The 69,028-nt window shown below is 55.3% G+C and overlaps 3 protein-coding genes and 1 long non-coding RNA gene across 9 annotated transcripts; 1 reads left to right on the top strand and 3 right to left on the bottom strand.

Moving 5' to 3' along the window:
- Positions 1-8,511: 8,511 nt before the first annotated feature.
- Positions 8,512-18,788, bottom strand: PLPP2 (phospholipid phosphatase 2). 3 transcript variants are annotated; one of them, XM_010966599.3, is made up of 6 exons: positions 18,616-18,786; positions 14,855-15,006; positions 14,378-14,652; positions 9,641-9,698; positions 9,236-9,412; positions 8,512-8,995 (listed from the first exon to the last, which is right to left on the bottom strand). In XM_010966599.3, exons 1-6 carry the CDS (start codon positions 18,665-18,667, stop codon positions 8,846-8,848), a joined length of 864 nt encoding a protein of 287 aa, XP_010964901.2. In that variant the 5' UTR covers positions 18,668-18,786; the 3' UTR covers positions 8,512-8,845. The 3 variants fall into 3 exon arrangements, with proteins under 3 accessions (XP_010964901.2, XP_074207520.1, XP_045360181.2); XM_074351419.1 differs by having other exon boundaries at positions 18,657-18,786; XM_045504225.2 differs by lacking the exon at positions 9,641-9,698 and having other exon boundaries at positions 18,616-18,788.
- Positions 18,789-25,501: 6,713 nt separating this feature from the next.
- MIER2 (MIER family member 2) lies at positions 25,502-47,181 on the bottom strand. 4 transcript variants are annotated; one of them, XM_074351417.1, is made up of 15 exons: positions 47,117-47,180; positions 40,965-41,055; positions 40,359-40,501; positions 37,213-37,338; positions 36,599-36,722; positions 36,047-36,138; positions 35,744-35,813; positions 30,235-30,386; positions 29,895-29,976; positions 29,730-29,824; positions 28,218-28,342; positions 28,003-28,130; positions 26,866-27,286; positions 26,654-26,686; positions 25,502-26,434 (listed from the first exon to the last, which is right to left on the bottom strand). In XM_074351417.1, the coding sequence occupies exons 1-14, from the start codon at positions 47,123-47,125 to the stop codon at positions 26,683-26,685; spliced, it is 1,662 nt and encodes a 553-aa protein (XP_074207518.1). In that variant the 5' UTR covers positions 47,126-47,180; the 3' UTR covers positions 25,502-26,434; positions 26,654-26,682. The 4 variants fall into 4 exon arrangements, with proteins under 4 accessions (XP_074207518.1, XP_074207519.1, XP_074207517.1 ...); XM_074351418.1 differs by lacking the exon at positions 26,654-26,686 and having other exon boundaries at positions 26,866-27,115; positions 47,117-47,181; XM_074351416.1 differs by having other exon boundaries at positions 25,502-26,686.
- A 42-nt stretch (positions 47,182-47,223) lies between these two features.
- On the top strand, positions 47,224-47,693 carry LOC141574694 (uncharacterized). Its single transcript, XR_012501727.1, has 2 exons — positions 47,224-47,262; positions 47,391-47,693. It is a non-coding gene; the product is annotated as an uncharacterized LOC141574694 (long non-coding RNA).
- Positions 47,694-51,864: 4,171 nt separating this feature from the next.
- On the bottom strand, positions 51,865-67,899 carry SPMAP2 (sperm microtubule associated protein 2). The gene is made up of 10 exons (XM_074350017.1): positions 67,598-67,899; positions 62,961-63,103; positions 62,133-62,201; positions 60,119-60,281; positions 59,922-59,993; positions 59,416-59,477; positions 58,795-58,864; positions 57,697-57,814; positions 54,598-54,757; positions 51,865-53,330 (listed from the first exon to the last, which is right to left on the bottom strand). Exons 1-10 carry the CDS (start codon positions 67,897-67,899, stop codon positions 53,092-53,094), a joined length of 1,398 nt encoding a protein of 465 aa, XP_074206118.1. The 3' UTR covers positions 51,865-53,091.
- Between the last annotated feature and the right edge of the window lie 1,129 nt (positions 67,900-69,028).

Raw genomic sequence — 69,028 nt, 5'->3', positions numbered from 1 at the left:
TTTCCTTGTGCGGCAGTGACTGTCAGCTCCTCCTCCAGAGCCTCTGGCCTGTCCCCACAGTACCTCCCCTCTACAGCCCTGGCCCAAGCCCAGTCTTGTGCTGGTCTCCTCCATCAGGCCCTGACACAGTGGGCAGGCAAGGCGGAACCTCACACCCCCTGGTGGTGGCTGCAGGTGGTGCAGGGGCCCCAAGATCTCTGATGGGCGGTGAAGCTGTTCCTCCTGCCGCCACCCAGCTGAATGAGGGAAACAGATCGTGTAATGCCATGGATTGAGGAGTTTAACATGAAGCCATGTCATTTCCTAAAATACTGATGGACAGAGGGGATGGTATAGTACAAGGGTACAGTGCGTGCTTAGCATGCACGAGGTCCTGGGTTCAACCCCCAGCACCTCCACTAAACTACAGGATAAATAAATAAACCTAATCCCCGCCCCCCAATTTCTTAAGTAAATAAAGATCTGGACACCTCACCAAAGAAGACAAGAGGGCAAATAAGCACCAAAAAATGATGCTCAACATCCCATTTAACTAGGGAATTGCAAATTACAAGAACGAGATAGCACTGCACACCTATTAGAAATGCTAAACTCTTAAAAGACTAACAGAACCAGTTGGTGAAGGAGGAACCACAGGAACTCTCATTCACTGCTGGTGGAATGTAGACTAGTACAGACAACTTGGAAGGGTTTGGCAGTTTTTACAAATTAAGTTTGACCTTAAAATTTAACAATTGTATCCCTAGGTATTTAGACAGCTGCTTTGAAAATTTATGTCCAAACATAAACTATCATGAAATTAGATACAGCTGCTTTATTCATAATGGACAAAAACGTAAATGAATCTAGATGTCCTCCAAGAGATGAATGAATGTATAACCAAATTGGGGTACATCCATGCAGTGGAATACTACGCAGAAACAAAAACAAATGAAGCTTCATCCCATCCTGAGACATGGATGAATCTTACAAAAGTATTGCTAAGTGAAAGAAGCCAGTGTGGAGAGGCTACATACTATGTGGCCCCATTTATATGACATTCTGGAAAAGGCAAAACTAAGAGCTGGCAAACAGCTCAGTAGTTGCCAAGGGTTCATGTGCGAGAGGGTTTGAAGTACTCTGCGTGATAATGTAATGGTGGACATTTGCCACTGCATTTGTCCAAAACCATAGAGTTTTATAGCCCAAAGACTAAAGCATGATATGTGCAAATTCAAAGACATTACTTAAGATGGGAGAATATCCCTGGAAGGAATGCAGCATGTGACAAAGACTCTCACTGTATCACTGACGTATGAAGAAGTCACTGCGGGTACTGAGGCAAACGGTGTAGTAACCTTTAATTTAAAAAGAGTAGGTACGTATGTGTAACTGAATCAGTAGGCTGTGTACCAGAAAGTAACACACGATTGTAAATCAACCATACTTCAATTTTTTTTAATGGGGAAAAAATACACATGCACAAAAAAAGCTAACCCAAAAGGTCACGCTACAAATGAGTAGCGATTTGTAGATGAAAGGCAAAAGGACTACACGTAAACAGTAAGCACTATTTTTTTCAACTTTGGTAAGAACATGTAACATGAAGTCTACCCTCTTAACAGATTTTTTTAAGTGTAAAATCCAGGATTTTAAGGGTTCAAACAATCTAGTTATCTGTCAGCACAAAGTTGTACATCAGAGCTATTGGCCAATATGACTGTGTACATGCCAGTATCACACTGTTCTAATTATTGTAGGTTTGTAATACACTTGGAAACCAGGAGGCGTAATAACTCCAGCTTTGTTCTTCTTTTTCCACATTGGTTGGCAACTAGAGGTTTTCTGTGGTTCCACATGAATTCTAGAACTGTTATTTCTATTTCTGTAAGAAATACTATTGTGATTTTGGTAGGGATTGCACTAACCTGTAGCTCACTTTGGGTTGTACGTTTTTTGTTTTTGTTTTTGTTTTTTTTTTTTTTTGGTATGGACATCTTAACAGTAGAGTCTTCCAATTCATGAACAGGATGTTTTTCCACGTGCTTATGTCTTGCTTAATGTCTTTCATGTTTCAGAGTTTTCAATGTCCAAGACTTTCACTTCCTGAGTTAAGTTTATGCCTAAGTATCTGATCATGTTACCATATACTATAGAACAAACTACCTCTCTTCTGATTTCACTGATTTCTGTGTTGATTTTGTATCCTGCAACTGTACTGAACACGTTTATTAGGTCTAGATTTTTGTTTGGTTTTGGTCTTTAGGGTTTTCTATAGATAAGGTCATGTCAACTGCAAACAGGGACAGTTTTTATCCCTTTTATTTCTTTTTCTTGTATAATAACTCTGGTTAGAACTTACAGTACTATGTTGACTAGAAGTCGTGAGAGTGGGCACCCATGCCTTGTTCCTGATCTGAGTGGAAAAGCTTTCAGTTTTTCACCATTATGACGTTAGCTGTAGGCTTCTCACACGTGGCCTTTGTTATGTTGAGGTAATTTCCCTCTATTCCTATTTTGTTGAGTTTTTATCATGAAACGGTGTTGAATTTTGTCAAGTGGGTTTTTTTGCACCTGTTAAAATGATCATGTGATTTTTAGCCTTCATTCTGTTAATGCAGTAGATCACATTACTTGATTTTCATGTGTTGAACCATCCTTGCATTTGAGGGATAAATCCCACTTGATCATATTACCATTTTAACACACTGTTGAATTCAGCTTGCTGGTGTTCTGTTGAGGACTTTTGCATCTATGTTCATCTGGGATACTGACCTGTAGTTCCCTTTTCATGTGCTGTCTTTGTGGTATCGAAGAAATGCTTCCCTCATAAAGATGAGTTTAGACGTGTTCCTTCCTCTCTAACTTTTTTTGGAAGAATTTGAGGATTGGTATTACTTCTTTGAATGTGTGGTAGAATTTGCTAGTGAAAACATCTGGTCCAAGCTTTTCTTTATTGGGAGGTTTTTGATTACTGATTCAATCTCCTTATCAGTCATAGATCTGTTCAGACTTTCTATTTCTTCATGATTCAGTCTTGATAAGTTGCATGTTTCTAGAAATGTATCCATTTCTTCTAGATAATGCATTTTGTTGGCATATGTTTATAGCAATTTCTTTGGTCCTTTTCTATTTCTTTGGCATCAGTTGTACAGTCTCCTCTTTCATTTCTGATTTCTCTCCATTTCATTTCTGACTTTGAATTTTTTTTCCTTAACAATCTTTTATGATTTTTTAAAAAGATTTAATCCTTAAATATTTTTAAAATTCCTTTCCTGTTCTCTATTCCATGTATTTCTGTTCCAATCTTTATTTCATCCTTCTAATTTTAGTTCAGTTTGTTCTTTTTCTAGTTCCTTGAGATACGAGTTCATGGCCTTTATTAGAGACTTTTACTTTTTTAACGCAAGCGTTTGTCACCCTAACCTCCCCTCCTAATGCTGCTTTTGCTGCATCTCACAAGTTTCAGTGTCTTTATTATTTTTGTTTGCCTCAGACCGTTTTAAACTTCACTTTTCACGTCCTCTTTGACCCACTGGTTGCTCAAAAGTGAGCTTTGTAATTTCCCGTGTTGGCGAGTTTTCCGGCTTTCCTGCTGCTATTGACTCCTAGTTCCATCCCGTGTGGTCAGAAAAGCACTTGGTAAGTCAGTCTTCTCAGCGTTGTCAAGCGCTGTTTCGTGACCTAATGTGTGACCTACACCTGCGCTTGTGTCCTGTGCTTTAGAAGCAGGTCTATCCTGCTGCTTTGGGTTGGAAGTTCTGTGTACGTTTGCTAGGTCATTTTACCTAGTTCTCTGTTAGATTTACCCATTATTGAAAGTGGGTTCTGAAGTCTCCACTATAACGGTATGGCTATTTCTCCCTTCAGTTTAGTCTAGTTTATGCAGAATTCCAATTAACTGATGTAGAGGCTCAGCCATCAAGCATGTGGAGCTACCTTCCCACACCTTAATTATGACCTTGACCTTAACCCCACACTGACCCTAATCCTTAACCTAAACTTGAACTCCAAACTTTAACACTAACTGTATGTCCTTACTTCTAAGCCTCTAAACAGAAACATCTCAGTAGAATTCCTTCCCTCTGGCTACTGAGACTGATAACTGGATTTTTATTTTGCTAATTTAAGTTAATTTGAATTTTCAAAAGCCACATGTCATCAGTGGTGTCCGTATTTGGACAAAGCATACATAGTGCCCTGTGACTGGCCTAGGAGATAGTCACGTGTGTGGTTTGGATCCCTAATGCTCTTCCTTTAATGCAGGTGGATATTCAGAAACTATATTAATGTTCGGGTTTTGGGGTTTGCTGCTGAGATCAGCAGGAATACCAGCCTCCTGCCCAGCACATCAGTAGGAGATCATGTCTACATTTCCCACAACAGAGATCAAAGGCTGCTCTCCACGTGGCTATCAGGAGTGGGCCAGAACATCCCCAGTGTCAACAGTGAGAAAGCCACGGTTGTCAGTGCAGAAACCACGTCAGCTTTTTTATTTTTTATTTTTTGCCCAGGGGACACTGCCAGAACTCTACAAATCGGACGAGGTGAGGTGGAGCAGAGCTGAATATATTACGTCTTGTCCACAGACACAATATGTAGTTCTCCTACATCAAAGCGGAAAACCAGAAAGCAGAGAACGCTTGGAGTGGCGTGTTCTTTATTTGAGCTGGCACTGACAGGACAGAGGAGGAAGACTTTAAAGGCTGAAGCTGGTCCTAGAAATAGCTCCTGAGCAACTTTTCCAGGCAGCCCTTGCAGTGGTGCTCAAAACAATGTGGTGTGAAAAAGCCCTTGAGCGGCTCTTACTACTGGAAGTGAGTGAGGTTGTTTAATACCCAGAGCGCTTTCCACGGCAGGTCAAAGGAAGAGATATCATTCACAAATACCACAGAAGCACCTCTTGACTGCTTCCTTCAGGAAGACAGTGACCATGTTTTTCTCTTGCCACTTAGGTCACCCATGACCCCCTGCTGAGTGTCAAGGGTCGGTGTCCCTGTCTGAACCTGAGGGCTCCTCTGCCCACAGGTGTGGTGGTGTCACTGCTGCATCTTGGCTGGACCTGGGCAGGGCTGTCGGCCTCTGATGCTGTGAGAGGTGAGCGTTTTCTCTAGAGGCCAAGAAAAGACACGGGCGGGAGATTCGTGCATTCCTCGTGGTTCGAGCAGATGCTTATTGCCGAGCAATTCCAGCATTTTTTCAATTGGAAATTCTTACCCAGTGCCCCAGATTCACAAAACTGTGGCTACTAAATGTATAAACTGCGCTGCTCGGATTCCAAACTCACACTGATAAAAATGAGGCTAAGAGAAAAACTCTGGAGCATCTTTATGTCAGATACGGGACCTAGGAACTGTCCAGCTGCTGAAAATGCACTGAAAGAGGCTTAACAAAAATCACAGGTTTTTAAAACTGCAGTACAACTCTCCCCTCCTCAATAAGAAGGGCCAGACAAGCAGGCTTGAAGCTACTCAGCCTCCAGGGAGAATGACCAAACCACATGGCCCCGGGAGTGACCCTCCGAAAGAGCCCAGACACCACTGCGGCCGGGAATTGGTAAGCAGAGAGCACTACAGTAACCAGTTTTCCAGTCAGGGTTCCGTGTTGTTACAACTTAAATAGGGATTCATTTGGTGAATGATTAGTACATATTTTTCAACTTAGGAAGGTTTACTTAGGCAGAGCTTTCCAGTTTTCATTTCATATAAATGTTTCCAAAATACAGTAAAAAGAGTGTCATAATGGGTTCCTATTCACAAATATGCAGGCTTAACAATTACTACATCGTGCAACATTTGCTTCATATTTCTGTATTGTGAAATATTGTAGGTCATAGCTATTACAAAATTTTGCTCCGGTATACTTCAGTATGTACCTGTAAAAAAGCAAGCACGACTCCCTATAAAACCACAGCACATGCTGCACCTACAACCTCAACAGCAGAACTTCCTGCATACCGTTCAATGCTTAGTTAGAGATGCTTTCGAAGCCAGTTAACATGAGAAGGCGGGGACGTTGGGCATCAAGGGAATGTCATCGAGAAATGACATTTACATGGCTAAGAATCTAGGAGTTTCCCATGAGAATCAACTAAGTGCCTGCCATGTGTGAAGAGGAAAGGAGAAAACACACATTTTCCCTAGAACCATAGATTGTGCAAATCTGAGATTATGCATGAGAGCTTCCATGCAGCCTTGCTGGGGTGAACCAATATGTCCTAACCTTTCGACATGAACATGACCACACACTGACGCTCAGATCTGTAGGAATTACTGGATCTGAGACCTTGCATCCCTGCTTTTCCCATCACGGACCAGAGTGTCCAACACTCAAACAGTACCAGAGGACGCTGCCCCCAAAGGCTGTGAGCTTTCGGGCTTCTAGGGGCGGCTCCAGCCAGGTCTGCCCTCTCCTCCTCCGCCTTCACAGCTGTGCTTCTGTGAGTCTTTGTGCAGCACCGGCTCTCCCACGGTCAGCAGTGCCCGGGCTCTCAGTTGCATCCTCCTCTTTCCCCTCCTCCTGCACTTCTTCTGCTCTTGACTCCTCCCTGCCTGTCCCAGCGCAGCCACTGTGTCCCCCAGCAATCCACACTGGGAGTAGTGTTTACAGTGGCCTATTCCACATGTGGGCCAAAACCATCACTGTGGCCTTGGCTTTCAGGGTCACTGCTCCTGGGAGGAGGGTGAGGCACTGGTTGGTGTCAATCTCATCTGCTCCCTGACTCAGCTGACTCTCCGTGGAATCTGCCTGGGGACTCCTTCCCCTTAACTGACACAGCCACACTCCAAGCCTGGACGTGTCCTTCTCACATGCAATGAGGACTCATCACCATCTTCAGCTGTGTCCTGGGACACCGGGCTCTTTGGCTCCAGGGAGCTTCACAGTGGCTTTCCTGGCCAGGAATCTGCCTGATACTTTAAGGAAACCAAGTTCCTGACCTTCCGCGCTCTGCTGCTCTGCAGTGTCTGGGTCAACTGCCTCCCCATCTGCTGCGGCCCAGGGGATGTCACAGTGGCCACGGGGGTCTTCTCCATCTTGGCCTCCAGTGCAGGGCTGAGAGGCTGCTTCTTTGCCCCCAGGTGCTGCAGAAACCCACTAAGACCAGACAGGCACACCTGCAAGGGGTATGGAATAAGACAGGTTCTGGGTGCAAATAAAACAGAAACAGACATTAAAAAATAAGTAACCCATTTTGCACAGATACTTGGTGAAAAGTTAAACTTATCACTTAACTCTCTGAGAGAAAAGGTAAGCTCTGTATGTCCTGCAATGGCTTCAGGGACACCAGCCGTCCGCGATCAGCTTCAGAAGCTCCAATGTCACCTTAGACATTTCCGGGCACACAGTGTCTGTCCCACCTCCTGGCCCTCTGCTCTGGCCTGGGCCCCACTTCCCTCCTCTTCACTGTTTTCCCAGTTACAAAAGTCTTCCCCACATTGGGGTTTGAACACATTTTTCCTGTTTAGAAAATATTCCTAGAGGTTGGTGTGAGGCCTTATCTATGTTGCTTCCCTGACATTCACTTCTGTGAGTGGTGAGTGAGGAGTCCCCATTCCAGGCCAGAGGACAGTGGACCCATTTTTGAAGCTCCACCTGCACCAGGGTCCATGGAACCAGAGAAAAGGGGTCAGGATGGGGGAGTTTCAGCTGTGGTGAGTCCTCTGGGAACACAGGAAGTGGACAAACTGGGCACCCTGGAAATCCAGTGTGTGCAGGTGCTGGTGGGCCCTGCTGATACGGAATGATCCAAGGGCAGGGGTCCCGGTCACTTGAGGGGAGGCGATCTGAGGCTTCGGTGTGGGGAGGGGGTATATCCTGAGTAGAAAGGGGACAATGAGCCCGGTTCCAGGCTAAAACCCCATGCGTGATCTTTCCAACTGCAACCACGCAAAGGCTCCACCTGGCAAAGCCCCGGCGAGCTGCCGTCTCCCTGGACTCAGACACAGCCCTGCGTGCATCCTCTGGGGGCGCAGGTGAGGGCTCAGGCTCCTCTGGCCATACGCTTACCCAAATCTGAATTTCCACCCAAGTGCTCACATCCAGGGGCCTGGCGGGGAGGCAGGGGGAGCTACGGGTGGGCACAGGGCCTGTGTGGGTGGGGCCTTGGGGGCAGGTCCTGTAGGGGCCCTCGGGAGAGGGAAACTTCCTGGGAGGACAGAAGAGCTGTAAGACCTCTCCAACTTGGGTCTCAGGACTCTCCTACTCCTGGCCCTCCAGCATCCAAGCAACTGCAGGCATCTCCTGCTCAGGGCTCTCTCCGCAGTGTGACCGCCCCCCTTACCCCTGCTACTTGTGCAGGTCTGCCCGACCCCCAGCCGCAATGCTGGGCCTCCTGAGAGAGCGACGGGCAGTCGGTGCTTCTTTCCGCTGACCTCCTGCCAAATGTGCCCAGAGCAGCGACCACAGGCCTCGCTGACTGACCAGCTACTCCCACAACTGAGCTCAGCAGAGCCCCGACAAAAGAGGGTCCCCGCCTCTGCTGAAGGAAAGTGGTCCTCAGAACGGCCGTACAAAACAGAAGTGCTGATAACATTTGTCAACTGAACGCCCTACTTTACTAAAAATCCACATACATAATCCATTTTACAAAAACAGCACCCACGGGGACTTCTCAGTCCCTTCCCTAACCCCACAAACGAAGGGGGTCCTGAGAACAGGGTCTTCCTCCAAACTCTAGGGCTGCCCCAGGCACCCCAGGCCCCTGGTCCCATCTCAGGAGGTGGGGTTAGTGGAACCCGCCCCGGGGAGCCAGCCTGGGGCACCTGGAGCCTGCCAGAGCCCTCATCACCATCCCAGGTGAAGGGCCTGCCAGGACCACGGACATGCTGACCACAGCCTGAGCCCCAGCTGGGAACGGCTCCCGGCCTCAGGAGGAGGAGACCGGGTACCCATAGTGGTTGCGGTCAGCCTCGCCCAGAGTCAGTGTCAGCGAGAGGCTGGGCTTCCGCTCGATGTCCTCCTCCTCTGGGCAGTGCTGTGGGGGCCGGGCTTTGAAGAAGTCAGAGATGTATCGGACCTGGCAGAGGAGAGGAAGGTAAGAGTGGGCGGGGATGAGGGCAGAACCACACAGGGAGGGGCGGTGGGACCCAGGAGGGGAGGGGCACCGTGGGGCAGGGCAACGAGAAAGACAGAGATGGGTTCTTACAGGGAAGATGGGAAAGGGGAGGCCTGGGGTCCTGGGAAGAGAGAAAGAGGGCAAGGGGGTCCCAGAGTGTGGTCTCGGGTCAGGGCAGGGGGTCAGGACCCAGGAGCTCACAGTGAGGCCGGCCACCAGTGCCCCCTGCAGGAGGCCGACGAGAACATCGCTCCAGTGGTGCTTGTGGTCAGACACGCGGGTGTAGCCCACGTACAGGGCGAAGGCCACCAGGAAGAACTGCACGGTGGGCCGCAGCAGCCGCGCCCACTTCCAGCGGAGCCGAGCCTGCACATAGAGCTGGGGGCCGAGAGCCAAGAGCAGCCGTCAGCATGGGCCCCTGCCAGGCTCAGGTCCCACACAATGCACAGATGGAGCACTGGGGCCAGGAGTGAACCCACAGACCCAGGACCTCCCGTTTTTATGACCGAACCAGTTAGCCCACCCATCACCCCCTCACCCACCCATGGAAGGGGAGTGACTTGGCCACTGCCCCACAACAAGCAGGTCACAGAGACACAGACTCACCGCCAAGAACATCATGCAGTACATTCCGAAGGAGGAGTGCCCAGAGTAGAAAGATAATCTAAAAAGGGGGTGGGGGCCAGCAGGGTCAGGAGGCCGGGCAGAGGGCAGCCCCCAGGGCTCAGAGGCCAGGCAGCTCCCGCAGCATTGCTGCCTTCCAACACCGCCCCCCCCCCGCCCCGCCCCTCCTGCTGGTTTCCCTAAGCCCGGGACTCAGCACAAGGAAGGAGTTCATGTAGAAACACTGCTAGCGTTAGACACCATCAGTTCTTCCCTTTCCACTTTTCTGACGATGCAACAGAAAGTCCCAGTAGGGGTGCGTGGTCCTTAGGGCCTCACCATGAAGATGCTAAGGGCCCGGGACACAGACCCAGGGTAGTCAGCTGTGTCCAGCAAGCTGTTAAAACCACAGCTTCACATTCACTGTGTTTCTATTCAAGGTTATTTTCCATCTGCGGCCCCTGATGCAAGGTTCACATTTTCTTTTTATATAATTTCAAGTTTTAAAATGGCATATTAAGAAACTCCAGAGGTCCACTCCACCCCCCTGATAAAAGCAACAGAAAAACTGACAACAATGATGAGAATCAGATTGGGGGTGGCCATGTGCACCAGACGGAGCAGAACAGACCTCACTTACAAAGAACTGTGACTGTGTGGTCCCAGCTGGGGGCTCCCTGGAGCACTGGTCGGAAACATTCATAGGAAATGTAATCGTCACTGCTGCCTGGGGCAGTGGACAGCAGTGGAGGCAGACAGACTAACCAAAAAGCTTGGGAGGAAAGGCCAGGGAATCAGGTGCTCTGGAGAGTAAGGGTTGGAAGTCTAAAGGCCAGGGCTGCACCCATGCTCAGGAAAGAACTGAGAAGGCCCAAGACTCTCACCTCTGGCCGACCTTCAGGTGCTGCAAGCTAAGACAGAGTTGTCAGTGGACACGCCCCAACACTGCACAGAGCCCACCTGTAAACCGGGAGCTTTTCCCCCAGTTCCAGGTGTTCGCAGCTGACAGCAGAACTTTATGGCCACCCGTGACAAAGAACACAGACTTCACAAAATTAGTTCAGGAAAGTCACTAAGCAAACAACCAGCAACATCTACAACAAACAGCAACAGCAATCCTTGGGGAGAGTAGGATCTGATTTCCAGAGCTGCTACTTTATAATGTTACAGGTGCTCAGTTTTCATAGAAATAAAAGCAAAAATAAACAAGTGGGACCTAATTAAACATATAAGCTTTTGCACAGCAAAGGAACCCATAAAACAAACAAAACAACAACCTACAGAATGGGAGAAAATATTTGCAAAAGATGAGACTGACAAGGGCTTAATCTCCAGAATATGTAAACAGCTCATACAACTTAATAACAAAAAACCAAACAACCCAAACCGAATACGAGCAGAAGATGTAAATAAGCAATTCTCCGATGAAGACACACAAATGGCTAATGGGCACATGAAAACATGCTCAACATCCTAATTATCAGAGAAATGCAAATCAAAACTACAATGAGGTATTACCTCACACCAGTCAGAATGCCCATCATTCAAAAGTCCACAAGTGATAAATGCTGGAGAGGGTGTGGAGAAAAGGGAACCCTCCTACACTGCTGGTGAGAATGCAGTTTAGTGGAGCCATTATGGAAAACAGTATGGAGATTCCTCAAAAAACTAAAAATAGACTTACCATATGATCCAGCAATCCCACTCTTGGGTGTATATCCAGAGGAACTCTAAATTGAAAAGATACCATGCACCCCAGTGTTCACAGCAGCACTATATACAATAGCCAAGACATGGAATCAGCCAAAATGTCCATCGACAGATGACTGGATAAAGAAGCTGTGGTATATTTATGCAATGGAATACTACTCAGCCATAAAAAAGAATAAAATACTGCTATTTGCAGCAACACGGATGGACTCAGTCCATTACTTTAAGTGAAGTAAGCCAGAAAGAAAAAGAAAAATACCATATGGTATCACTGAGATGTGGAATCTAAAAGAAAAAAAAAAAAAAAGGACACCAATGAACTCATCTATAAAACAGAAACAGACTCACAGACATAGCAAACAATCTTATGGTTACCAGAGGAAAGCGAGTGGGAAGAGATAAATTTGGGAGTTTGAGATTTGTAAATGTTAACCACTACATATAAAAACAGATTAAAAAAACAAGTTTCTTCTGTACAGCAGAGGGAACTATATTCAATATCCTGTAATAACCTTCAATGGAAAAGAATATGGAAACGAATATATGTATGTATATGCATGACTGGGACAGTATGCTGTACACCAGTAATTGACACATTATAACTGACTATATACTTCAATTTTTAAAAGCCCACTTTTCAACAAAAAAAATTACAAGGCACACGGGGGGAAAAAAATGTGGGCAATACACAGGGGGGAAAAATCTACTAATAGAAGCTGTCCCTGAGGAACCCCAGACGTTAGACTTACTAGACAAAGACTTTTAACGTGTCATTTGTGTTCAGAGAGCTAAAGGTACTGTGAAAATGTCTCACCTAATATAGAACATCAAGAAGAAACAGACGTTATAAAAATGAACACAACAGAAATTCTGGAATTCAAAACTGTAGTATTTGAAATAAAATAATCACCAGAGGAGCTCAAAATCAGACCTGGGCAGGCAGAAGAGTCTGTGAACATGGAGCCAGGTCAGCTGAGAATTTTGGTCTGAGGCACCAAACATAAAAAGAATGAAGAAAATGAATGCGCCCCAGTCTTGTGGGACACCATCAAATCGTAGCAACATATACACAATAGGTACTCCAAAAGGAGGAGAGAGAAAAGGACAGAAAGAATATTTGAAGAGGTAATCACTGAAAACTTCCCAAATTTGATGAAAAACATTAATCTACACATCTAAAAAACTCACTGAACTCCTAATAGGATAAACTCAGAGACCCACAAAGAGACACATTCTAATCAAGCTACCAAGAGACAAAGTCAAGGAGAAAACATTGAAAGCAGCAAAAGAAGGGACTTATTATGTATGAGGAATCTTCAATAAGATTCGCAGCTAATTTCTTATCAGAAACCATGGGGGCCAGAAGGACGACATATTCAAATTACAGTAAGAGAAACAAAAAAACCTGTCAATCAAGAATTCTCTATCCGGCAAAATCATCCTTTAAAAATAAAGGAGAAATTTAGACATTCCCAGACAAGCAAAAACCGAGAGAATTCATAGCTCATACACCTGCTCCACAAGAAATGCAAAAGGGAGTCTTTCAAGGAGAAATGAAGGCTACTAGACAGTAACTCAAATCCACACAGAGACATAAAAGACAACAGTGAGAGTAACTACAAAATATGAACATCAGTAATAATGTGTTTTGGTTTACAGTTCCTATTTTTCCCTCCATGATTAAGTAAAAACATGCATACATCATGACATGTTGAACAGACTTACAGTGCTCATTCCACATGACATACAAGTATCAAATCATTGTGTTGTACACCTGAAACTAATAATGTCATATGACAACAATACCTCATTTTTTAAAAAAACTGCATAAAACAGTAATTATAAATCTATGTTGATGAGCACACAATGTATAAAGACATAATTTTTGACAATAACCTCGTAGAGGGTAGAGTCATATAGCTGCAAATTTTTTGCATAGTAAATACCTATGTAACAGAAAAGGCCTTGGTGGAGAAACTGAAAAACAAAAAAGATACAAAATATAGAAAACAAATGACAAAATATCGGTAATTACAATGAATGTATTAAACTCCCCGATTAAACGGCAGAGATTGGAGAAAAGATTGAAAAAACATCTGTGTACAAGATGCTGACTTTAGATTCAAAGACACAAATAGGCTGAAAGAACAAGAATGGAAGTAAACAGTAACTGAAAGACAGTGGGAGTGGCTACACTACTCTCAGACAAAATAGATATTAAGTCAAAAACTGCTGGGGGACAAAGGACATTATATAGTGATAAAAGGATCAATCCATCAAGAAGACATAACAATTGCAAAGATATACGCACCTAAAAACAGAGCCTCAAAGCACACAAAGCAAAAACTGACAGAAGTGAGAACATGGATGAACTCTGAAACATTGAAGCAGCCAGACACAAAGGCCACACAATGTGTGATTCCACTGATGTGAAACGTCCAGAACAGGCCAGTCCACAGACACAGAGAGTGGGGGACCTGGTTGCCAGGAGCTGGGGGAGGGGGGCTATAGAGAATGGACATGGAGTTTCTTTTTCCATGATGAAAATATTCTGGAATAACATTAGGAGGATGGATGCACAACATTGTGAATGTGCCAAAAATCAATGAATGGTACACATTAAGACGGTTAAGCTGGTGGATTTTACGCTATGCGAATTTCACTTAATTTTTAAAGAGGTAAAATAAGAACATCAATTAAATGAAAATTCTATCAGTAGAGATGGTGAGAGGACAGAGCAGAAGCATGAGAATGGGGCCTGAAATTTAGGAGGTGGAGCTTGTCTCCTGACACCTACTGTTTCGCTCCTGGGCCTGCCGGCATCCCTGGACCCTCACCTCCCGTCTGTGGGACGCAGGCCAACAAGCACCTCCAGGCCCTGCTCCCGCCTGTTCTCTGCCAATGTCTTGCCTCTTCACCTTCTCTGTCCAGCACCTCATCCCTCAATAACCAGCTCCTGAGGGCCCTTCTCTAGCACCCCTCTGCTCCTGGGGGTGTGTGTCTGTGCCCAGGCCCTCCAGCACTGCCCACCTGGACTCGGTGATGTTAGCAGGGCTTCCTCTGCACACCTCCGCCTGCACGTACACTGAGCAGTTGACACGGCTCCAGTCGGGGTCACACACTGCCAGAAAGTTGGGCCGCAGGCGGCCAGTCATGTATTTGGCCAGATCTGTCAGTGACTGGCTGACAGCAGCCCCGAATAGGAATGTCCCCAGCACCTTGTAGATGGCGGCCAGGTAGTTGTTGAAGTCGGAGCGGGAGTAGAGGCGGTCCGTGTACACCAGGTAGGCCTCCCCGGCTGACACCTGCAGGGGTAGCAGCCGTGGGGTCTCCACCAGGCAGGGGCACTGGGCCTCGCTAGGTCCCACCCACTGAAAGGGGTCAGGACTCCTGGCTGCCCTGACGTCACCGGGACCCAGGCACTCTGAAAGGGGCCCTCTTCCCCACAGACACCACCCTGGGCAGAACTAACACCCACCCGTTCCCTCGGAGGCTCTCTGCCCTTACAAGGATGGCGGTGGCTGAGATGATGACCCCGGCCATGAGCCCGTGGGTGATGGTGTCTGGACGGTAGGGGTACCGGATGGAGTCATCTCCACAGTAGAATCCACGCTTGTACGGGGCATTCACGAGCGTCAGGATGGCAAAGGGCAGGGCGGCTGGAGGGGGCAGGAAGAAAAGGCTGGTACCACGAGGCCCCTGCCCCCGGCTGCAGGCTCCCATGGCTGAGCTCCGGGGCCACATACACAAGCTGGGTTGTCCATCCTGGTTCCCTCACCTCCTGTCCACCCGATAGCTGGGAGGAGCTTTCCTTGAGTCAGATGGGAGGTTGCTGCCCCCATTAAAACCCCCTGTGGTTCCCTGTCATATCAGATAAATAGCACTTCCTCCCCAGGCCCACACTCCCCACCCCCATCTCTACCCTCTCCCCTTCCCCCTGCCCTCCGCACAAAGCTGGCACATGTCACATCATTCTCGCTGCCCAGAACATCTCTGACTGACCTCCACTCACCCTCCTGACTGCTTGCTCCTGGCCCCACTCTCACAGGAGGAAATTCCCATTCTTCATGTTTCTGGCCCCTGTGTGTAACTGTGCAATTGCCGTGTGATACTTGGACCACGGCCCTCAATACACACACCCATCTATGGGCACCTGAGGGGTGGGGAGGGGGGCCACCGTGTTCAAGGCTCAGTCCCCAGAGCTGCTCCAGGCCTGGCCAAGGCCAGTGTGTCACAGGCCTCCCTGCTCATCACTCTAGGGCCAGCCAGAGATCGGGGACACACTGCGGTAAGGGGGCACTGAGATGCCTGCACCCCTGGGCTGTCCCTGAGCCAGGCACACGGTGACTGGCAGACGCAGCCAGGCCCTAGGAGCTCCGTCCAAATGCACACTCAGGAGCCACAAGCCATGACCAGGCTCTGCAAGACAGCACCACAGCACCAGAGCCCTGGGCTCTCTGCTTCCGGGGTGGGTGAAAGGGACAAACCCAGGCAGTGTGCCCTTTGCCCTGGCAGGACAGATGACAGGTATAGAAAGGTGTGGCTTTTCTGGGGCCAGAATCCCAGAGCAGGGGAGGGTAGGGCCAACTCCTTCTTCCAAAGGCCAAATGCAAGGGCCTCCAGGGCCACTCCGTGCTGGGGCTGAGTCTGGGAAAAGACTCAGTGGAGAAAATACAGAGGTCTGCTTCTTGGAGCTTAGAGGGGCTAGGAATAAAAATCATAGGGGAAGCACAGGGAAATATATACAAGGTCTTGTGGTAGCTCACAGCGAAAAATATTTGACAATGAGTATGTGTATGTTCATGTATAACTGAAAGATAGTGCTCTACACTGGAATTTGACACAACATTGTAAAATGACTATAACTCAATAAGAAAATGCTTTAAAAAATTAAATTAAATTAAATTTAAAAAAAAACAAACATAGGGGAGGCGGCTGCTGCTTCAATAGGGTGTCGGGTAGGCACACAGAGAAGGTGGCGTAAAGGAGGAGGCCCAGAGGTGGGCCTGGGCCCCGCTGGGAAGGGCTGGGAGTGAGGTGGGAGGCTGGGTGGCAGGGAGCAGGGGGATGCCGGCACGAGATCTCTGCCTGCTGTGAGTGAGGGCAAGGGTGGAGGCAGACAGGCCTCTGAGAAGACTCCCAAAGTTGGGAGGAGGGGCAGGGGAAGGAGATCAAATCTCAGAAGACTGAGAAATCCAGTCAGGCCCTATCCCTGTGGCCTGAGCCGGGCAGGGGCCCACACGGCGTGCCCAGACCAGCGAGGTCAGCCTCCCAACCCTTCTCCCTCAGCCCCAGCCCTTTCCTCTGGAGAGTCAGCCACCCCCACCCACCCCACCCCCCAGCCCCCCACCATCCGACCTGGGATTCAGGAAGCAGAGCTCAGAGCACTGGAACTGGGGCCGCCCTCTGCCTGGTATGCTCTGGCTCAGATGTCTGTGTCACCCACCCCTTCCCTGCCCCCACCCTGGCAGACACCACCAGAGCTTCCCTGCCCTCCCACCCACCTCCAATGTCCTCAGGAGCCTGTCACCATCGAGAACTGAACTGTTCATGTATTGAAGCTTCCAGAATGGAAGCCAGGTCTGCCTGACCACCAGCACCTAGTACAGCGTCAGCACACCACCCAGTCTCAGCTCCACCTCCCCCGCCGTGTGACCTCCAGCAGGTGGATGAACATCTCTGGGGTGAAACGCAGGGAACTAGGGAACTGAAACTCGGTCTCATTGTCTAGAGAATCCTTTATAAGTTTAAATTTAACCTATGTCTGAGCAGATACTTTTGCTTGAGAAATGGAAAAAGTTATCCGAAGGGAAAAGAGAGCCCTGATAGATCTAATCTTGCCTGACCACACTGCTTGAGGGTCCCGACTGCTTAACCTTGTTTTTGCGAAGTACTCTGCTGCACAGAGCAGAAGGAGTCAGGGGAATGAGCGGAGAAGTGAGGGCGAAAAGGGCAGCCAACGAGAAGAAGCCACAAAGAGGAACAGATAAAAGGACCCAGCTGAGACCCCCAAGGGCGGCAGTTCCTGGTCAAGCCACCCGGGCTTACGGCTCCCCCGCTCCCCGCTCCAGCGCCTTTTCTTCTTCCCCTTAAGCAATAAAGCAGCTTTCACTCTGTCCCTCTGCCTGTGCTGCGAATCCTTTCCAGCCAGCGGGCAAGAACCCACCTTTCTGTGGGACCTCCATTCTAAGGGGGAGTCTCCCATCTGCTAACAACAAGCTCCTCCCTCACCAGCTATTTGGAGGAAAAGGTTTAATCATTTGCATGTTACCTAGTGCCTGGCATACAGTAAGTGCCACACATAAATGTTAAAATAAATAATAATTGCTCAGGAAGTGATGCCCAGTGTTGGCTGACGTCCCCTGGGGGCTTTGTGCTGCCACCTGGCCCACCCCAAAGGGGTCTCTTCCAGGACCTGGGAGTAGAGCCTGACATCTGCCATCGGTCAGAGCGGACCCGCGGGTCCCAACAGAGGAGCAGCACCAGCCAGGGGGTGGGGAGGGCAATTTAGGCTGGAGGGGCCCCTCCCGGTGCCGGGGTCATGGTCCGCACGGCCTGGGAGCAGACAAACACTCAGCCTTTGTTCCCTGGGGGAGGGGCGGGGAGGGGACCTCGGGCTGCCCCCTCCCCCGGCCTGGCCGCCAAACCCGCTGGACAGGTTTGGTCCGCGCCACCCCGAGTCCCCCAGTCCAACAACAGCCGGCGGCCCAGCCTTTCTTCTGCCTCTCCCAGGCCCGAGGGGAGAGGGCGGCTGGGAGCGGGTTCGAATCCCACTACCGGTGCGTCCTGGGCCAGGGCTCAGCCCTCCCTGACCCGACAGGGACTGCCGCCCGAGGGCCAGGGGTTGGAGGGCCTCCAGGCGACCCGCGGTCGCGCCACCCACCCGGCCCTCCCCAACCGGGCCACCGCCCGCGTGAATCACCGCCCTGGCCCGACCGGGCAGGGCGGGAGGGGGAGGCATACTTGGTCCCCCGAACCCCTTCCAGACGGCGACTTCCTGACACCGACCCCCTCCGGAACCTGGGACGCGTAGGGGAAACTGAGGCCCGGGAGGGCGCAGGCAGGCGCTAGGGCACTAGGGGCGGGGGGCGCAGAGGTCGTTTCGCGGCCTGAGTGTCCCCCCAAGTTCTCCCCACCTCCAGAGGGCCTCCGAAGGGTGGAGGCGCCGCGCACCCCACCACCTGTCCTACAAACCTTCGCAGGGAGCGGGGACAGGTACCGCCTGGGAAGGGGTCCCCCCTCAAACACCAGGTCCCAGCGGCTCTTACCGACCAGCACGCACAGCACGTCGAGAAGCACGAAGACCCACCTCCGCTCCATGCCGCCCCCGCCCCGGGCCGCGCCCGCGACCCCCGGTGCCCGTCCCAGCGCGTCCCGTCGCGTCCCGGCCGGGCCCCGGGGTCACATGGTCGCGGAGCCGGGCCCAGCCTGCAAGGGGAGGGCAGGACAGAGCAGGGGAGCGGCGTGCGGGGCGGAGCAGCCCGAGTGGAGGGGGCGGACTCTGCCCCCGCCCCGCCCGCGAGCTCAGGGCGGAGAGCGGGTGGAAAGTGCGCGCGGGGGCGGCCGGGGAACCCGGGTCGGTACCGAGGAGGGGTGGCGGGTCTCCGAGCTGGGAGGAATCGCCTGCGCCCGACAATCACCCCGCCCGCAGACCGGGAGGCTGAGGCTCAGGGACGGAGAGTCCGGGATCACCCCAGAGCGTCCGGGTCCGGGTCCGGCAGCACGCCCCCGTCACACACAGACTGGGCCGGCTGAGTCGGCGAATAAGGGGAGACGGAAGGAACAAAGGAACGGGTGAGTGAGGGGGTGAACGGACAGACCGGCAGAATCGGGGTGTGGAGGAGGATGGAGCACCGGCTCCCACAGACGCGTCCGCCCGGGGCCCTCTCTGAGCCTCGGTCTCCTCCTTGGAGAGTGGCACTAGTGCTGTGTGTGAGCTAGTACCTCGGAATCAGGAAATGCCTAAAAACTGACGGGGTGTCATGGCAAAACTGCGGAGGTTGGTTTTCTTTCCTCCTAAGGCTTAAATCCACTACCCTGGCACTTGAGAAGATCAGGTTCCTCAACACCCACCCTGTTTGTGCCAGGCCCTGTTCCTATGTCGCACACTTACTACCCCGAGAGCAAGCCCCGCCAGGAGGTAGGAACTTGCTCACCCTCTGGACAGGGTCAGCGTTGGGGCTGGTGCCCCACGTTCCCACCAGGTCCCAAGGCAGCTCTGAGTGGGAGGCTCCTGGGGGTCAGAAGCACGGAAGCTGGGGAACCTGAGGCCCCAGGGGCCCATCGCATTCACTCTCGGTGTCCACGCACTCCCACTGGGTCTTCTGGGCTGGAACCATCTGAAAGGGCTTGGTAGTGCCAGCACCTTCTCGAGACTCCCGCTTCGACCCCACAGGACACCAGAGGGGTTCTGTCACTCTCTCAAGGTCACACAGTGAGAAGATGGAACCCTAGCAGCCTGTCCCCAGCCTCACCGCCTCCAAAAATCTTAAAGCAGATGCTTCTCAGCTTCTTTCAGAGATGAAGGGAGTCAGGTCCACGGAGGAGCAGCCCCTGGCCAAGGTCAAGCATCTGGGACTTAGGAACTAAGAGCCCCTGTACCTGCTTCCTGGGAGGGCTAGCGGGAGTGGGGGTGGGGCGGGGGGGTCCAAGGAGAGAGCCAAGTCGTTGGAGTCAGGGACAGTGCACAGCTGATCTGCAGCTCCTCCACCACTGGGGTTGAGGGGCATTTCTCTGGGCCAAAGCCCCTGCACCCCAGAACAACTATCCTTAAGCAAGCCAGCAGGCACCCCCACACACACTCAAAATAACTCAGCCCACCCCCAGGACATGACAAGCTCCTGCATGGAAACTGCAGGACCTGGATTTTCCATCTGTGGTGTGGCAGAGACACGGCGTGGGAGACACGTCCCAGCAACTCCCCTTTTCCAACCACACACCCCAGGAGCTGGGAGGGCACATCCTGAAAATGCAGCTTCCTCCCCCAGACTTCCTACAAGGTGGCCAGAAGAATCAGGTTACTTGCCCAGAAGGTCGCCCCCGCCCCATCTGAGCAGGGGTGGAGCTGTCGCCAGGGGGCCAGTCTCAGACTGGGGAGGCGGGGCATCCAGCACTCCTCCCAGCGAGGCCCTGCCCCAGGCAGGCTCAGGCTCAGCCTACTGCCTTCCCCAGTGCACTCACGGGGAAGGGGCAGGCCCCAGGGAAAGGCAGTTCAGACATCCACTCAGTCCCTCATTCACTCATTCATACCTTGGAATCACCTGACAAAGTACGGGTGAAGGTGTGGGTGTTACATTCTTATTAGCCGGCACCGTTGCACTTTTGTTCACTTTAACAGTGGACTCAACTTTCAGTTAAGGTAGAGGTGTGACCTTATATTGGAGTCAACAAAACGCAGGTTCTTTATGGAGTACCTACTGTGTGCTGGCAGGGGGCGGTCACTGGGAGGGGCTGGCCCAGGTTGCACGGGCAGAGGCTGGGTGGGAAGGCACAGGGCCTGTCCTGATGAGCTCACCAGATGGCTGGAGGGAGGGTGGGCATGAGGCTGGAGCACCAAAGTGGCCATCCTCCCCTCCCTGCTGACCTCAGTCTCACTTGTCCTCAAAATACCTGGGCAGGGTCAGGATTAAAATGTAGTGAGGGCAGCAAGGATTAGGATCAGAGTTAGGATTAGGCCTGGCTCTCCTGCTGGAATCTGCTTAGGCCCCTCGCAGGAGAACCCAGGGCAATGAGGCCAGCCTTGGGGACAGAGTGGGGCTGGGAGCCCGGTGGCTTCTTCCTCACCTGCAAGCTGGAAGGTGCTGATGGTCACTAAGCCCCTAACTGGGTACAAGGCCTTGCCTGTGTCTCCTGGAGACTGGACCAACCCCCTGTGCCTGGTGGTCACTCCTAAGCACTGGCGCTCAGGGCTCAGAGGCTGTGGCTTCCTCTCGCCCGACTGTCTCAGCTCAGCCTGCGGGACTCTGGGCTCGTTCCCAAATGGACTGCTGTGACGATCAGAGAGGGGTGGCTGGGGGTGGGCAGAGAGGGGTCTGCATGCAGTAGAGCCGCCTGAGTGCAGCCTCTCGTCACCTCTCTCTGTACTTCTCCTGGGGCTCAGGCCACGTGGGAGTCGTCTCCCTGACAGAGGCTCCATTCCCTCTGAGGGTCCCAGGGTAGAGGCTGCCCCTCCACTATGCCTGTGATAGGCTGTGACACTTGGGCAGGACTGGCAGAGGGACGGGTGGCCTCAGTGTTTCCTTCTGCACCTGCACAACAAGCACAGGATGACACCCCCAGCAGCCCAGCTGACTGGGACGCACTCCTGCAGTGGTGAGCATAGGTGTCGGGGCCGGCTTCCTTCAGAACCGAGTATCCCTGCTAGCACTGCTCCTAGCACTTGGCGACCTTCGAGTCACAGGCAGAGTGACCCTCCTGGTTTCAGCACTGAGCCGCTGTCCTGTCCTGTCCCGGGAGCCCCCTGGGTCACCCTGACCCACAGTCCCCTCCCTGTCCCCACCCCCCGCCCCGGAGAGTGCTGGCACCACCATCTGTCTGCTCACTCCCAGCCCTGAGCTCCAGGCGCTCGCTCACTCAGTGCTTCTGACCGAAAGTGAACCAGTGAGACAAACTCAGTGCCCAGAGCCCAGGCCTTCGTGGGGTCCTGCCATGTAAGATGAGCCCGTGAGCCATCTTCATGGAGACTTGGTCTCCACCTGCTTCTCTGAAAACGTGAGAGAAAATGGGGGTCACCACACCACCCACTCAGTCAGGCTCCCATTCACACCCCTTCCGTCCCTGCCCCCAAAGCCAGGACGCTGGGCAAGGAGACTCACGCAGAGCTGCTGAGCACGGACCCAGGCCCTCTGGGGCCAGGGTATTATGACTGGTGAGGAAGGTGAGGGAAAGGGTCATGGGCACTACGGGAGGGCCCCTCCTCGCTGACTGGACAGCCCAGCACAGCAGGGGCTGAGTTCGCTTCCCAAGGGCTCCCGGGCGCCCCAATTCTGCGTCCTCCCTGGGCAAGAAGTGCTGGGGCTCAGACTCTGCAGGGGAGGCCTGGGGGCTCTCTGGGTCACTGGGGCACCTGACCCCACAGAAGCCTCCACACGCTGGGGAAGGGGGTTATTCCAGGGGGTGGGGCAGGAGCGGCCTTGGCTGGACCGTGAGGCTAAGCCACGGCTCAGCCTCGACATCTGGACACACACGGGGCACTAAGTGTGCCAGGCAGCACAGTCTCCATGTCCTACAGCCACCCAGAAAGAGGGTTGGCAGATTTAACAAAAACACACACAGGACTTGGTTAAATCTGACTCCTAGATGAGCAACAAACCATTCGATGTTAAGTACGTCCCAAATACCGTCTCGGATATACTTACTCTGAACACTTGTTCCTGTCATTGCAGTCTGTGTGTCCCCTCGTTCACCTGGCAGCCCCACCCACGAACCCGAAACTGGGAAAACAAGCAGGGACAGTGGGGTCCAGTCTGGGCAGGCCCAGGGTCCCCAACACAGCCTGGTTCAGGGAGGCTCATGGCAACCTCCCCCCCGCTTCCTGGCCCCACAGACACAGCCTGTGCGTCAGTCTCCAGGTGTGGCCCTGGCGGATGCCTGGCTCCTTCATCAAAGAGGGGCTGGAGCAGGTTCGCCTCCTGGCTTGGTACCTCCACATGGGGTCAGAATGTAGGAGCTCACAAAAGACCTCCTCTCCCCCTGTGAAGACACTGGATAAACTAAAGCAGGAAGACGACAGCAACACGTCTCCACAGAGGTGGAGGCCTGGGTGTGGTCCTGGTGGGGCTGGGATGGGAATCAGAGAAGCCCTGCAGCAGGAAGGGCCTGGTTCACCTCAAGACCCCTGGACCAGAGGTGAACTGAAACCACACAAGCAGAGACCTGGCAGCCCCGGGATGGACTCTGGAGACGTCACCTTGGCAGCCGAGAAGCCTTCCTGAGGCAAGTGGGACCCACATTCCTCGTCCTAGGCCCTGTTGTTCAATGCCCAGTGACAACTGACAGAACAGGAAGCTCCTGGTCAACAGCGATGCCCCCCAACTCCAGTCTCCCGAGAGCCCCCCTCACTGCGGCCCTGCTCCCTCCCGAGGAAACTGCCAGTACCCTGGCCCGGCACGCACTCTGGCCTCAGGGCTCGCTCCAACCCAGCTGCCACCATTCCTGCCCCCAGACTTGGCTCCTTCTCCCCAGAAGGCCAGCCCCTCTCCGGAATGCCTGTCTGACCCCATGAGGGGAGTGACCCCTCCTGCCCGGCGAGAGCTCCCGGTGCCCGGATGGGCGTCAGGCTCAAGGACAAATCTCACCCAAGGACTTTTCTTGGAGCTACTGGTGAAGAGGCTCTCTGCAGGGACCACAGATTTCAGGTCGCGTCCTGGGGCTTCTGGTGGCGCCTCAGGCACCATGCAGGGCCGAGCGCAAAGCAAGTGAGGAAGAGGGAGCAGAGCGCTGACGTCACGATGACACTGGCCCCGGAGTCTGCTCCTGCGCCCTGGACACTCCCCTGCCGGTGCAAGAGTGACCCCCACCCCAGCACGGCGCTGACCTGCCACCACCACAGGGGCACGACTGGGTCCCGGCTGGTGGGAGGAAGGCACGCAGGCATGGGGAGCTCAGCAGGGCGCTGGTGGGATCCGAGTCAACACGATGGAAGTAACACGTTTACAGACAACCACCAAAAAGGGGGAACTGTGGCCTGTAATTGTGGGGGGAAGAGTAGTAACAGAATCATCTCCAGAAGTGATCCGGATGCTAAAACAGCACACTTATACAGGAACTTTATAAAAAGGATAAAGAACACGCACACAGATGTAAATTGGAGCATTTCAGCAAATAAATGAAAAACCCAAGTGCAGATACTAGAATTAAAATACACAACAAAGGCGCTGACGATGCCGTGGGGCAGACCAAGTGAGACCCCAGAAGAGCAGAGGGCAGGTGGGAGAGAACAGAGGGACGCGTGGTCCGTGCACATCAGGGTTTCCCCGTGTACCTGGGACCAGGGGGACTGAGGGGCAGCAGACATTGGAACAGGTATTGGCCAGGACGGCCCCACGCTGATGGAAGGCATCCACTCTCAGGTTCATGGGGGAAGCTACACCAGGTGCGTCACCACCAAACAAAGAAAATCGGTCAGAAAACGCGTACGTGTATTTGGGAACACATGTAAGAGTGACCAGGTGTTTTTCAGAAACAAGAGAAGCCAGGAATATATGGAACATCTTCAAAATGCTGAAGGAAGTTTTAAAAAAAGTGCTTGAAAAACAAAGGCGTTAGGACTTTCCCACCAAGGAGGGCTCCAAGCATCACAGCCAACTCCCTTCACCGAGACCTCGGAACCCGGGACCCACAGGAAGGGTGAGCGCCCACCTCCGAGTGGCTGGGGAAAACACTGGGCAGAACAGCCAAACCCCAAACCCGAGGGGGTCAGGGAGCAACGGGCAGGAACACAAACGATGCAGCCGCTCCGGACGACAGGTAGGAGGGTCCTCACAAAACTTTACATCACCACCCAGCTCAGCTCCTTGGTCCTCACCCAACTGAGGTGAGACCCTGTATCCAAACAAAAACCCGCCCGCAGCGGCCCACAGGGAAACCACCGGGAGCCCATCAGCAGGTGCACAGGTAAGCACCCTGGTCCGTCCAGACGGGGATGTCGCTCTGCGTGAAGGAATCAGCTGGAAGCCATGAAAAGCCTGGAGGAAACTCAGACGCACATGACCAAGGGCAGGAGGCCAACCTGAAAAGGCCACACCCTGCTCACAGCGGGAGGCGTCACAAGAGAGCTATGGAGATGAGGATGAGGGCAGAGCTCCCCTGAGAGCAGGGGCCAGGACATGGGGCGCAGCTCCTCCAAAGCACCAAAGCAGAAGCTCCAACCGAAGTGAGTCCTTAGTCCCTCATCTGGATGCTGGCACAGCCAGCCCTGCAAGGACCGGCCCTGACGCCGGTTCCTGATCCGCCTTCCACCCGAGGCCTCCCTTCCCAGCTGGAGTGCAGTCACACGGTGGCTGTGAAGACTCCAGGGCCGCAGACTGGAAACAGAACCTGCCCCCACCGCTGCCCTCAGCCTCCCTGCTGGGACGTGGGCCCCTCCCAGCTCTGCCCCTGCTGTGGCCCCAGCAGCTCCCAAGCCCCAGCGGCCTGATGCACCACGCGCACCCACGGGCTTCAAATCAAGTTTAATAAATAAAACAGCACGGGGTCAAGGCAGTCGTCACTTCACAGTGTGGTCCTTGTGGGAGAGAGGTGTGGTTAAGTCCAGCCTGCAGACAGGCTCGAGCCACGTCCTCTTGTGGTGACACCAGGGCCTGGAGCACTGCCCTGCCCCCGGAGGACCCCACTCCAATTTGTAAACAGAAACATAAATAAAATGAGGGAGGAGGACCAGGACCCCAGACTGTCTCATGGGAGCCTCAACAGAAACAGGACCTGCGGGGTCAGGGGACCGGGCTGGAGCCGCCCCCTGGTGCTGCAGGCAACAGGGCCCTGGTTGCCAGGGGGTGTGAGTCCCGTCTCCTCAGACCCACGCCTGAGGCTGCCAGGGGCCCCAGGTGGAGAAAGGGAGGATGGGGCATAAAGTGCGGCGTTTCCTGAAGTGGAGAGAGCGGGCAGAGGTGGAGGGCGGGGCAGGCTGACGTCGAGGTATATGGCTCTGTGCCCCACGGGGTTTGGCACCGAGTAGCAGCTGCCCCTGACCCTGGGCTGGGGCATCCCGCAGTCCAGCCAGGTGCAGGGAGTCGGGTGAGCAGAGTGCAACGGGTGCCCCGGCGGAGGCTGCTGGTGGGGGCGGCGTCCTGCCCGCTCTCTGCATCTCCCTGGTGGGCGGGATGGGCAGCCCTCTGTGCCCAGCCATCCAATAGGTCCCTTGGTGGGCACAGCCACCTGGAGCTGAGCAGTGCCATGCGTGTGGGGAGGGAGGGGCCACCGCTCACCCCAGTCCTTGAAGTGTTCTGAGCAGAGGAGGCACTGCTCAAGGCCCACGAGGAGGGGAGGGTTGGGAAGACTGACGGAGGCAGGCCTTGTGGCAGCCCCAAGTCCAGTGTGGGCCACACACGCCCGCCTGTGGCCAGGGATCAACAGGTCATCACGTTACAGCTGCAGGGGGGAGACCGAGAGAGACAGGACAGGCTCAGTCCAGCCCCATGGACCACAGCTCAGGCGCCGGGGCTGGAACGTGGCCCCCGACCCTGCCTCCCCCAGCAGACGGTGCCTGCACGTGCTGACAGGCCTCCCAAGGCAGCACTGTCCTTGGCGCCCGGGGAGGGCTGGTGGCTGGGGTGGGGGTGGGGAGCCTGGCACTGGCCCCATTTGTACCTTTTTGGATTTTGAACCATATGAATGTATTACCTAGTCAAAAAAATAAATAAGCCAAATTAAAAGTAGAGAATAAAAGTAAAGAAACAAACAGCCTGTTCCACGTGGCCAGGCCACCCTGGGGCTCTGCGGGCAACGCCCCCCCCCTTCGGCTTGGCCTGTGGCTGGGGCTCGGCAGCCGGGGTGCGGGCAGGGGAAGGGGCCGCACTCACTGTGACAGGGGCTCCGAGTGCAGCCCAGGGGCCGGACATGCTGGGTGGGCAGCCAGGAAGGGATTCACGTCCCCGATGCCGATGAGTCCAAACTCAGTGACCGACAAGGCCACCTGTGCAGGGGCCACGGCCTCCTCGGGCTCTTCGTCCATGTCCACGTGGCTGGAGATGAGGGGCAGCTCCTCGGGGAGGGCCCCAGGCAGGGCCAAGTCCACAGCCAGTCTGGGGCTGGCACCAGGCTCCGGAGTGGCTGTGGCAGTAGGGTAGAAGGCTGGTTCAGCCAGGGCTGGGGGCCGCCGAGGCAAGGGCATAGGCGGGGGTGTATCCAGCTGCTGGATGGAGCAGGGCCCAGGCTCCAAGGACGGAAGGACCTCCCCAGGCTCGCCAGGACTGTCGGAAGTGCTGCCCACGCTCGGCGGCCCTGCAGGGAGAGCACGGCTACCGTCAGGCTCCGGCGGCACCCATGCCCAAGGCCTGCTCGCCTAGCGTCCCATGTTCACCGCAGGCTGCCACCCGCATGGGGCTCCAGCCTGTTAGGCCCAGCAATGCCCAGGACCCTTCCTCACAGGATGCTTTCACACGAATGTGTAAAATACACATGGACCCAACAGAAACCCATCAGCTGGAGGAGCACCTGGGCTGAGACAGAACAGAGTACGCAGGCTCAGCAGGGCGGGGGAGCAGGAGCTCTGGGCACACCAGGGAGCCAACCCAGCTCTGCAGCCAGGACGACAGAAACCCCATGTCCACGTCCAGCAGACCCAGAGAGCACAGGCCCCTGTCCCCTCTGTGGTCGCCTTCAGAAGCTGAAGTCGCCACCAGGCCTCGTCTTACTCCATTCCCCAGGACGCAGGAGCGGGCTCCCACCCACCAGGTCTCCCAGGTGAAGGTGGAGGCTCAGCTCCCAACCTGGGCCGAGCGGAGCCCACACTTTGGACCCCAGGCCACACATGGTTCCCTGACATGGAGAGCCAAGGAGCCCTGAGAACAGCTCGTGTGTGACCCCCCACGAGACACCCGTGAGACCGCGGTGGGGGCGCAGGGGCACGGGATCCCAGACGCCACTCTCCGGGGCCCAGCAGCCCCGGCTGGGGTGCCAGTGAGGCGGCGGCCCCAAGAACAGGGGTCCCCTCTCACCTGCGTGCATTCGGGCCAGCGGGTCCTGCTCGGGGCCCAGGCTGTCGGCAGCAGCGGGCAGGGGGGGCGAGGAGCGGGGGCGGCCAGGGCCATCGGGGTCAGCACCGTCCAGATCCTGGTCCACGTCCCTGCAGGGGAGGATGTGTGATGGGCTGCAGGGGGCTGTCTCGGGCAGGAAGTGCCTCCCCCTCCCCGTCCCGGGGCCTCACACGCACGTGGTTCCCGCAGGGCCGTACTTCCTCCGGCCCAGCCGCGTCTGCTGGGAGAAGTAGTCGTAGCGCTCTGACTTCTTCCACAGGTAGTAGTACTCCACACACTCGCCCACGGACCGCGTGCGCACCTGGGGGTGGCGCTGGGCTCAGCTCCCCGGCCCCCACCTGCCCAGGCCCTCCGCCACCCAGGACAGCAGGCGTGGGTGATGGCATCCTCTGCTCTGGGACAAGGCGAGACCCTGCCCCTGGCCTCCGGCCCCTCGGCCTCAGTACAACGTGCCCCCGGGGCCCCACCACTGCTCCTGCTCTTTGCTCCAGGTCCACACAGCCAGTGCTCAGCCCCTTCGCCCCAGACCTAGGGCCCCCAAGGGAGACTGTGTCCACTTGTGCCCGGCTCCTCACAGGCCCACTGGAGTGGGGACGGTGACCCTGTGCAGACCACAGGGACAGAGTCCTGGCCCGGAGAGCACAAGCATCACTGATACTCCAAGGGAGAGCCATCCGGGCGAGGGCACTCAGGGTCCATGAACCCAGGTTGAGGTCACGTACCACGTGGCATGAGAAAGCCAACACCTTGGGAAGACGAGGGTGACACCACCAGCCTGTGTCTGGCATGAGCCCGATGCCACCGCATATCTCCAGCGGCGACTGGGTGTCTCCCCACTCCAGAGGCTCAGCCACAGCACCCACAGTGGCAAATCCACCACAGACAGCAAGAACCCGCCACCTCCCAGGATGGGGGCCCGACACCTGTGCCAGGCACAGGGGCGTATGTAGGCTGTCCGGTCTCCCTGGGGAGACCCCGCATCCACTGATCCTCCTAGGAGGAGGGAGGAAGGCCAGTGCAGCCTCCCGGGGCCAGTTTCGAGGCAGACTAGAGACTTGCCAGGCATGGGAAGCCACCAGGCACTGGCAGGGCGGGAGGGTGTGTGGGATTCAGGGGGTCAAAGAAACAAAGACAGATGCCATGGGCTTCTGCACGGGAGCCACCTGCACCGCGGGGCAGGCGCAGGGGGGCTGCCGGGCACCAGTCTTACCAGAGGACTAAGTGCTGCCTGGACAGCACCAGGTCTGTTCGGGCGAGCTCCGTCCCTGTCCCCACACCAGCCCCAAGCGGCACCTCATCCTCTCCGACCCCCAGGAGGAGAGCTGAGGCTCCAGACAGGAGGCTGGGATTGGCCAGACCTCACTTCCCCACCGCTGTGTCCTGCGAAGAGTGGGAAGGGCCAGGGCTGCTGGGCCCAGAAGGGCAGGACAACAGACTGGGGCGAAGGGCAAGGAGGGACAGCTGCTGGGAGACAAGCCACGAGCAGAACCAGACAGACATCCAGGGCTACAGGCCAGAGAGCCAGAGCCCCACCAAGACGTCAACTTGGGCACTGTTACGCAGGAAACCACAGGCGTCACCGGGACGCAGGAGGTACGACCCTCTCCTGCAGTGGCGGGAAGCTGACAGTGCCATCCCCCAGGCCCCCCACCCGTGGAGCCCCAGCCCCGCCCCATCACGGGGCTCACCTTGTTGGCCTGGATCAGGTGGAAGTTCTTCCCATGCACGCGGAAGCCATGCTCAAAGTTGCGGCTCTCCTCCTCGCTCCAGGCACAGAGCCCGTCTGCAAGGAGGGGGCAGCGGGGTCAGCGGGGTCGGATGGGCAGCGGGGGCACCGGGGCTGCCACACTCACCTCGGGTCACCTTCACGTTGAACCGCAGGCGCCGCAAGGCCTCCTCTGCGTTGAAGTTGCACTTCACCAGCTCGTACAGCGCCTGGGGATGGGGGTCTCACTGACTCTCCCACCTGCTCACCCCGGAGTGACAGCAGGGGCGTCCGCACCCACCGTTTCCCCAGGACAAGTGGCTTTCACTTGAACTCATGACCACATTGGTCCATATTGGGTGGGAGTCTCATGGCAGGCCCCCCACCACTCCACACACTCCAGGCCCTCTGTGCCCGCCCTCCCCTCACCTCTGCCGCGGCCTGGCCCTGGAGGCCTGTGGCCCCTCTGCACGGCCAGGCAGCCCCACCTGCTCACTGTCCTTCACCGTCTCTCCCTCTGGGAGCTGAGACCCGGCAACCTCGTGCCACCGCCGCTTTACCGCCCGGTACAGGAACTCCTCCACCTCCCTCTCGGGAAGGACGTTGGGGTCCCAGAGCAGCTGGTCCTCGTTCTCATAGACTGCAGAAGGGGCCAAGGTCAGGCTACAGGCCCAGGTCTGCACCCGCATCTCAGCTACACACTCCCCTCTGAGGGCAGGTCAACTCAGCCCCTCCAGAGGACAAGTGTCCGCCTGGTAGCCTGGGCCCGCCACCACCCTGCCCTGCAAGGTAATGACAAACAGGAGGCCAGAGGAGTGCTGCGCAGCCAGGACCAGAGCCAACCTCCTGGAGGAGGCAGCCACAGCCTGAGCCGGGGGGGGGTGGGGGGTGGGGGGGGGGCTTCTGAGCATGGCCTGTGAGGAGGGGCTGGAGGTGACGAGTTCAGGGGAACAGCAAGAAGGTCCAGTCCTGACTGCGGCCCCAGTGACCTCGCTGGGACAAGAGCTCCTCCAGCTGCCATAGTCCCTCGAACCCAGCATCACACAAGCCAGGGAGGGGAGGCAAGGGGGTCCTGCCCTGGGGCAGCAATAGGGCAGGGGCACGAAAGAGGGACAAGAAGGGGCAGCGTCCAGCTGAGGGAAGGCCGAGGCGGGGAAGAGGCAGAAGGGCCAGGCCTGGATCAGCCCCAGTGCCAGCACCTCTCCATCATCCAGGGGAGGGTCACAGGGACCAAAGCTCCAAACAAAACACCCGGTGCAGGGGCCCAAAAGTGGAAAGCAGCCCCATGCCAGCCTCCCTCTCGCGGGGAGTGGACGAGGGACCAGTGGCCTCCCCTTTCTATCTCCCAAGTCCACACCGAGGCCCAGTCTGGACTGAGGGCTCAGACCCAGTCCCTCTGCAGGCCCCTCTGCAGAGAAAGTGTCGCCTTCCACTACAGCCGCATGGAGGGGAGAGGAAGATCATGTGACAACATGGAGCTCCACCGACAGCCAGTCCCAGAGTGAGCAGGCAGGACTCCGAGATAACTGTGACGAATGTGTTGAAACATGACAGGGCTAAGGGCAACGTGACTGGCAAGCTGGAGAACACCAGCAGAGAACTGAGACCCACTCCCACGGACACTCCAGGACTGGAGACTAGCGTGCGGACTCACGAACCCATGCTCACAGCAGCAGAGCACACGGTCAGTGAGAGCAGAAAGAACTTCATTTAAAAAATCAAACTGAAGCTTAAAGAGAACGCAGTCTGGGGCACGTGCAAGAGTCACAGAGCACGAGGACAAAGCGTGGGCCGCCACCAAACCCGAAGAGGTAAGGGCCAGGAGTTCTGCAGGGCTGATGGCACTGGCTCACAGAGCCCAGAGACAGGGTGAGCACACAGAAAACCACGTCGAGGCATGCCAGAGCCGAAATGCCAGAAACAGGAGGAAAAGCACGTGCGGAAAAATTGACCACGATTTCAGAGGAAAGAGGACAGACGGCTGATTTTAACAGAAACAACAGACAGCAAAAGACAACAAAATTATGTAGTTAAGTGTTGAAAGAATAAAGCTTGCAAACCTAGAAATCTACGCCCATGAAAATAGCCTTCAAAACTGAAGCAAAGTTGATACTTTTAGGGCAGACAAAAGCTGGAAGCACTCATCGCCCTGAGCATGGACGGGACACACTGATGAGGCCACCCTGGGCGGTTGGAGCTGTGGCAGAGGACGGCCAGTGCCGGGACCCCGGGACAAGTGCAGGCAGCACCCAGGGCAGGAGAGCTGGGGCCAGGCTGCATCTGCCCGCGAAACCAGGGCAACTGCTGAAACAGTCACACAGAAATGAAAGCTGAAGAGCTCCAAGAGGAGGAGTAACAGTAACACTACCTGATGAACCAAAAAGAAGCCAAGACAACACAAAGGAAGGGAGAACAGGCAGACAAGTCGCAAACACTGAGAGGCCGGCAGACGCCAGCCCTCTGCTCCACGACACGGGACGTGAGCACTGGACCAAAGGTCACACACAGACAACACGTCAGACCCAAGCACACGCTATTCACAAAACCACACTTCAAATCTCACAACACAGAGAGGCAGAGACACTAGACAGACAGACAGCACGGGGCGCGTCCACCACAGCTGACTCCAGAGGCCGAGTCACAGCACGGCCTCTGACCACAGTGGCGTCCAACTAGACCTCGGTAGCAGAAGGGTAAAAAGCAAACCCTAAACGTCCGAGAGTTAGCGGAACACTTCTAAATAACCACGGGGCAGAGGAGGCGTCGCAACAGAAACCAGAGGGGACAAAATGAAATTGAAGAGACAGAAAGAAGTAAGATGAAAGCAAAAATCAGTCAAGTGGAAATCAGACAACAGAGAAATCGACAAGCCAGAGTCAGCTCCTCCTGAAGAGTAGCAGCGCGAACAAACCACTAACGAGACTCATCAAGAGGGAATTAAAAAGCAAAAAACACAAATTGCCAGTATCAGGACTCAAAAAAGGGACAGCACTATAGGTCCCACACACACCAAGAAATAAGAGGGTGTTATCAACTTTCTGCCAATAAAGCCAACAATTTAGGTGAGTGAGATAAACTTCTCAGAAATACAACTCATCACAGCAGGGAGAGAAACTCTAAACGCTGATATTAAATAAACTGAATTCATAATTAAAGCCTTACACAAAAATAAAATAAAACTAAACTAAACGCCAGGCACCTAAAGAAGAGATAGTAACAACCTTACAGGAAGGAACTCTTCCAGATGCCAGAACAAGGCTCTTCCAAACACACGTCATGTGGACCCAGAACCCTGAAACTAAAGCCTAACAAGGACAAAAAAGAAGGAAGACAGGCCAAGGTCGCCATGGATGTACTCGCAAAAACCCTAAAGTCCGCAGATCGAAGAACGGATGCAGGGGTGAACAGCACACCTCATCTCCTGTCAGAAAGGCAAGGTGCGCTGCCCTGGGGGGCGGGGGGAGGGGGTGCAGAGCTGGGGCCTGAGAGCCTCTAGGCAGAGCAGTCCCTTGTTTAAGGCGGGTCTGTTTACAGATGCCCTATTTAGCACAGCAGCCCTGAGCTCACAGCCAACAGCCCAGTAACTCTCTTGTGGACAAAGGCCACAGCCTCCTTGAGCTCAGGACACCAGGCCTCAGCCCCACGCTGGGGGCCTTTTCAAACAGCAAATCACAACAAACAGCAAAATGTGAAAGCACAGTGTCAAATACCAGTGGGTGAGCCACGCTGGCAGCTGAGAACTGGAAAGAGCAGGGAGGCATCTCCTGGCTTGACCCTGGCCAGGCACACGTCGCACCCACACCGCAAGCTTTCCACCTTATGCACACGTGTGTTTCCACAATGGACCATGAAAGCACTGCCAGTGCTAACTTTGGCCTTACACATGTTTTAGCCATGCGCAGAGGTGCAAGTACAGAACTGACTATACACACACGCCATAAATGATGCTCCTTCGTGACCTGGCAGCGCTGACTCCAGAATGCACAGTTGGCCTGAATATCAGGATTCTACGTTAACAGAGCAAGAGACAGAAAGGACCATCTCAGGAAACGCAGAAAAATAACCTGACAAAATTCATGGCAAAAATGGGTCGGCTACAAAGAACAGCGAGGAACTCCCTCACCTGATAAACGGTATCTACAAAAATCCTCAGCCAACATCGCACTTAATGGGGACAGACTGAACACGTCCCCCCAGGTCTGGGAAGATGACAAAGGAGCCCCCATCACCACTTCTCACTTCTGTACTGGAGGGAAAATCAGTGCAATAAGGCAAGAAAAAGAAACACCACCTACAGAGGTCACAGAGAAAGAAGTTACAGTATCACAAATGATGCAATGTGTGCATTGAGACGTGCACAAGCATCCACAAAGTACAAAAATTGGTAAGTGAATTTAGCCAAATCACTGTGTCCAAGATCAATTAAAATAATAAAATGCAGTTCTGCCAGCAAGGGTCACAGGACTGTCACACTGAAAACCCTAAAACACTGTCGTAACTGAAGAAGACCCAAACATATTCATGGACTGGAAGGGTCAACACTGTTAATATATCAGTTCTCCCCAAGTTATTCTAAAGATCCAGTGCAACTCTGATCAAAATCCTAGCAGGCATTTTTGAGGCAAACGACAGCTTATTTGAAAGCTTTTGTGCACAATGAAAGTTACAAAGGTCTCAGACTTACTTCAAAGCTGCAACAATTCAGGCAGAGTGGCAGGGACCCAGGGTTAGACACAAAGAGAACAATGCAAGAGAAGCATGAAAAAGCAGACGTGTGCCCAGACACCCCATAAAGGCACCACTCCAGCTCAGAGAGGGGGAGGAGGGACTTCTCCATGTGCAGCGCGTGGAGCGGGGACCAACCCTCACCCACACCTCCAACCACCCGTTAGAAGAAATCAGGCTAGACCACAGACTTCAGCGTAAGGGGGAAGTAAAGCAGCATATCTTCAAACACGCAGACGCCTAGGCAGCAAGCAGACACGTCACGGGTGAAAGAGATCAGCTGGGCTTCACTGAAAGCAAAGCTGCCGCCAGTGGGCAGAAAAGCGCTCGCAGCGCACACAGCCAACAAGGCACTGACACGTGGGGCACAGAAAGGACCCCTGCTCCAGGGGAAGGGTGGCCCAGCTTAAAGGGGGAAGGCCTGAGCAGGCCCTGCGTGTGAACGAACGCAAGTTAAAGCACAGCGGGCACCACTCCACACCCACCAGAAGGGCTGAAACCCACCAGACACACACCACCAAGGGCAGGTGAGGGTGCGGAGCAATGGGAATCCCCACGCTGCTGGCGGAGCCGGGGGCAGCGCCCACCGATGACTCACAGTCAGCTCCCCAGGAGGGAGAGCGTGTCCAGCAAAGACACACAGAGACACTCGCAGCCACAACCGCACACCACTGTTAACGCCCAGCAGCCACAGGATGAACCCGCACCCCAGCGCACAAGGTGCACGCTCCGCACGGGTGGTCCGGTCTCATGCCACATGGAGGGAGAGGCCCGCTCCTATCCTCACGGCACAAGGGCGGGCGTGCGGGAGAGGCAAGGGTAGCCCGTGGACTCTAGGGCTCGGGATCCTCCAAGGGAGTGGCTAAGGCGTGTGCACATTTTCTGGGGGAGGGTCCTATGCAGCACCAGATTCACAGAGGTTCATGTCCACTGCCTGGGACCCAGCTTAGCCGCACCTTCCTGGCCCCTGCCCTTTACAGAGCAAGCGTATCCCGCAGACCCCATGCCCCGGCCTCTGGCCCCAGGAGGCCTTGATGATTGTTCTGAGTCCTCGTCTCCCTCTTCTGTCCCACATCCCCCCCCCCATTCCAGATGAACGAACAGGTGCAGCAGCCCTGGGGTGCGGGGAGGGGCAGGGAGAGGACACCCACCCCCAGACTGCCTGGCAGGCCAGGCAGGCCCCTGACCCGGGCTGGGACCGCACATCCCTTCCTGAGGGAGTGCGGTTTGCAGTTCTTCTCCCCTGCACCCCCAGCTTCCAGGCCCACTTACTCTTCTCACCGGGGCGGTTCAAGTGCAGGTTGCTGAGGTCAGCTTGGAACTGAGGCCCAACCATGATCTCCTGCAAAGACAAAGGCCCGGGAGTCAGGGTGGACAGGGGCACTGAGGGGGCTGCTGCCCAGAGCTGGGCCTGGGTCAGTCTGTGCGCCCTGCCTGCGGACCCTAGTCCTGTGGCGTGAGGGCAGGTGTGTGTGGGTGTGACTGACTGTATGTCTGGCACAGCCAGTCATGGGGCAAGGCAGCAGGGCCCCCTCCCCGGCTCCAGGCCCCAACACCGTGGTCGAGGCCACACACCTTCTTACACTTGTTGGCGGGAAGTGGGTCCTCCTCGGTGTCTGATGAGGTGGAGGAGCCAGGCTCCTTGTCCGCATCAGCCAGGAAGCGGGCTTTGGGGAGAGAGAGGAAGTGATGGAGAGTAGATGGGAGAGTTGGGTGGAGACCCCCTGCTCCGGCCAGCAGACCCCTGGGCCTCCACCCAACTCTCCACCGTCCTGAGAGGCGGCTGGACCCCAGCCCTGGCCAGACAATGGGGCGTGAGGGATGTGTGCCCAGACAAGGAGCACAGAAGCAGGACCGTGGACCCCAGGCCAACCCCCCACGCCTCACGCTGCCGGCACAGCCTCTGCTGAGGCACACAGGGGCAGAGTGGAGGGGAGCACGGTCTGAGGACACTGCCCGGGTCTAAGGGACTTCCGGCTACAGGACCCAACAGGTTCCCTGCTCACGTGAACCAGGTCACTCAGCCTCAGTGCACAGTGGGGCAGGAGCAGCTCCCCCAGGGCTGTGCCCCAGCAGCCGGGACCCCCTCCCTCTGCCCACCCAGGGGCACAAGTGGGTGGGACCTACATCCACTCTGATCAGGGAAAAGGTCGGAGGCCTCGTGGGAGGTCACGGATGGGGTGAGGTCATCGGCCGAGGACTGTGTTTCTTCCTCTTCTTCCCCTGAAAGCAAATCCTTCGCTATTTGTTCCTTTTAACAAAAGAGTAAAGAACATTTTTGCAATTTGCTTTAACGATTTCAAATAACATCGACCAGGACAATAGTAATGGTGGCAACACGGACGCACCTCCCTCTAGGGGCACCGAGGGCTTCCACGGGGCTGGGAGGGAGCCAGGGGACCAAGCCCACAGCCCTGCAGCCCCAGAGGGGATGTCACCTCCGCCCAGGACTGAGGACAGTCAGAGCCGTTCCCTGAGGGGCTCTCCCTCCCTCCTGACCCAGCACAACCTGCCCAGGACCTGGGACCAGCACCCGGGCTGCGTCTCTCCAGGTCAGTCTGCACTGTGCTCCTCCTTCAGCCAGGGGTTCTCTCCGGCCTGGCCCCTCCTTGTGGCTGCACCAGCTGGGACGCCGGGCAGAAGAACAGGCCTCACGCGTACTCACCACGTCTACCTCTCAGGGCCTTCCTGTCCGCCCACCCCAAATGCCCCCATGGGGTCCAGGGAGGGACTCCACTCACCTTGTCCAGGGTCATGTCCGGGAGGGGGGCTGTGGCATCGCTGCCCTCGCTCTCGCGCTCCGAGATGGGGTCGGACGCCTCATAGCCATAGAGGGCCAGCAGCTCCTCAAGGGGCATGTCGCCACTCTGGGGGGACAGGGCTCCATCAGGAGGGGCTGCTCTGGGGGCTCTGCTTCCCCACCTCTTAGCACATCTGCCCCACACCAGTCACAGTAACTCACCCCAGCCAGACCTCAAGCCCAGCCACTCATCTAAGGACCCCTTTACAGCCCAGGAGGGGCTCCAACGAGACACCAAGCCCAGAGAAGTCAGCTGTCCGTCCAAGGTCACCCGCCTTCAAGGGTGGAGCCAGTGGTCTCACAGTCTGAAGCCCACACTCCCCCCTCCCTGGGCAACACTGCCCGGCACAGGCCTGTGCAAACTTCGTTCAAGCAACACTTGGACACTCAGAGTCTGGAAATAAACCAGAAGAGGGGGAAAAAACGGCCCTTCAGTGACTGTAAAAAGGTATCTGGTCAAACCAACATCACTTCTGACTTTCTGAAAAACCTCAGTAGACTGAGAGATGGGCGTTGCTGCCCCTCACTGGGCCAACAAGGCAGGGACAAAGCAGCCCCACCACAACCAGATCCAGAAGGGAGGCTGAAGAGCAGCAGGGCTAGCGAAGGCTGCTCTGACACGTGGAGCCCACAACACCGCAAGAAACAGGAACGAGAAGTCAAGTCCGGGAAGGGAGAGACAAAAACCATCACCACCGCCCACTCCAGTATTGCTTTCAAACCCATTTCTCAGCCCGCATGTAAACCTTGACTCCTCGAGGCAGGGCTGCTACCGTGCTCCATCCTGACCGGGTGGGTTACTGCCGGCCTCCTGGACAGGCCTCCACCCCATCCCTCTACCCCGGGGGACTTCAGGTCCACGTGGAAGGCAACTCCAGGGTAATACCCGTTGGCACCTGCACTGAAGCAGACTAGCAGAGGCTGCCCCAGGCAGCACCAATGAGCATGCCACGGGATGGCGAGTTCACTCGCACTTAAGAACATCCTGTAATTTCCACATAAAACTGTGGACTTTGTTAAATCTCTCCCCAGGCAGACGTCATTTCACTCTTCTGCGGGAGGAAGCAGGAAGCTGGAACACGCAGCCCAGGAAGGTGCAGACTGGGAGGCGCCCCGAGGGCACCGAGCTGCATGCCCAGCGGGAGACCCGGGCGCACGCTGCGTTCTGCCGGGCACGGGGCAGCCAACGTCTCGGACATGAGCCACGGGAGCTAGACTTCTGGAGAAAACACTGACTGTGCTTGCTGCCAGAGTGAAACTCGAGCTTTTGAGCAGAAAGTTCTAGTTTTGGAAAACCTGGATGTGACAACATGAACTCGATAATCCCAATTTCTGCTGGAAGATTATATAAAAAGCAGGTGTTTCTGCTTTTACTTTGGACATTACATTCTTTCTTTTTCTTAATCAATTTTTAAAAGTTATACATGAAAAAAATTCACATGAGGTATTTAGCTAACGAATAGCTAAATTTTTTTTGGTTAGCTTCAAGAAGTTCTGAATTCAAGTTGAATGTTTTTTCCATCGGTTTTTCTTTTTCGAAGAAAAGACATTTGCTTTGGTTATGAGACCAAACAGGCAAAAGTGGCACACAGCACCAAGCTGAATAAAGGCCCCACGGTGATGCCTTAACAAGTCTCAGTACTCAGAAGACCCCTGGTGAGAACAGGGTCGACGTGTTACGGACTGAGCGCTTGTGTCCCCGCAAACTCATGCAATGAAGCCCCAACATGACTGTATCTGGAGACGGAGCCTTTATGGAAATAACCAGAGTGAATGCAGCCTCTCAGACGGAGCCCTGATCCAACAGGACTAGTGTCCTCAGAAGAAGAGACACCGGAGAGCCTGCTCGCTCCCCCACGTGGGGACAAGTGACAAGGCGGCCATCCGCAGGCCGGGAGACAGGCCCCACCAGGGGCGCCCACCAGGCCTCGGTCTGGGACTGCCGGCCTCCCAGACAGCAAAAAAATACAGTCCTGTTGTTTAAGCCCTAGTTTATGGTGTTACCAGACATGAGATCTTAAGCCCCAGTTTGCAGTATTAACAGATGTAGGATTTCTAGCTTTTATACGGGAGCTCTGTCGGCCCATGACAGAGCTACATGTCACTGAGCCAACACCCTGCAAACGACTCATCAATGCAGCAGGTGACAAGACCACAACAGAGGAGAGCCGCCCCTAGTTCAAGGCCACTGGGCCTTAACACCAAGGACAGCAACTGCACCAGGCGTGGCTACTGCATCCACTCCACAAAACAACCACCTGCTTAATTTTGGTGCAGCACCAAAGAATATCCACAGTTATCTGAAAAGATTGTTGAATACTCCTCCCTTTTCCAAGACAAACTCATGAGGCTAGAGTGCAACCAAAAGAACCAATCACAACAGGCTAACATCTGCTTCAAAAGACAGCATTCACAAACATCTACAAAAATGTAAAACTATTCCACTCTTTTCCCTAAATTTTTTTTGTTTTGGAAAATAGTTATTTTTCACTTTCATAAAAATATGTTATTACTACTAACAATAGCTTTATTGTATCACTTACATAAACAAACTCCTTGAGATCCTCAATAGTTTTTAAGAGCACAAAACGGTTCCCAAGACCAAAAAGTTTGAGAATATTGGGTTTACTGTCCAGCCACCCCTCTGGCCTAGAGCCTTCATGCTCCATGAAGGCGGGACCAGGCCTGGCCCATCCTGACCTCAGCGCCCAGCACAGTGTCTGGCCCTCTGCAAACAGGGGCATGGGCTGCTCTCGTCACCGTGGAGTCCGAGAAGCCTGGAGACTAACTTGGTCGAGTGGTCAGCTGTGAAGCTGCCCAGGGTGCTCCGCCCACCCAGGCGGGGTACAGCCCAGCCCAGTACTCAGAAGAGGAGGCCCTTCCCCGCCCACCCAGGCCGGGGACAGCCCAGCCCAGGACCCAGGAGATGAGGTCCTTCCCCGCCCACCCAGGCGGGGGACAGCCCAGCCCAGTACTCAGAAGAGGAGGCCCTTCCCCGCCCACCCAGGCCGGGGACAGCCCAGCCCAGGACCCGGGAGATGAGGTCCTTCCCTGCCCACCCAGGCAGGGGACAGCCCAGCCCAGTACCTGGGAGACGAGGTCCTTCTCCAGCTCCTCTTCCGGCTTCTCCGGGACCCTCGTGGCCTCCTCACACTCCTCCCGGAGGCTGTAGCTCTGTGAGAGTATCTCTGTGAGGCTGAACTGATGGTCTTCAGAGCCCATGGACACCACTGCAGAGGGGACAGCAGCCTGCATGAGCTCCTTGCCCACTGTCCCAACCACCATGCTGAGGCTGAGGACGACCGAGTGGAGGAAACCCAGGGGCCCAGCCGCCACCAGGGACGAGGCCCACAACGTGTGCACGCAGGTGCCTGTGCAGGTGTGCAGATGTGTGCACACGCGGCGAGGCGTGTCTGTGCCTGCCGTGGTCAGCACGTCAGCCCGCTGCATGGGAACGCCCCACAAAACGACTCCTGGCAGAAGCGCCCGCCTGCTAACCACACACAGATTCTGGGACCTGGGGGTGCGTTCTCCCAGAGGGACTGCTTGGAGACTAGGGAGACAGTCTGGGCCACTCTGCCCGCACACCCCGGTCCTGGACTCTGGGGCTCTGTCAGGCCAAGTGAGATCCCGTCTCTCACAGAGCAGAGGCCCTGGTGCCCTGCGCAGGAGGAAGCAGGGCGAGGAAGGTACCTGCTGTTGTCTGCAAGCCAGGCTCAGTGGGGCACAGACCGCGAGAGAGGCAGGAGGCCACGCGAGGGCCCTGCCTCTCCAGCGAGGAGGCCTGTGAAGAAGAAAAGCAGGTTAGCCACCATCTCGAGGTCAGAGCCCTGCTCCCTGGGGACATCAGGTCCCCAAGGGCTGTGGGGGGGGGGGGGGTCCACACATGGGACTGGGTGTGCAGCCTCGAGAAGGGACTCCTGGCTCCTGAGTCAGAGGACGCGTGGCAGCTCCAGAACCTCGGCGCCACCTCCAAGTGGGAAGACAGCACCCAAGGGCCAGGGTGAGCCTGGCGTGGCCGGCACCCAGCTGAGTTCACACTGGCCCCCACCCAGCAGGCAGACACTAAGGCCATGTCAACACAAAAGCCACCTCAAAAGGGTCCCAGCCTCCAGAAACCTGGCCTTCAAAAGGCACATAGTTGCTTTGGAGAAATCTGGCAATTCCTCCAAAGGTAAAAAGTTACCAAGGACCAGTAATTAATTCTACCCCTACGTACGCACCCAGGAGAACCAAAAACATACATCCATGCTAAAACATGTAAACCCACATTCACAGAAACGTGATTCACAACAGTCAAAAGGTGTAAACATCCACATACCCAACAGCAGGTGACAGATAAACACAATGTGGTCCATCGTATGATGAAGTATTACTCAGCCCCAAAAAGGAGAGAAGCCCTGACACCCGCTCCCACGTGGACGGATCCCGAGAGCACGGCGCTCAGTGAGAGAAGCAAACACAGAAGGACACACAGCGTGTGAGTCCACGGATGTGAAACGTCCAGAACAGGCCAGTCCACAGACACAGAGAGGGGGCTCCTGGCTGTCAGGGGCTGAGGGAGATGGTGGGGGAGTGACTATAATGGGGACAGGGCTTCCTTTGGGGATGTGGAATGTTCTAGAACTCGATGAAGGTGAAGGTTTCAAAACTCTGTGAACATACTGAAAACTACTGAATGAAACAATTTAGATGGGTGTATTCTGAGGTATATAAACTATACCTTAGATTTTTCCTAAACGCAAATAAAAGCATTATAACGGGTATCATCATCTCCATGTTCGGAAGTGTACTGAGAATAAGAAAACTAGACCAACACCTGTCACGAAGAGAAACACAAAACCCCTCAACAGAACACCAGCAAAGGGAATTCAGCAACACAGCGCCCTGGAGATGGCGGCGGAGAGGGACTCATCACAGGGACACAGACGTCAGCGCGAGTCACCCACCCCATCACAGACCAGAGCACAGGCCCAGGTGATCACCTCGACGGGGCAGGGCAAGCATTCAGCAAAGTTCAACACCCTTTCACGCTAAAAACACTCAACGGACTAGGACTGAAGGAGCTCCCCGCTGAAGGCATGACAGGACCCCAGCTCCAGCACCTCGGAAGGAAAGGCTGGCGGGGCCTCCCCGGGACCAGGGGCACCTCTCCTGCTTGACGTCATAATGGAGGTTCCATCAGGGCAGGAACACGAAATAAAAGGAACCCAAACTGGAAAGACTTCTTTCTGCAGGCGTCATGAACTTGGACACAGAAGACACTAAAGAAACCTGAACCAATAAACGAGTTCAGCAAGGTTGCAAGACACAAGAGCAGCAAGTGAAAGTCAATTTTATCCCTACATACTAGCAACGAACAATCCAAAAGGGAGGCAAGGAGAACAATTCCATTTACAAAGCAGCAGAAAGAATGAAACACTTCTGAATAAATCTAGCAGAAGAAGTCCAAAACTAATACTCTGGGAAACACAAAACATGTTGAAAGGAATTAAAAGGTCAAAAGAAATGGAAAGACATATTATATTCATAGCTCAAAAGACTGACTGCTGCTAAGATGTCAATATTCTTCAGTTCATCTACAGATTCAAGGGAATGCCTATCAGAATTTCAGTTGGCTTCGATGTAGAAACTGACAGATTGCAAACAACATATGAAAACTCAGGACCCAGAAAAGCCAAAACAATCTTGAAACCGAAGAACAGCTTCTGATCTTAGAAGTACTCCAAAGCTACAGCAATCCAAACAGTGTGGTACTGACAGAAGGCTAGATATTCAGATCAAATTAACAGAATTGAGAATCCAGAAATAAACACATTTACAGTCAAGTGAATTTCGAAAAGGGTGACAGAAAAATTCAATGGGAAATGAAAAGTTTCTCAAACGAATAGTGTAAGGACAACTGGACGTCCAAATGCAAAACACTGAAGTCAACCCTATCTCACACCACACACAAAACTAGCTCAACACGGATCAGAAACCTTACACGTAAGGGCCCAACCTGTAAAACTTTTAGAAGAAAACAGGATAAATCTTCTGTTACCTTGGACTAGGCAATGGTTTCTTAGATAAGACACAAATAGCATAAGCAACAGAAGAAAAAAAAGATAAAACAAACTTCATCAAAATAAAAATTCTGGTGCTTCAAAGGACACTATCATGAAAGGAAAAAGACAAATCACAGAACGACACAAAATATCTGCAAATCATACAGCTGAAAAGGGACTTGTGTCCAGACATACAAAGAACTCTTACAACTCATTAATAAGAAGACAACCCAATTTTTAAATGGGCAAAGGATCTGAATAGACATTTCTCCAAAGAGATACACAAAGGGCCAATAAGCAGGTGAAAAATCAACGCTCAACATCAGGAAAGCAAACCAATACCACCACGAAGACACAATCCAGGACCCGCTGTGGTCAGGTGATCAGGAAGCCAGCTGACAATGCCGGGGCGCTGGGGCGGGACAAGGGGCAGCTGCCAAGGAGCACCCCAGCAGCTCCCCAGAAGTCACAGCCAGAGGCACCACACGACTCAGCAACGCCAGCCGGGGTGCACACCCAGTAGCCCGAGTGTGCACCCCAAACATGCCGCTCTGGCTCAGGGTCACCGCCCGCAGAAGGCAAGTGGGCAGAGAGGAGACGGGAAGAAAGACGGCCTCCCCTACTCCCCCCACGAGGCGCTGCCCTGGGATTCCTCGGCCGGCCCCGTGTCAGGCCTCCGCAGTTACACTTACGATCTGCTGTTAAGATGCCGTGAAGCCCAAGCCCTGACCACCCCTCACCCGAGTTCTCCCGCGTGACATGTGCCGCCTAGTCTCTCTTGTTACATCACAGGGCCGCACTGGGGAGCTGAAGGGCAGAGGGAACACCCAAGAGAAATGAAAACACACAACTCCGCTGAAACCCTCTCACAGATGTTCTCAGCAGTGTGATTCACAGGGGCAAATGGCGGACAGAGCCCTAATGACCATCAGCGGGAACAGCACTCAGCCACGAGGAGGAGAGAGGCACTGATGCTCGCTGCGGCTGGAGAACATGGTGCTCAGTGAGAGAAGCCAGACGCTCCTCCTTCAGGCAAGGGACACTGAGGTGCCTTCAGAGCTGGGCGGGGTTCCGCGCCCCCTCCCGGTGCCCTGCTGGGCCAGCGACTGTGGTGGGAGGGGTTCTACGTGACCTCCAGGACGAGTCTGTGACATGCAGTGCAGTTTCCAACAGCCGCCACACTATGAGGAAGCACGAGCCCCAGGGAAAGGCCACACCAACAGCCACACTTGGATGAGGAAGCTTTCCTCCGCTGGAGTTGGCTCAGCCCCGCCACCAACCAACCACAATTACGTGAGAGACCCAGAGTGAAAACCGCCTGGCTGAGCCCAGTCCACCCTCAAACCATGAAAGGTAATTAAAGCCATCTTTGCTTTGAGAAACAGTTTTGAGGTGATTCACCATGCAGCAGTAGCTAACCAGGACACCCTCCAGCCACCTCACCCTGCAGAGGCGTGTGGCCCTGCTGGACTGCCTAGCGCCTCATCCCTCCTTCTGACCCCTTTGGGCCCAGCGAGTGCACAGTAGCTAATCGACAAACAGGTTCTGCCTGTCCACCCACAAGTCCCAGTCTAGATGAACACAGTTAACAAACAAGTAACAAGTGTACCCGCACAGCACTGCGGGGAGAAAGCAGAGGGAGCTGCACAGCTGGGGATCAGGGCGGGCCTCCATGGCAGAGGCCTGCAGGGCAGCAGACAGCACCACGCAGCGAGTCCCTCTAAGGGCAGAGACTGCACGAGGAAACAGAAGGAGCCAGGGGGTGGAGTAGGGTGAGGGGAGATCAGAGATCCGGGGGGGGGGGGGGACGACACACCACCAGGCTGAGGGTCCAAGAAGGAGACACGCTTTATCTTGGGACAACGAAGACCCAAGACAAAGATGGTGTGCTTGCGTTTTTCAGAGTTGAGCTGGTGCTGTGGGGAAAACAGTACGAAGCGTCTCCTCTCACCCTGCTCATGGCCAATAACCACAGGTACCCACTGCTTGGTTACAAATCGCCATTTTAACAGATTCAAGGCAGCTGGCTCTCAGTGACTGCATAGGGTTCAGCTTCCCTGTGCGAGCTCGGAGCCAAGATCTCCTGAGACCTCCTCACTTCAGTGGGAGTGACCAGCCCAAGGTCACACAGAGTAAGAGGTCCAGAGCCACAACAGGTATCCTGGGCGGAGGCTGGCCACGCTCATCACCACTGGCATGTGCACACCTGTCATCCTTTACAGACCAGCATTCCTCTGACCATGTCTGCTGCCTGCCATGGAGCCACACACACAGGCTTTCTTTTAGGAAACCACCTCAAACTCACTCAACAGGCACCACCCCAAACTGTACACAGAAGTAGTGGGCGCACCCAGACCTGGCTGCCATGGGGGCTCCAGGGCTCCGCCCTGACAAGGCAGAGTCAACAGCCAAACCCAGCAGCTCTCAGGAGAGGCTGGCTGGGGACTCTGCCCCATCCACCTGTAACTCTCAGCTACCTGCCCAGCCAAGAATGCTGGCCCCTGAGCCAGACGCGCACACAGACCACCACGCCCGTGCTGGGCCATCGTGAGACCTAGCTTCTGCCTCCATCCACAAGTCCAGGCACCGCCCCCATGAGGCCTGTTTCCCTAAACACCCCAAGGAAGGAGAACTACTCTGGAAGGACCCTTTGGGTCCAGCAACACAGCATAAGGCAGGAGCTGGCTGGGGAAGCCTGGCCTTGCGCTGAGATGCCCACACCCTCTGGCGCAAATGCAGGGCCTGTTGTTGCCCCTGAGAAGGTCACCACCCTCCACAACGTCTACCCAGCTGTGCCGGGGGTGGGGGTGGGGACACCCACGTAGCCCCGTGACCAGGCGGGTCAACCCAGGATCCTGCTGCACCCCGTGGGCGCGTGCCTGCTCCTCCCGGGTCTCGGGTCTCGGGTCTCGGCGGCCCCGCCCACCGGGACGCTCCCGGCTGAGCCCGTGCACCGGCTTACCGTCCCCAGACTGAATGTCGCGCGCTGACTCCCCAGCAAGCGCGTTATCTCACTTCACCCCCACTAGAGCCCTGGAGGGTGAGAGCAGGTCCGCACTGTCTTGTTCAACATTCAGAAAAGCCCCTGAAAGTTTTTCTTCCTGATCTGATCAGACATGAAGCTACACGGTGTCTGTATCCCAGACGGTCCTAGGTGAGTTTGCTCAAGCATCACAGTTCCAAACCCCAAAGATCCCCAAGCCGGAAAAACTCTTAATTACAAAGTCTATCTGGCCCCATGGATTTCGGGGAAGGAAGGGGTCTTGGGCCTGCTTTCCGGACAGGCGAGGCTCGGAGAAGTAACTTCAAGCCGCGGGTAAAGGCAGCGCTACGTCCCCCGCGGGCCGGAGCTCCAATCCCGCCCGGGGTCCGACGGGAGCGCGGGTCCGCGGGGGTCAGCGCCGCGGGGAGTGAGGGCCAGCGCGCTGGGGCCTGGGGTCCGGAAGGAGGGCGCGCTCGGCCAAGTTAGCGCGCGCCGGGGGCGAAGGCGGGGAGCCGGGGCGCGCCTCACCCCCGCCCGCCCCCTCCCCGCGCCGCGCCCCCCGCCCCCGCGCCGCACATGCGCATTACCGCCCGCGATGTGGCAGCCGGAGTTGGGGGGGGGGGCCGGGGCCGGGGCCGGGGGTGGCCGCCGATGGAGCCCCGCACCCCTCGGGCCCCGACGGAAGCGGAGCCGCGGCCCGACTCCCGAACCCCAGGCCGGGGGTCTTGGCGCCCGGGGACCCGACTCGGCTGGGTCCGGGCGGCAGGGCGCGGGCGGGGCGGGCGGGGGCCGGCTCCCCCGGCCCGCTCACTCACCTCCGCCATGGCCGTGTGTGCGCGGGAGGCGGCGGCCGCGCCGGGATCCCCGGATGCGGGGCCGCGAGCTCATTGGCTGCGGCGCCCGGGGGGGGCGGGGGCTCCGGGGCGGGGCCGGGGGCGGGGCGCGGGCGGGCGCGTAGTAGGTGCGCGGACGGGGACGCGCGGGCGGGCGTGGGGTGCGGGGTCCCGCGTGAGCCTGGGCTATCCCTTGGTGGGCGGTGCGGGATGCCGCTAACGAAAGTACTGATTCCCGACAAGCACGCCTTCGCAGGGAGCGCTGGCCCCAGTCCTTCCTCCCACTCGCACGGCCGAATTCCGTCAGTGCCCCTGTTACAGACGAGGACCCCGAGGCCCGGAGCGACCGCCCGGTTCGTGAGCGATGGAGCTGGGACTGAAGGCGGGCAGCGAGTTCTGCAGCTTTCTGCACTTTTGCACCCGTGATGATGGGTCTCCCTGGGGTGCCTGGAGTCCGAGTGCCCAGGGTGGGCAGCAGAGGTGGAGGCCAGCCCGGCCACTGACTCTGGGCCCGTGGTTGTCGTGGGATGTAACCCACTGATTAAACGTTATGAACCTGCGCTGGGCCCCCGGGCAAACGTGAACGAGCCGGTCCTGACATGGGTGCCTCGTGTCCTCACAGACTGAGACGTGCTGTGGGCATCAGGGCAGGAGGTGTAGACGGCGCGAGCGGAAACGGAGAGGGTGGGAAAGGGGGACCCACGGACGCCCCGGCGGAGTGAAGGTGGAGGGAGCAGGAAGGAGGTCCCCGGATTTCCGGACGAACCGGGAAGAACGGAACTGGGGAGATGGGAAACTCAAGAGCCCCATTCTTTGCACGCTGTCGTTGATATCAGTGTGGACGGAATGCCTGGGAGGTGGGAGGCGCCGGGCTCGGTGCATGGTGTGAAAGTGTGGTGCTCCCCTCAGCATCTGCCAGCCGGGGAGGGAGCCTCTGGTGAAAGGTCTGCCCTGCTCTCTGATGAGTCACACGGTCCATGAGTCATGGGTCCCCACTCCTCGCGTTGACATACATCGTTCAGGTTGGGGGTCCAGGCCCTGGTGACCCAGAGTCCCCACTAATACAGGAAACAGCTGGTCATGCAGTCCATCGGTCAGTCCACCAGTGTCCCCTGCAGCCCTCAACTGGGTGCCAGGCAGACAGAGGTCCACTGAAGCAGGGAGATGCACCAGCAGACGCTACGTGCCCACGTGGGGGCTCTGTGTCATAACAAGTGACAGGAACCAGGGGAAGAGGCTTAAGTCAAGACCCAAGGCAGCCAGAGAAGACTCCTTGGAGGGAGCCTGGACAAGAATCATGAAATAGATGTGTAATGCAGGAGAGGTGGGGGTTCAGATGAAGAGAAGGATATGTTTTAGGTCAGAAAGCCTCTTCCCACAGGCTGATTACTAGTTAGACTGGAGAAATAAGGCAACCTCTCAGCCAGATGATAAAGATAAACATCACAAGGAAGGGGCAGGTAGAGGCCCTGGGAAGGACGCTATGTCACTCAATCTGCTGAGGAACGCATAACCTGGGTCTTTATTTGAGGAGACTTCTCACAAACCCCAAATAAGGAACATTCTATTAAATGGCAGGGGGCTCGGGGGAGAAGGACAGTGTTCTCCAGAAATGTTAGTGCCATAAAACACTGATCTGAGGAAATCTTCCAGACATTACAACTAAAGGCAATGCCTGGTCCCAGGCTGGATCCTGTAGAGATCCTGTAGGAAGCTGTTAGATCAGTTGACAAAACTGAAGTCAGGTGAGGGAAGGATAAACATAATGCATCAATGTTAAGTTTACTGAAATCAGTAGCTCTTCTGTGGTCATGTGAGAGAATATTCTTAGAAAATTCACGCTGAAGTATTCAGGGGTTACTATAGACTAAGTGGCTCTGTATCCAAAAAATTCCTGTGTTGAAACATAGTCCTCGGTGTGAAGGTATTTGCAAGTGGGGCCCTTGGGAGGTGATGAGGTCACGAAGGCAGAGCCCCCATGAATGGGATGGGTGCCTCTACAAGAGACCCCAGAGGGCTCCCCCGCCCGTCCTGCCCTGTGAGGGTCCAGTGAAAAGACAGCCTCGTAACCAGGAAGCAGTTCCTTACCAGACCCCTGCTGCCTCCTCGACCTTGGCCTCCAGCCTCCAGACTGTGAGAAACACATCTCTGTTGCTTATAAGGCACCCAGTCCAGGGCCTTTCTGTCAGAGCAGCCCGAGTGGCTGTGACAGGGCTGAGGTGCCAGGATATCTGCAGCTTGCTCTCAAGGACTTCAGAAGAACACCTTTTATGTCTGTGAAACACAGATGGGGAAGGGGCTTGGGGAGAGAAAGAAAGAAGGAAAATGGTAAGGTGAGTAGGGCCAAGTGTTAACAGCTGAATCTGGAAAAGGTATGCAGATTTTTTTTTTTTTTTACTATACTTATTCTTGCAATTATTCTGAAAACCTGAATGATTTTCAAATAAAGAGTAAATAAAATAAAACTAAAAAAATAAAAAGCAATGTCTTTGTATTCTCTCTCACTGTATGTATGTATATGTATGACTGAAACATTGTGCTCTACACCACAAATTGACGCGACATTGTAAACTGACTATACTTCAATTTTTAAAAACGCAGCGTCTTCAGCCTAGAGGCTGGAGAGGGCATTCCCGGCAGTGGGAGCACGCGGTGTCCAGGGCCTCGACTGAGCGCTGGGTCCACTTGCCTGTTCCTCCTGGGCCTGCTCTGCCCGGTTTGGGCAGTTAAGTGGCCTCTGGGCTGGGCCCCCCACCCCTCCAGCTGAGCCTCGGGGCCCAGCAGAGGGGGAGCTGGCCGAGGTGAGGGAGGAGGCATTCACCTGCAGCTCAGGGGCAGCCGTGGGGGCTGAGTTCACCCATTTGTCTTTTTCTTGCAAGTTTTCCCCCAGAAAAATAGTTCTGACAAGATCCTGGAGGAACCATTTCCAGAACACACCACCCTGAGCTGAGCGGGCCAGGGGTGGGCTACAGCAGGAGCCGTGTGCACCATCTGCCCCCGCCCCAACCCTGAACACGAGGAGTCGCTTCCCGGTGGCTGGTGGCTCCTGGCGGCGTCTCCTAGGTCTGGCCTTTGAGGAGTGTCACCTCCGTCACAGGGGCCGCCCACATCCAAGGACTGGTGGGGGCCCAGCACCTGTGACCAACGGGGGACAGCTGTGATGTTCCAGCGCTCCCCTAGGACCTGCTGCCACTGTGTCCCCTCAGCCCGCTTTCCCTTTTCCCTTGTGTCCTGCACCCCCGGGCGGGTGGCGACCCCCAGGGCCAGCACCACGCATTTTCGTCTGTATCTTGGTCTCAGAATCTGCTTCCTGGGGACCTCACCTCTGACACAAAACAGGAATCGTACTTTGAAAATGTAAAAAACAGACGCGGTAACACACGTTGAAAGTGTAGCGTAAATACGGTGAAGAGCTAAGAGCAGATACGCGCGCTGTCAGGAGCTGGGAGCAGGCCAAACTCAGAATGACCCCCAGATGCATCGTAGGGTTGGGAGCCAGTGAGTCACATTGGGTCCCAGTTTACCAGTGTTCCAGAAACATTCCCCGTAGGGACAGAGAGCAGACACTGGAGGCCAGGCCAGGCCGGGAGAGCAGCCCCACGGGGCTTTGGCGGAGATGAACTTGTGTGTCTTGATCACAGTGGTGGCTCCGCCACTGGGTGCCTGTGTCCTGCTCATAAACTGGTAAGACTTGCTGTCTGTCTGTCCCAGCTCAACAAAGCTGACCACAAGCCACATCTGCAACATGTAGTACACACGCTTCTCTATCAGCGCATCAGATCACAAGATGGGGATTTACGTGTAGGCCAAAGTCAAATAGTATTTCTTAGAGAGATGTCTGCGTGAAGCTTTTTTCTTCTCATCTTGAATAAGAACGTGAAAATGTGAAGAGGTCTTGGACCAGAGAACCAGCACGTCATTCTGGACCCTTGGTTGGTTTATGGTTTTTGTTTTTTGTGTTTTGCAGGGTCCCAAAGGGCGAACACCCCCTTTATTTGTGGAGGGTCACTGCTTACCAGCCACACTGTCACCAAGGTGTGTACACTCTGCCTTGTTGACACTGAACCTCTGTGGTTTCTAACAGGTATCAGTCTCCTCTTGCTGCTGTGACAAACCACCACAGATCCAGTAGCTACAACAAACACACTTTCGTTATCTGGGGCTCAGACATCACGGTGTCAGCAGGCCGTGCTCCCCCCGGAGGCCCTGAGAGGGGCCGTGCTTCCTCTGAGGGCTGCGATCCTCCTCGTGTGGCTTTGGTGTCACAGTTTCCTCTACCTCCCTCTTGCGACATGTGATCACATTGGTCCCACCCGGGGGATCCAGGGTAACCTCCTTCTCTCAAAACCTTTCATCCCACTGCAGAGTCCCTTTTGCCATCTAAAGTGACATGTTCACAGATTTCAGGGATTGGGGCCCAAACATCTTTGGTGTCCACTCGACCAGAATCAGGACACCCTGTTTCCAGGGCGGGAACTCCTGTCCAGTAAACAGGGTGTGAGCCCTGGGCCACGTGCCCCTTGTCTCATCACAGCCGCCCCTGCCGAGGCTATCCAGCTGCCGTGGTCCCCACTCCTGTGATGAGGAGAGAGCCAGCAGTCTTATCACCACTGGACAGGTGTGCGGCCACCATCTCCCTCCAGTAGCAGAAACATTCACTCAGCAGTGGCCACCGGCTTCAAGTCAGTTTGTGTCATTGTATCAATCGGGGGGGGGGGGCTTCTTTTTAACCTTTTTCTTCTGAACCTCTGTCCAGGTTTGCGTCTATAAATACTTCAAAAATGTCCTTTAAATCATTGAGTGAATTAATGTCCCCAAAGCCTGGTACTAATTGTGGATCCTCAGACTCATGGCTCAGGACCTGACCTGTGGCAGATGCTGAGAAAATAGTTGTTGAGGGGCTGGCCTACGTCAGTCCACACATCAGTCTCTCAGGACCCAGCAACTGGTCCCCAAGTGGCCCAGCCGGAACCAGAGATACACGAGACTTTGTCTAGGATTTCAGAGACATAAGGAATCTCTCTCCCACTGTGCTCAGCTGAATAACAGCCCCCAGAGACACCCCTGTCCTGGTCCCAGGACCTGAGGATGCGTCACCTCACAGGACAGAGGGGACCCTGAAGGTGGGATTGAGTTAAGGCCCCTGGGATGGGGGTGATCCTGGATTCCCAGGGGGCCCTGTGTCCTCATAGGTTCCTCATTAGAGGGAGGCGGGAGGGTCGGAGTCAGAGAGAGACGGGAGATGCTGCGCTGCTGGCGGTGAGGATGCAGGAAGGGGCCGCGAGCCAGGGATGCAGCGCCTCCAGAAGCTGGAAGAGGCAGGAGCCACTTCTCCCTGGAGCCTCCGGAGGGACCAGCCCCACCCACGCCTGGGTTTAGCGCTGTGAGGCCCGAGTCAGACTCCTGACCTCCAGGACCGTCAGAGAGCAGATCTGTGTTGTTTTAAGCCACCTGTTTGTGGTGACTTGTTCCAGCTGCCCCAGGAAACTCACGTGGGGACTGCGGGTCTGTCACAAACTATCTGACCCTCAGTCACAACCTCAGCAAAACGAGGACACTCCTACTCCCCCTCACCAGGTTGCTGCGAGGATCGATCGGTGAACCATCCACTGGTTTGTTATGGAGGTCACCCTGTGTCCGCGGGGCTCGTGGACACCCAGGATGTGGCTGGAGCAGGAGAATTCGAGGGGAAACTGTGAAGTGAGGGGTGGAGTCGCCGTCAGAGCAGCTGGCGATGGCAGGGGATGGAAATCTGGGGGGAAAAAAGGGCTGCACGAGCTGCAGGTTGAATGCGAATGTAAGTATTATTATCATCATGAGCATCACCTCCTCCTCTGGCCTCTTCCACTGCCTTCCTGCCTCCTGGCCCAAGCGCTCAGACCCACACATGAGGTTAGGATGCGCTCGGGTGTTCACTGGTCATGGCGTGGGCTCGGGGGCCAGGCCGGCTCTCAGTCTCAGACTCTTCCGGTGACACCCTTGGGGGTGGCGAGCTCGTGCAGGCGTGGGGACGCCCGGGCCACCAGGGAGGCGGGGGAGATGCGGCAGGGGTCGTAGCCCTCGTTCAGGCACTTCCGCACCTTGGGCTTGGCCAGCGAGATGACCCGGGGACTGGCCACTGCCTTCTTGGTGATCTCCAGCACCTCCCAGCGTGGATCTCGGTCAGGAACACACTTGTCTGACTGGGCCTTGGGCACTGGAAGGGCGGGAGAGAAGGACAGGTCAGGCCCGGAGCCCTGCGTGTGGGGCCCGCCCCTGCAGAGGTCAGCCTCCTGGGTTAGAGCTCCCAAGTTCAATGGCCTGTCCGACGACAGCTGAGCAGATACACACACGCGTGTCCCTCCACACACAGGAGCATCACTCAGCCGTGAAAAGGAGAGCAGCCCTGACACTTGCCACCACGTGGATGGACCCTGAGAACACGATGCTCAGGGAGAGAAGCAGACACAGGAGGACACACAGTGTGTGACTCCATGGATGTGAAACGTCCAGAACAGGCCAGTCCACAGAGACAGGAGAGGGGATTCCTGGTTGTCAGGGGCTGAGTAGGGGGTGGGGTGGCTGCTCATGGGGACAGTACGTGGAATGTTCTAGAATTAGAGGTGATGAGTGCATAGCTCAGTGAATGTACTGAAAGATGCTGAATTGGGCACTTTAAAAGGGTGAATTGTAAAAAAAAAAAAAAAAAAAAAAAAAATGAAATGGTCACAGGTCCCAGACAGAGAGACTCAGAGGGGAGAGATGGAGGTGCCAGGGGCCAGGGGTGAGGAAGGCGTTCAGTCAGCCCTTTCTCCCACTCCTTCCTCCGATGTCTCGGTGGGGAGGGGAGTGTGGGAGGCCTCCTCTCTTCCTGGCTGGTGCTGCTCTCCTGGTAGGGGGTTCCTGCCGGGCACTGGCCACAGGGGTGCGGGACAGGCATGCAGGGCCCCAGAGGGCTGCGTGTGTCTGGGGGTCTCTGTGCACCTCACGTGTACCCCAGAGGGAGACACAGCAAGCTGCCTTCGGTGGTGGGATCCCTTTCTTCTCCACAGTACTCTGCCTCCTCCAAAGTCTCTGCAGTCAGGGCACGCTACTTTTGTTGGGGGGAACCAGGTACTGCCTTTGTTTTACGGGACGGGAAGAGAGTCAGGCCAACGCCACACCAGCCACCCGTGGGCCTCAGCTTAGCCCTCCAGGCCCCGGCCCCACACCCCGACTTCCTCTTCTGCAGCCACTTGCGGTGCCAGGAGACCCTCTGCCCAGGCCCACACACCCGACCCCGGGGGACAGGTCCCCAGCTCCAGGGGGCCCTGTGGGCCACAGTCTGAATTATCCACAGGGGTCTGGACCGTGGCTCTGCAGTTCAAGGGGAAGATGAGGGAAGCACGAATCTGGCAGAAGCAGGTGCAAGTCCACTGACTGCCCGTCTGTGTCTGGTGGGGAAGGACCCCCAACAAGGCACCAAGCCCCAGGGACCTGCTTACTGGCCAAGTGCAGGAGGCGGTTGTAGTCGGACACGTGTGGCTTGGGTTTCGGCATGGGGTCCCACTCTTCCAGCAGGGTGGCTGGAGCCCTGGGCTTGGCCAAGAGGAGGATCCTGGGACTGGGCACGGCCATCCGGGCTGCCCTGGACACCTGGGACACCTGGAAACAGAGTTATTCGTGACTCTCCCTTATGCCCCAGACCAAACAACCCCATGGCAATACTGAAAGACCAAAGACAGACTAGGAGGAGGGTAGTTTGCGGCGTGTTCAGCAAAGGATTAGCAACCATCACAAATAAAGAGCTCCTCTAAATCAATAACACAAAAGAACGACAGGAACCTGAGCCAATCAGGTAGGCAAGCAAGCCAAGGGATCAGCAAGCCTCTCTGTGGACCAGGGAAATGTAATTAAAACAGCAAAACATCGCTCCACGCCAACAAACTTGGCAAAAGTGAAAAAGTCTGACCTTATCAAGTCCTGGCAAGAACACAGAGGGTGGGGAGGGGAGGCTCCAGCACTTGGGAGAGCAACCGTCCATCCCCAGTAGCGGGGGACATGCACCCTGGACACCACTGACACCACGGCGGGAGGGTAAGCGGGGGGACATCTCCGTGGCTGGCAACCGGGGCACCTGGAAACAACCTCGGTGCCTATCAGTCGGGGATGGGTTGGTGAACGGGTATACTCCTGTGCCCGGACACAACCCAGCAGTAAAAACACAGCTTCTACATAAACGAGCCCACAGTGCTCTAGAGAGCAGACATTGAGGGGAAAGCAAGAAAGAAGAGAGTCCACATGTGTATATTAAACACACAACACACTGTGATTATAGTTTATGGATCTATTTGCATAATAAAGTACAAAATGATGGAAACGAGGCAGAGCCGGCCAAAGTGCAGGACGGCAGACGGTTTACTAAGAAACCCACAGAGGCAGCTCAGTGTCTCGCAGGGAATCCACACATGACAAGTGCCTTTGAAACCGGCTGTCACGCGGCGCCATCAGCTGGCGGCAAATCGGTTAATCGTTGTCCCGCTCTCGCCACCCCCCCCCAAAAAAAGTGCAAACCAGATCCGCTCCTCCCAGGCTGCCCCCTCCCCGCCAGCCGGCTCCTTTACACGTGTAAACGTTCTTAAAGAATGGACAAAACCTGAGTGTGTCTGCCCAGTGGAGGTGGGGGCCGTCCTGACTCCTCTGGAGTGGGAGGGCGCAGGGGAAGGGGGGAATGTTTTACTCCTAAAGGGAGGAGGTCAGAATAAACCTGCCCAAACCCTCGGGCATGTCATGTGTTCCGAAAGCTCTCTGCTAGGTGCGCTTTGGGTAGGAGACTGCCTGGAGGCAGAGGACTGGCTGAAACCATCTCCAAGGTTCACTGAAACTTGAGTCCCTGTCTCCTGACATTGTCCTGCTTGGAAACCACAGACACTGCTCTCACTAAAGACATCTTGGTGTTTACAGACTCGTGTCCCTCCTTCTGTCCTTCCCTCCGTCCTTCTTTCCCCTCCCCTCCCCTTCTCCTCCCCCCACCCCTGCCCGTGGCCCCCACAGCTGTCACCAGCTGAGGTGGAGGTGAGTCAGACTGCAGTCCTGCCTTCAAGGAGCCCCAGCCTGGAGGGCAGACCACAGGCAGGTAAACACTGGTTTATTCAGGCACTGGAATAATATTGAGGACCACTCCAATGCCTGCCCAGGACAAGGCAAGGTCTGGACACCAGGATAGACAAGCCCCTTTGTGCAGTGCAGGAATCGACAGTCCAGTCCAAGCCTGTGTGAGAGGCGCTGCGGAGGGAAATTCTGGTGTAGGAGTCTGGAGGTGGGGCTCCCCCTAGGCTGGGCGGAACAGGAGCAGAGCCGGAGTCTAGGTAGGGGGACGACACGTGCAAAGGCCGGGGGCCTTGTAGAGGGAGCAGCATTTAGTCCAACAGAGGGGACACATGCGGGCGGAGTGGTGGAGAAGACCCCGTCCTGCTGACGTTCCCGGGGAGCGTACTGGGGAGCCACGGAGGGCGCTGGGCACAGAGGGCTTGACGGCTGAACCGGCAAAGGAGAGGCAGGGGCCAGGGCAACAGCAGGTGCATCACCAGGCAAGAGGTGGGCAGGTCAGAAGGCCAGTGCCCCCTCCCCCTGGATCCTGATGCAACCAAACAAAACCGACTCTAAAAGCCATTTTTTGAGACAGATGGGGAGACAGCACGTGGACAGGGTATGCTGACACTAAGGTAACGTTGTTCAGTCTTCCAGTGTAACTATTATCGTTACGGTTGTTTTCAAAGTAGCCTCCTCTGTCAGCAATCTACAAGGAAGCACTGATTAGGAAGTGCTGAGATGCCTGGGTTTACTTTTCAAAGGTTTAAAGCAAGGTCTGTCAAATAAGCTCGTGAAAGCACCCGTCCGCACACGACTCAACGCGCGTGGAGCCACCGTGCCACCCGCGGCACGTCTGTCAGCCAGCCAGCTGGGAGGCAACAAGCAGAGCGACCAGCAAAGGCACAGATGGTGCTGGACAGAGTGGCTGCCGTGGACGCAGCTGGCCAGTTTCTGACGTCAGACAGGCCTCCGGACCCAGCAAGCCCACTTCCAGGTGTTCACCCCGGACGCACAGAAACTATCCCCACAGAGACCCGAGCTCAGAGGTTCACGCAGCTGTGTGTGCAGGAGCCTAAACCCACAAACAGCCACACGTCCCTCAGCGGGTGAGCCGTGCCCACACCATGGCCCCTTCCCAGGAGAGCGTGTCTCATCAGGAGTGGCCGGAGGGGGCCTACGGGGCCGAGTCAGGCCCCAGCTGGGGAGGAGAGGTAAGGGCTGGATTCAGAACGCGCTGAGCTTTCTGGTAACCTGAGACTGGGCGGAAGGCTCTGGGCTCCTCTCTGAGCTGAGGGGCAGGGAGGGTGGTCCTGGAGCAGGCTTCCAGGCAGGGCAGGAAAGTAAAGCTTTCTCTGGAACAAATCCTGGAGGATTCACAGGAAGGCAGTGATGTGTCTACTGCTCTGCAGTCTGTTCCCTCCTGTCCTCCTAGGCCCCTGACCGCAGCCTGGGGCCGGGGTTGTGGGGGGCCTGCGGGGAGCAGGGCCAATCCAGGAGAGACAGGTACCTACCTCGGACATGCTGGTGCTCCAGATGTTGCTCCGCATCTTCGGCCTGGCCAGTTCCCTCAGGCGACTGGACGCTTGGTATCCCAAGGTGGACCGGGCAATGGGCCAGACGGAGGTGGTCCTGAGGGACAGCCACATTGGAGGCCCAGGGGGACATGTGTGTGCTTCTATGTGTGGGTGACACCCCCCTCTCAGCTGCTCTCTGATTCTGGGGATCAGGGGAGCCTGGGACCATGGAGAGTTTTGAAAATACCTCCAAGGAGGATTCATAAAAGAGCCCCCAGTGTCCTCAGGGTCAGAGTGACGCTCTCAGGAGATCCTGTGCCGCCCGCCCTTCCCAGGCCTCCCCCATACCCCCCCCCCAACCAGGGCAAGTTGGGAACTGGATGCCATGGGTAGAGAGTGTGCTTCCGAGTGCCCACAGGAAGCCAGGAAAGAGCTTCCCCACACCGCAGGCCCCGCGCCTCCTAAAATCAGATCTCAGCTCTGCTTCTGCTCCAGAAACAACCACGTCTGAGGCAGACTCTCATTTTCACATCCCTCAGGCTGGACCACAGGGACACGGCCGCCAGAGGCCCAGGTCGTCCTTGCCTGGATGTGCTGGGATGCGGGCATCACACGGGTCAGCCCAGCCAAGCTCCACGCACCTGGTTCTGCAGGTGCTACGTCACACGCAGAGTAAATTACCTCCAAGTCAGACATCGATCGCTCGTGATCGGCATTAAGGTGAGGGGTTACTGGCACGTGGAAGACGTGGGTGGGGCTGAGCGGAAAGCGACTCAGAACATTTGCACTGGATTCAGCCAGTTCATCTCAGGTGCCCTCCTTTCCATGCCAGCACCAGATAAGACACTGCAGCCTGTGTCCTGTCCCTCCAGACCACACTCCAACCAGCACAGAAGGCACGGTGCCCCGAGGCATCTCACAGCTGCCAGCCTCTGGAGCCCCCGGGGCCCACGCTGCTCACCCTGGGCAAGTGCCTCTGCGTCTCCAGCATCTCCCGCGGGAGCGCAGCCCCGAGGCTCAGTGCCCGAGGCCCTGGAGGGGGCGGCCCCGGCCCTGGCCCTGCCCCCGCCCACCCCAGAGTCGCGGGGGCCCCACCTGTTGTTGCTGTAGCACTCTGAGTAGAACCTCTTGGGTCGAGCCAGCTCCTCCACCCGGCGGGACACCTCTGCGGGAAAAGGGCAACAGCCTGACTCAAACCCGACCCCCTACACCAGACACCCTGCCTGGGAACCGCGGGTCCCGGTCTGGGAGCAGCAGGGCTGGACGGGGGCGCGGCAGGCCCACCAGTGGGAAAGCAGATTTTGGCCAGAAGTCAGGACAGGCCTCCGGTCGGGGCTTCTGAACCCTGAGGGAGAACACACCCTGAGCTTCTCTCCAGAAATGAGCTTTCCTGAAACGTTTAATTTAAAGGGACCTGCTGCACTTAGTGTAGAAGCTACTGTGGAAAGAAGGGAAAGGTCCTCTGTGAAGTTGACACTGGCCCCTCCTTGGCTGCCACGTCCCCTGGACAGTGGGCCCCACAGCCCTCCCCCAAGGCCAGCCTCCTGATGGGGGACAGACTCTGGAGAGGACCCCTGGAAGATTGGGTGGGGGTACTCCTGGGTGACGAGGAACGAGCAGCCCCAGGGGACTCCTGGCAGGGTTGGGGCAGGGGGGGCACGGGTCAGGGTGAGATGGGCCGCCCTGGGAGGAGGGAGGCAGGTGGGCTCCACCCACCCGGCACTGTGATGGTGAGGGTGGTGTCTTTGAGAAATCTCTCCGTCCAGTACACAGATGGCCTGGAACACACCCAGCGGGGCTCAGGGTGAGGGAGGCAGGGCCCAGACATCCTGCGCCCGGCTCAGGAACAGGATTCAGGGCGCCCTGTGAACTCAACCTCGAGGAGAACAGCTGGATAGGGAGGGAGGGAGGAGACAGAGTGGGGGGTTGCAGAAGGGGCAGTCAGAGAGGGGCAGGGGAGAAAGTCTTAGAGCTGTGGGGAGTGAAGATTATTTTGAGCAAAGCAGGTGTTCAGAGGAGGAAGGAGCTGGGGGAAAAAAGAAGTGTAACTGAGAAAGGGGCCCAGCGGTCATCTGGGGAGCCAACCCATCTCAAGCTGGGGCCAGGAGTCCTGGGTGGGGGCCCCCAGCCAAGAGCTCTGCCTTGGACCCATCCCAGGAGAGTAGAGGGACTCGAGAGACGGGCCCCTGGACGTGGAGGGCATGCGGGGGGCCTGGACTCACCAGTAGACACAGAACTGCAGGCTCCTCATGCGGGGGGTGATCCACGCATAGCCCCTGCAGCAGTACCCCATCCTGCGGGAGACAGGGCCCCGCCCACCCTGGCGCTGGGCTCCTGACTTCTCACCCCCCTCAGAACCCACCTGGCATGTGGGGACAGAGGGGGCCTGGGGCCCGGGCTCCCCTCCACGGACCCTCACCTGTCCTTCAGGACGTGCCAGTTGGTCTTGGGCTTGGCCAGCTCGAAGAGCCGCCTCCTCTTCCTCCTCTCCCGGCCCACGGAGGTGCTGGGGAGCCTCTGGGAGATGGACAGCCGGCTTCGGGAGAGTCGGGGGGTGAGGTCGGAGGTGCCCGCTTCCCCCTCTGCAGCCCAGACCCATCCTTCTGCTCTCCCCCACCCCCCACCCCATGGGTCTCCTGGCCTCCTAAAGAGGTCTCTCTGGAGGAGAATTCTGGCATCACAACGACCTGGACCAAGACCCTAAGTTCTCCACCAGTGCGCCCCTCAGTTCCCTCCTCTGTGAACCGAGCAGAGACTCATTCCCGCCTCTCAGGGTCAGAAGACAAATGGCCACCAGAGCCCAAAGGGGCACTAGGTCACAGAGTGCCCTCTACTGAGGCGGGGACCCCCCCCCCCCAAGCAGGGCCACTACTCTCCTGCCAGCACCAACCGGTTCCCTGGCCCAGAGGCTCTATTTTCACTTTTTGCCTCTGGAACGGCTTACTTACCCCTAAAATTCTATTGGTTCTCTGAACTCACTTCTGATTGGTTATTTCTCTCCTTCCTGATTGGTCCACTTCCCTCACTCCTGATTGGTTATTTCTCTCCCTCCTGATTGGCCCACTTCCCTCACTCCTGATTGGTTATTTCTCTCCCTCCTGATTGGTCCATTTCTACAAAGCTTGTTCTTAATTAGTCAACATTCCTTATACCTCATTTGCATACGATGTTGCAAAGTGTAAACTGGCAGCCTATAAAAGCCAGTGTAAACCTACAGACAGGGTTCAAAGCTTGGATTGTTAACTTCTTTGGGCCTGCTGGCATAATAAACGTGAGTTCTCCAACTATCCTAGTGCTGCTTGGTCTCTAGCCCGGATCCAGGTTGCTATCACAACTGAACTGTAACACCGAGCTATAATGCTGAGCTGTAACACATTTTTCCGTGACATTTTTGAAGGCCCCAGCGGGATTCCAACCATGCTGTTTCCTTACGCCGCAGCAGCATCGGAGCAACCACCGGGAACTCCAAAAGTGAACAAGGAGGTGCGCCGCCTGACAGTATTGCAGGTCCTCCTTTGCGGAGGTGATTCGGTCCTCTGGGCGGCTGTGCCCCAACTGGACTTGGTGGAGGAATAGACCAACTCACCAAGCAATGTGGCCGAACAAGGTAGGAACTCTGGGAAGCATCCATATTTAGGTTAGGGTAATCAGGTTGTGTCCTGAGGACAGAAGAGGAGACTGGTCACCTCCTCCAGCTCCCCACCTGACGGTAGGGGAGGGAATGTGCAAATAATCTGTGTTTGGGTGTGTGTGTGGGTGGGTGGGTGGGTGGGTGCAGCCTGAAAAGCATGCGGTCAGGTTCGAGTTTGTGGCTCCATGGCATTCTGCTACGGAGTTCGAGTGAGTCCCAACCTGCGGTTCTGTGGTAACATTACATGGCTCATGGCGGTATCGGCCCCTCAGGGAATCGATTGGAGTCAGTGGTTTATACTGACCCGCTGAAGCTAATTAGCGCCTTCATCCCCGTGAGAGGAGTGGCCAGGCAGACGCAGGGAAAACCCTCCCTTTGTCCCGTTTGCGACACCGGCACAGGATGGCTACACAGGGAGGGAAAGGGACGCAGAACAGTCTATGAGTAAATGACCCCTGTGTCCTTAGGGGCAAAGATGAGACGATGTTAAACAGTTTCAGACGCGACCTTGTCACCAGTCCCCCAGAATATCCTGTCGCAATCAATAAACTAGTCTCAATATACTTACCAGTCTGAAATTAAGACTACAAGACCTGTGCTAGAGGGAGCCAACCCAGGACTGGCTGGAACTCACTTCTGACGTCCCCCTTATTTTGGTTCACTTATTCTGCCACCAGCCAGCCACTCTGGCCTCATATTTTGTCAATTCAGGCTATAAAAAGACTTATACAGGGCCCCCAGAGCTCATCCAGGCCTGGGGGAGTCTCAGGGTTACCTGCCTAATGTGGAAACCCCAACTCACTGGCAGCACTTGCAGCCAAGCAGGTAGATGTTAGGCCCAGTGAGGCAGCCAGCTTTTTTGAGAACTCCACTGTTTTGAGGAGTGGGAAGAAGATACGGGGGTCACAGTCCTCAGTGCCAGAAGCAGACCCACACCTATGGGCCATGAACTCTGTCAACTAATAGTAAAGGGATCCTCAAAATCAAAGCCGACAGTTCTGGACTGCATGGTTAAAAATTTCAAAAAGGGTTTCTCAGGCAACTATGGAATTAAATTGACACCAAAAAAGTTGCACACATGGTGCGAGTCAGAGTGGCCCACCTTTGGAGTGGGATGGCCCCTGGAAGGCACGCTCGACCTGTCAGCTGTCAGGGACGTACACTGGATAATCACCACGCCCCCAGGGCACCGCGACCAACTCCTATATATTGATTCTTGGCTAACAATCGCCCAAACCTTGCCTCCATGGGTCCGGGTCTACACAAACGGTCAAGGACAATATAAGATCCTCATGGTTCTGACATTAAAGATGGAAAAAGACACGAGGCCAGTCCTTCAGGTAAACCCTGAAGAACTGCCAGTGCTACCCCTGCCAAATGCTCCTACTGCTACTGCAGCTCCACCACAGCTGCCTCTACCGGACGGTCCACCACTGCTTGTACCGCCACGGTGGCCCCAGGCTCTGAGCTGGGAGCCCAAGGGGTGGAAACTCTGTTCAGCCCCGCAGGACACCCAGCCAGCGGCCATTCTACAGAGGCCTCTCCGGGAGACCCAAGAGCCCCAACAAGCTAACGATGATGGCCCCGTACAGCCCAGCCACTCCATCCCGTACTATCAGGCTTTCAGTACAATGGATCTCCTGAACTGGCGACACCACACTCTGCCATGTTCGGAAAAACCCCAGGCCATGATTGACCTCCTGGAGTCCATCTTCCAGACCCACCGGCCAACTTGGGATGACATTCAACAGCTGCTCCTGACACTCTTCAATACTAAAGAAAGAAAGCAGATCATAACAGAAACGGCTACAAAAATGAAAATGGCTACAAAAGCAGGCCCCAGAGGGAACCATGGATGTGGAAGAATGGGCCCGGAATGCAGCCCCAGAGACAAGACCAGAATGGAACTAACTCCCAAGCTGAACGGAAGGCTCTGCAGACATATTGGAGAGCCCTCCTACATGGGTTGTGAGCTGGGGCAAAGAAACCAACCAACATGTCTACGACCACCATGATCCAAAGGCAGACAAGTTCCCCAGGTACTATGGTGAGAGGCAATTTGGGAGCCCACAGAGATGTCAATCATCCACTATAAAGGACACCATAAAGGGAAATGAACCCTATAAACAAGAAACAACTAGCAGATCAGGGTACACACAAAGCGGCAAGTGAATCAGGCCATGCCAGAGATCTTGGGGCCATCCCAAAGGTTCGACCAGCACCCAAACTGCTGCCAACATCTCCAGCATACAGCCACGAGAAAAACTCATGGGCCAAAACTAGAGAAGGAACCAGCAGAAAAAAAGGACGGTGGGTGATGCCTGACAAACGTGTATATATATACCTGAACGATTAGCCCACCAGGTGGTCCCTCAGCAACATGAGCTCGCCCACCTGGGAAAGACTGCCCCAGAGGCCCTGCTGGGGCGGTACTGTCTGATCCCTCAACTTCCATCCCTCTGTGCCTCAGTCTCAGCGCTGCCTCACATGTGCTCAGAATAATGCACAACAGGGGTCAGCTAGCTAGACCAAGAAGAACCCAGTGCCTTGGCCAGGCTCCTTTTAAAGATATGGAAATGTGTTTTGCAGAAGTGGGGCCCAGCAGAGGATACAACTACTTGCTGGTTTTTATCTGCACCTTTTCAGGATGGGTAGAAGCATACCCAACACGGACTGAGGAAGCAAGAGGAGTAACAAAGGCCTAACTCAGAGAAATCATCCCCAGATTTGGGATGCCATTAACCATAGGGTCAGACAATGGACCCGCATTCGTGGCAGAAATACTAGAAGTGGTAAGAACACTAAACATCTGCTGGAATCTACAAGAAGCCTACAGGCCCTGGCATTCAGGGAGGATAGAGTGCATGGGCCAGACCCTTAAAAAGGAGATGATAAAGCTCAGTTGAGAAACTCAACTACCTTGGACTGACACTCTGCCCATGGCTCTCCAGTGGGTACTCTGCGCCCCTTGGTCCAAGACGGGATTCTCCCCTTTTGAAATCTTATATGGGAAACCCCCTCCCCTGATGTTACTAGGGGAAAATGTTAGAGGTGGGAAGCTTAGAACTTCATAAGTAAATGCAGGGTCTCCAAAAAAACTATGCGGAAAGTCCATAGGTGGGTAACTGATGGGATCCCAGTCTCACTGGGAACAATGTTACACCTATATGAGCCGGGAGATCAAGTCTGGATAAGAGATTGGAAAAAGGAGCCCCTTGAACCCACTTGGAGGGGCCCCTACCCAGTTATACTAAACATCCCAACAGCTCTTAAAGTTGCAGATATCGCCCCATGGATTCATCACACCAGAGTAAAGAGAGAAATACCACCACGAGACGAGGACGTCTGGAGAATCAACCAGGACCTCGAGGAGCCACTCGAAATTGGGGCCAGAGACACCCGCCTCACCTGCCGGAGACCACCAAGCCTTGCTCTAGCCACACTCGGAAGCTAGCTAGTCAACGCACGGCAGAAGCCTGAGGAACCACCAATCAAGACATAAAATGAACTGCCGCCCCGACTTTATTTTATTGAGTATTGTTACTATATTACTAGCTGTAGGACTGATAGCCACTGCACCCCAGGATTGGAACATGGGCCAGAAACTAATAGCAGCTGTACTCTCTCTACAATAGGAAGCCTAATGGTCAGTCGGTATCTGCTGGAGGAACCATACCTCCCTCTTAGAAAAAGTGAAGCCCCAAACCCTTCTGCTTACAAAAGTAGTTGCTGGCATATCTCTTTCCATGACAGGGGTTCCAATGGGACCCATTCACCAAATTGCATTTGGCAGGAACCTGCTCCCCAGAAAAAATCCCCGGCCCACACGCTCAGGGCCCTTCTATACACCTAGCAAGGGTTGGGAAAAGAAAAATAGACCTAGGTCCATGCCTTATAACCAGGACCCCCCAATTAAGTCCCTTATTAAGCAAGTCCATCACCTTAATGCTACTAACCCACAACTAGCGAGTGCTTCCTGGCTCTGCCTGCGTCCCAGCCCCCTCCAGCATGCAGCAAGCCCGATAGGTCTCTCAGCTCTAACCAAGTTTAATGGCCACCCTGGGTGGTCCCCAGACTCCACAGATGTAAGCCCCCAGTCACTTAATGTACAGCCGGCCCATACAGCTCCCGCCTCCATCTACAACTCGGGGACAAAACATTCTGTAGGAAATCTGGCCACTGCCCAGTGTGCCCAAACCCATAACTGCACCCCTGTTTACAGTTGGACGCCTGCCAAACCCTGGTGCACACCAAGCCCAGGTACCTTTTTTGGTAGGTGGGGCACACGCCTGCCAGCCAGTTGACAGGTAATTGCACACTGGCCTTCCTTACCCCTCAGATACACATAATACCTGATAACCAGAGCCTTCCTGTACCCCTGATGGCCCATACTTGATCAAAAAGGGCCATCCAGTTAATACTACCACTACTTGTTGGGCTGGAATAGCGACTGGAGTGGGCACAGGAATAGGAGGAATAGCCTCATCATCCTACTATGACCAGCAGTTATCTGCTGAGGTCACTGAAGGCTTAAAACAGGTGGCTGAGTCCTTAATGACGCTACAAAACCAGTGGGACTCCCTAGCAGCAGTAGTCCTACACAACAGGAGGGGTTTAGACTTGCTCACCCCCAAAAAGGGGGGACTCTGTCTCTTCCTAAATGAGGAATGTTGTTTCTATGTAAATCGATCAGGAATTGTCAGAAATATGGTCCAACAACTACGAGATCGAGCTGGGCGCAGAAACCAGGAATTAGCAAACTCCTGGGCACAGGGGACTAACCCCTGGGGTTGGGCCTCCTGGCTCCTCCCCCTAGCAGGCCCCCTCCTTATGATCCTTTCAGCACTGCTGTTTGGCCCCTGCATCCTTAATCTCATTACCTGTTTCATTAGCTCACGAGTAGAGTCACTGATACGACAGCTACTAGTCACTCAGTACAGGCCCCTGGACCAGAAGAACCCAATGGTGAATAAGGGGCATCACTCTAAGGTTGATGCTCACTACAGATGTTAAAGAGAGCATCAAAGCGGGGAATGAGGCGGGAAGCCCCATAAAAAGACTGGCAGGACCCTCAAGCAGGGCCACTACTCTGCTGCCAGCACCATCCAGTTCCCCAGCCCAGAGGCTCTATCTTCACTTTTTTGCCTCTGAACCAGCTTACTTACCCTTAAAATTCTATTGGTTCCCTGAGCTCACTTCTGATTGGTTATTTCCTTCACTCCTGATTGGTTATTTCTGTCACTCCTGATTGGCCCACTTCCCTAACTTCTGATTGGCCCATTTGTAGTACTTTATTTGCATGGAGCTCACTCCTGGTTGGTCCATTTCTACAAAGCTTGTTCTTAGTCAACTCTCCTTATACCTCATTTGCATATGATGTTGCAAAGTATAAACTGGCAGCCTATAAAAGCGATGTAAACCTACAGACGGGGTCCAGAGCTTGGAGTGTTAACTCCTCAGGGCCCGCTGGCGTAATAAACCAGAGTTCTCCAACTCTCCGAGTGCTGCTTGGTCTCTCACCGGGATCCAGGTTGCTGTCACAACTGAGCTGTAACACTTTTCCACACCACCACCCAGGAAGCCCACAGACAGGGCAGACCAGGGTGTTCAGTGACTGCACAGGCACACACCCCCTGCCCCGCCGGCCGCATCACATATGGGTCTGTGCTCTTCACGCAAGCTCTGTGGGAACAGGAGTCATTGTACAGGGAGGGTGAATGTCCCTCTGCAGTGCAGGGGCTCAGGGGGTAGCACCTGCTGACCTACTGTCTGGAAGCAGAGGGGGCAGGGGGCAGGGAGCCCAGGGACCCTTGCACACATGTGCACGCGCACACGCACACTAAGGCACTAGATCCCACAGTGAGAGGGAGCACCTGCTTCTCTGCAGGACATGCAGCAGCTCAGCTCACCCGGGATGTGCCCTCCGGCCTGTACTCAGCATTTCTAGCCATTTGTGGCACTTGGAAGGGTTTCAGCTTTGGGAATTGGGAGATTTTTTCCCACTTCTTTTTCTTTCTGACCAAGGGCCACGACTTGTGACCCTCCCGCCGCTCTAAACTTTGTTCAACTCCCAAAGCAGCACTTTTACAGGGCTTCCCACCCTAACTCATAAGCCCCCGGACAGGGGCTCTTTGCCAATGTCCTCCTCAGGGGCAGTGAGGTGCCTGGCCTGCGTCTCAGGCCCCGGGGGAACCCACGTCAGTGCAGCCACACCCAGGGGCCACCCAGCCCACCCCCGCCACCCGCGCAGCCACTCCCCTGGCCCACCTCATCTCTGGCACACCCTCCTCATCTTTCTCCAGAACGCGCTCCAGCTCTGCGATGGCCTCTGCTGGGTGCTGGGAGTCCAGGAGCTCTTCCCCAGTCACCTCAGGGGGAATCTCCTCTTCCTGGCTCTCTGATCCCAGCTCCCTGTCATCCAGATCCTGGTATTTGGCGTCCCTGGACCCCCAGCTCTCATACACGGTGCCCTGGAGGCCCAGCGTGGCATCCTCCTGCACCCGCTCCGACCTGTCTTTGGGCTCCGACGTGTGGTGGCCATACGGTGAACTTTGCTGGTGGTCCCCCATGTGCCGGGCCCTCCCCAGCCCTGCAGCCTTGCTCCCACAACACCCAAGTGTGTCTGTGGTCACCTGGCAACAGGAGAATTGTCCCCACATTCTTGGCGCCCACGTTCCACGACCAGCACAGCCACAGACGGCCACCACCGAGATGACACTGACGCTGCCCTGTGTGGGTTCGCCCACTCCTCCAACCTCGGCCCGCCCCATCCCCTCCTGCCACTCTGCCTTCCTGCTCCAACTTGCTGGCACCCACCTCAGGGCTTCTGCACATGCTGGTTCCCTCTGCCCACACACGTCCTGGGGGCTCCTCTTCAAGACAGCAGCCCCCTGCCTAGGGCTCTGCATCTCAGCGCCTGGCTTGACTTCTCCATGGCGTTTGGCACAGCCTGAAATGACATTGGTCACATATTTGCTTTCTTCTTCAGTGTCTAGCTCTGTCTTGTAGAAAGTTCCTTCCCAGACCAGGAGCCGAGGGAGTCCCACTCACTGTGTGTCCTGGGGCTTGGAAGAGCGCCTGGCCCTCAGAAGGCTGTCTGCGATGGTCTGCTGAGTGAACAGTTGCTCTGGGAGCAGGGCACAGGGCTGGAGTGTACCATCTCCGCCCTCCATTTCTTCTTAGTAAGAGACCCCACTGTGCTGAGATGGAGAAGTCAGCAACAGTGGTGACAGTTCACCGGGGTCCGAGCCCCCAGGACTGGCTTAGGAATGAGGCCTGAGAGGGAGTCTGCAGTTTCCGGGACGATGTTCTCTCTCCTGAAAAGAGACAGGAGGAGAGAACCCATCTTTTCTTCTTGGTTATTCCCGGGACTGTGTGTGATGTCTAGTGCTCAGGCAGCCACCCTGTGACCATGAGACCTGCTAGTCTGAGGACAGTGAACTGAAAGATGGGTTTTTGGTGACAATGTTGAGCCTCTGATCTTGGCAGCCCTGGAGCCTTCTCTGTGCCTGGGCTTCCTGTTACTTGGCACAGTTAATTCCCTTAGTATCAGGGTTTCCTGTTTGCTGCAGACAAAAGCACACTATCTGGTACAGATCCTTCCAGCCCCAACATGTCATGAGAAATAACTTCAGCTACAAATGGTGTTCAAAACAAGCTGTCTCACAAAGCCCAAACAAGGTGATCGTCATGATAGCT

This window comes from Camelus bactrianus, chromosome 22, assembly GCF_048773025.1.
Source record: "Camelus bactrianus isolate YW-2024 breed Bactrian camel chromosome 22, ASM4877302v1, whole genome shotgun sequence".
Classification (NCBI taxonomy): Eukaryota; Metazoa; Chordata; class Mammalia; order Artiodactyla; family Camelidae; genus Camelus; species Camelus bactrianus.
The sequence above is the reverse complement of the archived record's forward strand: the minus strand, read 5'-3'. Positions and strand labels throughout refer to the sequence as shown.

Coding starts and splice junctions, on each gene's coding strand:
- PLPP2 (XM_010966599.3), bottom strand. CDS start 18,667: ATGGAGCGGAGGTGGGTCTTCGTGCTTCTCGACGTGCTGTGCGTGCTG. Junction 9,413..9,640: donor ACTGCATGATGTTCTTGGCG/GTGAGTCTGTGT, acceptor CTCGGCCCCCAG/CTCTATGTGCAGGCTCGGCT. Junction 8,996..9,235: donor CACTGGTGGCCGGCCTCACT/GTGAGCTCCTGG, acceptor CTCCTCTGCCAG/GTCCGATACATCTCTGACTT.
- MIER2 (XM_074351415.1), bottom strand. Junction 36,723..37,212: donor CGGACATGACCCTGGACAAG/GTGAGTGGAGTC, acceptor TTTTGTTAAAAG/GAACAAATAGCGAAGGATTT. Junction 28,131..28,217: donor TACGGCCCTGCGGGAACCAC/GTGCGTGTGAGG, acceptor CCTCCCCTGCAG/GGACGTGGACCAGGATCTGG.
- SPMAP2 (XM_074350017.1), bottom strand. CDS start 67,899: ATGGGGGACCACCAGCAAAGTTCACCGTATGGCCACCACACGTCGGAG. Junction 63,104..67,597: donor GAGGGTGTGCCAGAGATGAG/GTGGGCCAGGGG, acceptor TTCTTTCTTTAG/TATTGAAGAGTGTCAGGAGC. Junction 58,865..59,415: donor CCTCACCATCACAGTGCCGG/GTGGGTGGAGCC, acceptor CTTTTCCCGCAG/AGGTGTCCCGCCGGGTGGAG.